Raw genomic sequence first — 72089 nt, 5'->3', positions numbered from 1 at the left:
ACGAAAGACGCAAATCGCTCGAAAATGAAGATTTAAAGACAAAAACGAAGATTTGAAAGACCAAAACGTCCAAAAAGCTCAAAAGTACAAGATACAGTCAAAAAGGTTCAAATTATTGATGAAGAACGTCTAAAAATGACAAGAGTACAAGTTACAAAACGCAAAGTACAAGATATTAAATTATACGAAAGGACGTTCGAAAATCCAGAACCGAGGCATGAACCAACTCTCAACGCTCGACGCAACGGTGTAAAAATTACAAGTCAACTATGCACAAGAATAAAATATAATATTTAAATAATTCATAATAAGAATAATATTAAATAATAAAAAGTTGTTAATTGAGCATAGTTCAGGGGTCGTAAATGAAAATTCAATTTATAATTTCACCTATAAAACGAATGATATGTAACGATGAGAGGGGAGACTTTTTACGTTTCGATCTCTTTTTTTTTCTTCTATCTTTTTTTATTTTTCTATCTATCAATATCAATATCTATATTCTATATCTCTATCATATTATTATTATATATATATTTGATGGACTGTTATATACAAAATATGCATGGGCCACCAAAAAACTTGATGATGTAGCGTGAGGACAAACCGGTCATTAAACGGTAAAACCCCCATTTTATAATAATACTACTACTTATTTATATATATATTTTTACAAATAAACTTAATAATATAGCGTTAACTTCACCAGCTCCCTGTGGAACGAACCGGACTTACTAAAAACTACACTACTCTACGATTAGGTACACTGCCTATAGTGTTGTAGCAAGGTTTAGGTATATCCCATCCGTAAATTAATAAAACTTGTGTCATATTTTGTAGTATTTTGTATTAAAAATAATACTATTTTGTATTAAAAATAATATTACTTATATATATATTTGTAGTTTTATATACACTTTGTAACGCCCCTGCAACCTTTCAAAGGTGCATGATGGCGATTTTTCATGACATGATAGAAGAATGCATGGAAGTATTCATGGATGACTTTTCAGTCTTCGGTGATACATTTAAATCATGTCTAGTTAATCTGGAACGAATGCTAATTAGATGCGAAAAATCAAATCTAGTGCTTAATTGGGAGAAATGCCATTTTATGGTTAAAGAAGGCATCGTTCTTGGACATAAAATTTCAAAAGAAGGAATTGAAGTGGATAGAGCTAAAGTAGATGTAATTGCTAAACTGCCACATCCCACAAATGTTAGAGGAGTTAGGAGTTTTCTAGGGCATGCCGGTTTTTACCGACGTTTCATAAAAGATTTTTCAAAAATTGCCACTCCTATGAATAAACTCCTAGAAAAGGATGCGCCATTCATCTTTTCAGATGAGTGTATCAAATCTTTTAATATTCTTAAAGAAAAACTCACTAATGCACCGATCATGATAACACCAAATTGGAATCTACCATTTGAACTAATGTGCGATGCAAGTGATTTTGCAATGGGAGCCGTTTTAGGACAAAGGATTGAAAAACGATTTCAACCTATATATTATGCTAGTAAGACGTTACAAGGAGCACAAACGAACTATACAACTACTGAAAAAGAACTCCTTGCTATTGTCTTTGCTTTTGACAAATTTCGATCATATCTCGTTCTAGCAAAAACGGTGGTCTATACCGACCATTCTGCTCTTAGATACCTATTTTCAAAACAAGATGCTAAACCAAGATTAATCCGTTGGATCTTACTCTTACAAGAGTTTGATATTGAAATCCGAGATAAAAAAGGAGCAGAAAATCTCGCCGCTGATCATCTTTCTCGTCTTGAAAATCCCGAATTAGAAGTTCTGAATGAATCGGCCATACAAGACAACTTTCCTGATGAATATCTATTGAAGATAGATTATAAAGAAATCCCATGGTTTGCGGACTATGCAAACTACTTAGTTTGTGGATTCCTTGAAAAAGGATTATCGTACCAAAGACGAAAGAAATTCTTCAGTGATATAAAACACTATTTCTGGGAAGATCCACATCTGTTTAAAAGTTGTCCCGATGGAATAATACGCCGATGTGTATTTGGAGATGAAGCTAGTAAAATTTTAAACCATTGTCACACAGGACCAACAGGAGGGCATTATGGGCCTCAACTAACAGCAAGAAAAGTTTATGAAGCTGGATTCTATTGGCCTACAATTTACAAAGACGCACACCTTCTTTGCAAATCCTGTGATGCATGTCAAAGGGCCGGAAGAATAAGTCAACGTGATGAAATGCCACAAAATGTCATCCAAGTATGTGAAGTATTTGACATTTGGGGTATTGACTTTATGGGTCCATTTCCAAAATCTCAAAATAATCTATATATACTCGTAGCCATTGATTATGTATCTAAATGGGCGGAAGCACAAGCTCTCCCAACTAACGATGCACGAGTTGTAGTCAACTTTTTAAAACGTCTTTTTGCAAGGTTTGGAACACCGAAAGCTTTAATAAGTGATCGGGGTACTCATTTCTGTAATAATCAACTTGAGAAAGTTCTTAAAAGATATGGAGTAACTCATAAAATCTCCACCGCATATCATCCACAAACAAGTGGACAAGTTGAAAATACTAACCGAGCTTTAAAACGTATTCTAGAGAAAACCGTAGGATCAAATTCAAAGGAATGGTCCATTAAATTGGAGGATGCACTCTGGGCTTTTAGAACAGCCTACAAAACTCCAATTGGAACCACACCTTTTAGACTTGTTTATGGAAAAGCGTGTCATCTTCCAGTAGAAATTGAACACAAAGCATTTTGGGCTTTGAAGACATGTAATCTTGATTTACATGAAGCTGGACGTCTACGATTAAGTCAACTAAACGAATTAGAAGAATTAAGACATGAAGCATACGAAAATTCGTTAATCTATAAAGAAAGAACGAAGAAATGGCATGATAAAAGAATCAGAAGTTCAAAAGAATTTAAAGAAGGAGACAGAGTTCTTCTTTTCAATTCACGATTCAAGCTATTTCCTGGAAAATTGAAATCAAGATGGTCTGGACCATTCATAGTCAAAAGAGTTTTCCCATACGGAACGATAGAATTAATAAATTCAAATGGGATTGAATTTAAAGTTAATGGTCACAGAGTTAAACATTACATACATGGTCCGATGGAAGTCGACAACGAAGTTAATCACAATTTCGACACCACAGCTAACTAAGTGTGGGGAGAATCAAGTCTTTATAGGATAATATGAATTTCTGTTAGAGTTAGATTGTCTGTTTTCGTGAAGTTCTCGAAAATGGAACACGTATGGTCTTTCCCTAGCAGACCCTAAAGAACTAGTCTTCTCCCCCCATTCTGAATTTTTATTTTTTTTAGGTTTTTACAAAATGAAGACTGCCTGTGAACTAAACCATGGTCTAATGCTACACGCTTTGATCACTAAACGTAATAATGACATACTCCCGAGCGAAATAGTATCAGTAATCAGAGAAAGAATGGACGGAGTTAGAAAAGGATCCAGATGCGAAGATAATAAGTTACAATTTGGTAAAGGAAAATCAAAATCCGCAGCGAAAAGAAGAGCACGACACCTAGAAAAATGTCACAAATGCGGAAAATGGTCACATGGAGGTAAATGTTCAAATAATCAAACCTATTCAAATACCGAATTTGTTACTTTATGCAGAGACGGACCGTTCATATGTTTAGAAGAAAAGACAATGAATGCTAGAGGTTACGCCTATGCAGCCATGGAAGACCAATTAAACCGACTATCTTATGAATATAATAGATCATATAACTAAGAAATCTATTTCACAGGTATGTCTGTACAGTTTTTATTTTTATTTTTATTTTTAACCTTTTGATAATAAACGCTAATTTGTTCGCTAAAAAGTATTAAATTGGTATTAAATAAAATTAGGTTTGGCGACCGAAATTATTGATATCCTTCAAAAAAATTTATTACATCACTGCGAAATTTAACGTTTATTCTTAAGGTATAAATATCTTTAATCAATCAACCCAAAATATTTCAAAAATTCGTCATGAGTTAAATTAGGTCTTGGAACCGAAATTACTTTATCGAAAAGAGGGGCGCATATTTTTGATAGTATTTGACTGATTAAAGTGGGATAAAAAGACAAAAAGATTTTTAAATTTATTTTTACCATGTTTTTAATCTTAATATTTAAATCAATATTGTAAACTTTGTAAAAACAATATTTTTAAAATTGTAAATATTTGAAAAATTAATATAAGTTTGGTATGAATTTATAAATTTTTAAATTAAGTTTGGTGTGAATTTTTAATTTTTAAAATATTAATTTTTAATTTTATGCATTTTAAATTTTGAGTTTGGTGTGAATTTTTAATTTTAATTTTGAATTTTATATTTAAGTTGTGTGAATTTAAAAACAAAAATTTACTTTATCTCATTAAGTTAAAAATATGATTTTTAAAATTCGTCGTAAGTTGAAGACTAGGTCTTTGAACCGAAATTGCTTTACCCGAGGGAGGGACGAGAACTTTTATTATCATTATTTTTAATCTTATTGATTTAAAGTATGCCAAAAACATTAAAAAACCCAAAAATCTTAGCTTTTAAAACAATCGCTACAAAAAGAAACAAATTTTAAAATTTTGTCGAGGGACGGACTAGGACATCGATCCGAAACGACCTCGTCCTAAATAACAAGGGAAACAAAATTTTAAAATTAATTTCTTAATTGTTTTATAAGTTAAAGATTATAAAAAAATAAAAAAAAAAAAATAAAAAAAAAAAAAAAAATAACTCCGCGACTCGCGGAGTTTTAAGTGAAAACCTCCGCGACTCGCGGAGGGACCAAATTACAGAAAAAAATAAAACAGCTGCACACGATCAGTTCACTCCCACCAACACACACACACATACTGCACTTCGAAAAAACCCGAGAAAACCCACGAAAATCATCCCAAAAACTCGATTTTTCACCGTTAATCTTCAAATTTTTCACTACAATCATGTTGAGAAGGATGATATCTAGGAACTACTCAAGAAAACAGGTACAATTACACCCCAAATCACCTTTAAATCCGAATTTTAGTGTGTTCTTGAGCATATTTTCATAATTTGAATTTTGTTAATTTTTAGTGTAATTAGTGTTAAATTGTTAGTATATTATGCATGTATAACCTAGATTGATGCTTGTTAACATGATTTGAAGCCAAAAACTTCAAAATCTTTAGAATCTAGGGTTTGTGTTCTTGAGCAAATTTGGGGCTTTTTGATATAAACAGGTTATGGCCGATTTTTGTCATGAATTGTTGCTAAATTGAGTAGTGTAACATGTCTAGGTAGTTAAATGATCAAAACTTTGAGCCTAAACATGATTTTGAGAATTAAAGTGGACTTTTTCAAGTCCAAAATTCATGAACTTGATTTTTGAAAGATAATGCCATTTGAGACTTGTTTATTTGCTAGTAATGATTATTTTGACATGTTATTTGAGTTGAATGCTTATGAACTTGGCGAAAATTTTCGTATATGCTTATTTGAAAAAGTGTAGATTTGATAAAAATGTGAAAATGAACTTAAGTTTGATATAAATTGATAATGTCATTGTAATTATTTTGATTGATGATTTTGCTGACACTAATGCATATTTGGATGCACAAAATTTGTGTTTGATGTGTTTTGCAGAATGAAAGGGGTGAATCTTCATCCCAAGCCCGTCATGCTCCTGCTGAGAACTTGGAACAACAGGAGGTAGATAACTACTACAAGCAGGATGTACCTCATCCAGTCATGACCTTTTCAGATATGCACTTGGAACAGTTGCACCCGAACCTGCGATTTGACAGACTTTGGATAGATTGTCCAAAATATCAACGGGGTTTGCATACTCTTCACTCTAAGGTTGTTGAGGTACCGAGGGTCATAGAATGGGGACCCTTGGAAGCTGTAGAATTGGCCGGGCCAATTAGGGAATTACTGGTACAGAGGTATGGTAATTCTTCTTTTAATGACTGGATATGTTTATTCACCATACGCAGACCTGTATATAAAGTATGGTGTGAAGAGTTGTTATGTAGTATAGAGTTGAATGATCGGGTAGCTAGTTTAACCGATCGTTCTTTTATTAGATTTTTGTTAGGCGGTTCGATGCGCCACATGTCTTTACTGGACATGGCTCAGGCTTTACGTATATATACGCCTGAGGAATTAGCGTCTGCCGATTGTAGAGGATTGATACTAAACGGTAGGAAAATAGATGAGAATTTTGATACACACGGTGTGTGGAGTCAAATGACAAGCCACCACCGTTTCAAAGGGGGAAACTACTCTTATTTGGATATAGATAGAGCCGAATTAAGAGTAATACATAGGTTTTTAGCTAACTCGATTACACAAAGGGGTAAAAACAAAGAAAAGGTAAATGAACAAGATTTGTTTTACCATATGTGTATTCGAGACCCACACAGCGCTGTAAGTATACCATATTGTGTGGGTTATTATTTATCAGCTATGGTTCGAGGGATGCGTCCACATAGCATAATAGGAGGTGGTATTTTTATTACTTTGATTGGTGAATATCTCGGTGTGGATATAAGTCGGGGGGGATTATTAGTAGAAGAGCCGGAACCCCGCGACACTATAGGTTTAAATGTATACCATGGTGCGAAAGTGTTGAAGCGGCGAAATAACGCCGCAGTACGATACAATGGTAGACATCCACAGGTAGAGAGAAACCAGGAACAAGGTAATGTAGGAGGGGGGAATGAGATGCATAGGTTTATAGCTTCTCAGGAATACGAAAATGCTAGACAGAGAGCATTTGAAGATTGGCAAGTTCATCAGAACCAGATCATAGCGCATTGCCAACATATAGGTAGAAACTATATTCCTACACCGAAGCCCGTCTTCCCTCCTTGGTCGATAGAGATGCAGCCACCATATCCTACGTATGACCCTGCCGAAGCATTCTATAGCACTTATGGTTATGCGTGGAACCCCTATTGGTACCAATATCATCCTTAGTTTACTTATTTTTTTTTATTATTTTGTAATTTGTAATTATTGATATATTTAATATTTTTGTTAATATTATAATCATTTTTATAATTTCTAACTTTTATTCTTAGATTTTAATAATTTTTGAATGTGGGGTAATAAACCAAACTTCAAAAATATGTATATATGTTTGCAGTTTATCTTATGTACACAACAGGGTAAAACAACGCATTTTCAAAGACTGGCATTAAGTTCAGCAAAAGCAAGTAATTTTGACGACAATGATGCAAAATGTATGTGAAATAACAACAAGACGGAATGAACAAATGACGTGCACCATTTATCATTCAGCAAACAAATGCCAATATATTTGGAAACTTTGGTAAAAATTTAATCATTTTCACACAAATCACCCTCAATAATTTAAATTGTTACTGATTTCTTGCAAATGAGGGCATTGCAAGATCTTAAGTGTGGGAAGGGGTTAAATTCTTTCGGATTTTAAAAATTTTTATAAACGCTTGGTTACCATTAAAAATACTAGTAAAGCAGTAGTTGTATTAGAATCTAGTGCTCTCTGATAAAAAAGAACAGCCCTAGTCTTATATACTGACTACCCAATTCTAGTAAAATTTTTCAAAATTTTCAATTAAATGAATTAAAATCATGTTTATACATATTTATGAACGATAAAACTAGGTTTTAACACCGAAATTATTGTTACCTCGGAAAGGACATAAATTGAGAAACAAACTAAAATGTTAAAATTCATTTAAAATGGAATAGAGGACGATAAAAAGAAAAATAAAAAGCCAAGTGTGGGAAAATTTACCAAGTTATTTTAAACATATGCCACATATATTTGTAACAAATAACTGAAAATACTTTTGCTTTAAACTAAACTAAACTGTTTTAACCAATGAAAGAAAAGAAGAGATGGATCTACACGATGAATCAATTCCATCATTAAAAGGAAGTAAAGTCTTCCGAAAAAGACACGCGCTTCTTGATTTAGGTCATGAAGTTGTCGTTCAGACCAGCTGTAGGTTGACGAAAAATCTAGAAAAATCATCACTAAAATCAGCAGGAAATCCACGGACCTCAGCATTAAACAGGGTCGTCAAGTGGTCAGATTTATCCTAACCATGAGAAGGATTTATCTCGTACAATGGGGAGGCACCGTGCAAATTAGCTGGATAAGACTAATGAATCAGATCCCCAGAAAGGATAATCTCCTTAAAGATTAAAAATCAGCTTTTAAGACTGATATTACTCAATCCTAGAGATTGACCTTAAAGATTGAGAATTCAAACTCATGGAATTCAATGATATCTAAACTCGAGCTTAAACGAAAAAATATTTTGATCAAAAATACAAACCGATTTGTTTTCTGAAAACCCTATTTTCAATACGTTCATTACCATTGAACGTAAAATCCTAGAAATTCACCTGGAATTCATTAGGTCACCTGAATTAAATCGGGTGTCAACCGTAAGAACGGTGGTTGCATAGCATGGTCAAAGACAGGACTTTGTGCCAAACCGAAAAATTATAAGGGTGAGCTTTACTATTGCTCCTACCAAGAATAGTAATTGCGTCCGACACGTTATAGACCATAATCAAAAGCATGTCACGGGACATTGCCTTAACAGTTGCTTGTTCAACGCTTTCCTTTACAACCGGACGGTAGTTTGCCGAAAGGTAATATACGGAACAAGTAAACTGGACGTGTTGCTTTCCAAATACAAGGTTAGCAAGTGGGTGACACAAAACCGCAAGTTTTGAGCTAAAATTTTCAAATCTGAAACCCACCAAACCCACAAAAATATTTTGCAAACACCGGTAAAGGGTTATTCCGGAAAATTTATCTAGGGTAAAAACTAGATTTAATTTTCAAAAGATCAAATGTTTTCATAAAGATCCAATTTCCTTAATGGATCTAAATTTTTATAGTCATGTGGGACTGTAAACCATATCGTTACTACCATTGTTTATACCGCCGTATAGAAATCACTGATGTACAAAGTGTGAAGAATAAAAAAGTGATTCTAGTATTTCAAGACGATATTGCTTGAGGACAAGCAACGCTCAAGTGTGGGAATATTTGATAATGCTAAAAACGAACATATATTTCATAGCATTATTCCTCAAGAAAGACAAGCTTTTAGTTGCAATTGTTCTATTTACAAGTGATATTCGTTTAAATAATAAAAGGTGAAGACAAAAGACAGATTCGACGATTTAAAGACGCAAACGACCAAAAAGCTCAAAAGAACAAAAGACAATCAAAAAGGTTCCAATTATTGATAAGAAACGTCTCGAAATCACAAGAGTACAAGATTCAAAACGCAAAGTACAAGATATTAAATTGTACGCGAGGACGTTCGAAAATCCGGAACCGGGACTAGAGTCAACTCTTAACGCTCGACGCAACGGACTAAAAATTACAAGTTAACTATGTATATAAATATAATATAATATATAATTAATTATATTAATTATATATATATTATATATATATATTTAAAACCGTCGGCAGCAGGAAACTCCAAGGGGGAAAACTGAAAATACCTCTCCGCGACTCGCGGAGTTTTAAGGCTATTTGGCCGCGAGTCGCGGAGCCCCAAAAATCATTCCTGGCTATAAATCAACCCGAATTCTGATCAAAATATCATCATTTTTTTTCTTCTCATTCATACGAAGTAATATATATTTATATTTATAATTTATATTTTAATTATAATTCTAATAATAAGGGTATGTTAGCGAATGTTGTAAGGGTGTAAGTCGAAATTCTGTCCGTGTAACGCTACGCTATTTTTAATCATTGTAAGTTATGTTCAACCTTTTTATATTAATGTCTCGTAGCTAAGTTATTATTATGCTTATTTAAAACGAAGTAATCATGATGTTGGGCTAATTACTAAAATTGGGTAATTGGGCTTTGTACCATAATTGGGGTTTGGACAAAAGAACGACACTTGTGGAAACTAGACTATGGGCTATTAATGGGCTTTATATTTGTTTAACTAAATGAAAATTTGTTAATGTTAATATAAAGATTTACAATTGGGCGTCCCTATAAATTACCATATACACTCGATCGGACACGATGGGCGGGATATTTATATGTACGAATAATCGTTCATTTAACCGGACACGGGAATGGATTAATAGCCACTAGAATAATTAAAACAGGGGTGAAATTACATTCAAGGGTAATTGGTGTAATTGTTAACAAAGTAGTAAAACCTTGGTTTACACGCAGTCGATAACCTGGTGTATTCATTAAACAAAGTATTAAAACCTTGTTACAATTCGAATCCCCAATTAGTTGGAATATTTATCTTCGGGTATAATAATAATTTGACAAGGACACTTGCAATTTATATTTATGACTGATGGACTGTTATGGACAAAAACCAGACGGACATATTGAATAATCCAGGACAAAGGACAATTAACCCATGGGCATAAAACTAAAATCAACACGTCAAACATCATGATTACGGAAGTTTAAATAAGCATAATTCTTTTATTTCATATTTAATTTCCTTTATTTTATATTTAATTGCACTTCTAATTATCGCACTTTTATTTATTGTTATTTTATTTAATCGCATTTTTAATTATCGCACTTTTATTATTCGCAATTTAATTATCGTTATTTACTTTACGCTTTAATTTTAGTCTTGTATTTTTTTAGGTTTTAACTGCGACTAAAGTTTTAAAATCGACAAACCGGTCATTAAACGGTAAAAACCCCCCTTTATAATAATAATATTACTTATATATATATTTGAATTTTTATAAAAGTAAACTAATATAGCGTTGAGCTTTGTTTAAAGATTTCCCTGTGGAACGAACCGGACTTACTAAAAACTACACTACTGTACGATTAGGTACACTGCCTATAAGTGTTGTAGCAAGGTTTAAGTATATCCATTCTATAAATAAATAAATATCTTGTGTAAAATTGTATCGTATTTAATAGTATTTTCTGCTAAAAATTAATAGTATTTTATACCCCTTAGCTTTAATTAACTTATGGTTATGCGTGGAACCCCTATTGGTACCAATATCATCCTTAGTTTACTTATTTTTTTTTATTATTTTGTAATTTGTAATTATTGATATATTTAATATTTTTGTTAATATTATAATCATTTTTATAATTTCTAACTTTTATTCTTAGATTTTAATAATTTTTGAATGTGGGGTAATAAACCAAACTTCAAAAATATGTATATATGTTTGCAGTTTATCTTATGTACACAACAGGGTAAAACAACGCATTTTCAAAGACTGGCATTAAGTTCAGCAAAAGCAAGTAATTTTGACGACAATGATGCAAAATGTATGTGAAATAACAACAAGACGGAATGAACAAATGACGTGCACCATTTATCATTCAGCAAACAAATGCCAATATATTTGGAAACTTTGGTAAAAATTTAATCATTTTCACACAAATCACCCTCAATAATTTAAATTGTTACTGATTTCTTGCAAATGAGGGCATTGCAAGATCTTAAGTGTGGGAAGGGGTTAAATTCTTTCGGATTTTAAAAATTTTTATAAACGCTTGGTTACCATTAAAAATACTAGTAAAGCAGTAGTTGTATTAGAATCTAGTGCTCTCTGATAAAAAAGAACAGCCCTAGTCTTATATACTGACTACCCAATTCTAGTAAAATTTTTCAAAATTTTCAATTAAATGAATTAAAATCATGTTTATACATATTTATGAACGATAAAACTAGGTTTTAACACCGAAATTATTGTTACCTCGGAAAGGACATAAATTGAGAAACAAACTAAAATGTTAAAATTCATTTAAAATGGAATAGAGGACGATAAAAAGAAAAATAAAAAGCCAAGTGTGGGAAAATTTACCAAGTTATTTTAAACATATGCCACATATATTTGTAACAAATAACTGAAAATACTTTTGCTTTAAACTAAACTAAACTGTTTTAACCAATGAAAGAAAAGAAGAGATGGATCTACACGATGAATCAATTCCATCATTAAAAGGAAGTAAAGTCTTCCGAAAAAGACACGCGCTTCTTGATTTAGGTCATGAAGTTGTCGTTCAGACCAGCTGTAGGTTGACGAAAAATCTAGAAAAATCATCACTAAAATCAGCAGGAAATCCACGGACCTCAGCATTAAACAGGGTCGTCAAGTGGTCAGATTTATCCTAACCATGAGAAGGATTTATCTCGTACAATGGGGAGGCACCGTGCAAATTAGCTGGATAAGACTAATGAATCAGATCCCCAGAAAGGATAATCTCCTTAAAGATTAAAAATCAGCTTTTAAGACTGATATTACTCAATCCTAGAGATTGACCTTAAAGATTGAGAATTCAAACTCATGGAATTCAATGATATCTAAACTCGAGCTTAAACGAAAAAATATTTTGATCAAAAATACAAACCGATTTGTTTTCTGAAAACCCTATTTTCAATACGTTCATTACCATTGAACGTAAAATCCTAGGAATTCACCTGGAATTCATTAGGTCACCTGAATTAAATCGGGTGTCAACCGTAAGAACGGTGGTTGCATAGCATGGTCAAAGACAGGACTTTGTGCCAAACCGAAAAATTATAAGGGTGAGCTTTACTATTGCTCCTACCAAGAATAGTAATTGCGTCCGACACGTTATAGACCATAATCAAAAGCATGTCACGGGACATTGCCTTAACAGTTGCTTGTTCAACGCTTTCCTTTACAACCGGACGGTAGTTTGCCGAAAGGTAATATACGGAACAAGTAAACTGGACGTGTTGCTTTCCAAATACAAGGTTAGCAAGTGGGTGACACAAAACCGCAAGTTTTGAGCTAAAATTTTCAAATCTGAAACCCACCAAACCCACAAAAATATTTTGCAAACACCGGTAAAGGGTTATTCCGGAAAATTTATCTAGGGTAAAAACTAGATTTAATTTTCAAAAGATCAAATGTTTTCATAAAGATCCAATTTCCTTAATGGATCTAAATTTTTATAGTCATGTGGGACTGTAAACCATATCGTTACTACCATTGTTTATACCGCCGTATAGAAATCACTGATGTACAAAGTGTGAAGAATAAAAAAGTGATTCTAGTATTTCAAGACGATATTGCTTGAGGACAAGCAACGCTCAAGTGTGGGAATATTTGATAATGCTAAAAACGAACATATATTTCATAGCATTATTCCTCAAGAAAGACAAGCTTTTAGTTGCAATTGTTCTATTTACAAGTGATATTCGTTTAAATAATAAAAGGTGAAGACAAAAGACAGATTCGACGATTTAAAGACGCAAACGACCAAAAAGCTCAAAAGAACAAAAGACAATCAAAAAGGTTCCAATTATTGATAAGAAACGTCTCGAAATCACAAGAGTACAAGATTCAAAACGCAAAGTACAAGATATTAAATTGTACGCGAGGACGTTCGAAAATCCGGAACCGGGACTAGAGTCAACTCTTAACGCTCGACGCAACGGACTAAAAATTACAAGTTAACTATGTATATAAATATAATATAATATATAATTAATTATATTAATTATATATATATTATATATATATATTTAAAACCGTCGGCAGCAGGAAACTCCAAGGGGGAAAACTGAAAATACCTCTCCGCGACTCGCGGAGTTTTAAGGCTATTTGGCCGCGAGTCGCGGAGCCCCAAAAATCATTCCTGGCTATAAATCAACCCGAATTCTGATCAAAATATCATCATTTTTTTTCTTCTCATTCATACGAAGTAATATATATTTATATTTATAATTTATATTTTAATTATAATTCTAATAATAAGGGTATGTTAGCGAATGTTGTAAGGGTGTAAGTCGAAATTCTGTCCGTGTAACGCTACGCTATTTTTAATCATTGTAAGTTATGTTCAACCTTTTTATATTAATGTCTCGTAGCTAAGTTATTATTATGCTTATTTAAAACGAAGTAATCATGATGTTGGGCTAATTACTAAAATTGGGTAATTGGGCTTTGTACCATAATTGGGGTTTGGACAAAAGAACGACACTTGTGGAAACTAGACTATGGGCTATTAATGGGCTTTATATTTGTTTAACTAAATGAAAATTTGTTAATGTTAATATAAAGATTTACAATTGGGCGTCCCTATAAATTACCATATACACTCGATCGGACACGATGGGCGGGATATTTATATGTACGAATAATCGTTCATTTAACCGGACACGGGAATGGATTAATAGCCACTAGAATAATTAAAACAGGGGTGAAATTACATTCAAGGGTAATTGGTGTAATTGTTAACAAAGTAGTAAAACCTTGGTTTACACGCAGTCGATAACCTGGTGTATTCATTAAACAAAGTATTAAAACCTTGTTACAATTCGAATCCCCAATTAGTTGGAATATTTATCTTCGGGTATAATAATAATTTGACAAGGACACTTGCAATTTATATTTATGACTGATGGACTGTTATGGACAAAAACCAGACGGACATATTGAATAATCCAGGACAAAGGACAATTAACCCATGGGCATAAAACTAAAATCAACACGTCAAACATCATGATTACGGAAGTTTAAATAAGCATAATTCTTTTATTTCATATTTAATTTCCTTTATTTTATATTTAATTGCACTTCTAATTATCGCACTTTTATTTATTGTTATTTTATTTAATCGCATTTTTAATTATCGCACTTTTATTATTCGCAATTTAATTATCGTTATTTACTTTACGCTTTAATTTTAGTCTTGTATTTTTTTAGGTTTTAACTGCGACTAAAGTTTTAAAATCGACAAACCGGTCATTAAACGGTAAAAACCCCCCTTTATAATAATAATATTACTTATATATATATTTGAATTTTTATAAAAGTAAACTAATATAGCGTTGAGCTTTGTTTAAAGATTTCCCTGTGGAACGAACCGGACTTACTAAAAACTACACTACTGTACGATTAGGTACACTGCCTATAAGTGTTGTAGCAAGGTTTAAGTATATTCATTCTATAAATAAATAAATATCTTGTGTAAAATTGTATCGTATTTAATAGTATTTTCCTAGTAAAATAATAACTATTTTATATACACCTCGTTCGACATCAAGTATTTTTGGCGCCGCTGCCGGGGAGCGCTAAAACGCTATATTTTTAATTATAATAATATTGAAATAAAATATAATAATATAATAATATTGAAATAGAATATAATAATATAATAATATTTAAGAATCAAAAATTTATACGTAAACTTTAAAAAAAGTCGTATTTATTAAATACTTCAGGGGTATATTATGTAACTTATAATTAATAATTGCTATCATGTCGCTTTCATGTAAATAGTAAATTAATTAATTTATTTTCATTTACTATTCATGAATAGTAAATGAATTAAAAAAAAAAAAAAAAAAAAAAGTTTTGAAAAAAAAAATTATAATTATAAAAAAATTATTAATTTGTAAAAAAAAAAAAAATTGTTTTTTTAAAAAAAAAAAAAAAAAAAATCGTTTTTTTTAAAAAAAAAAAAAAAAAAAAAATTCGTTTTTAAAAAAAAAAAAAAAAAAAAAAAAAAAAAAAAAAAAATTTGTGTAAAAAAAAAAAAAAAAAATTCGTTTTTTTTTAAAAGAAAAAAAAATCGTTTTTAAAAAAAAAAATTTGTAAAAAAAAAAAAATCGTTTTTTTTTTAAAAATTTAAAAAAAAAAAAAAAAAAAAAAAAAAAAAAACGTAAAAAAAAAAAAAAAAAAAAAACAAAAACGTAAAAAAAAAAAAAAAAAAAAAAAATTATTAAAAAAAATATATATATTTTTAAAATTTTGTCTATAAAAAAAATTTGTTTTTTTTTTTAGTTTTATTACCTTTAGATTTTTAGACTATAGTCGCAACTTTTAGTATTAAGTTTAGTTTTGCCATAGTTATTTTTACTTCTAGAATTTTTAGGCTTTGCCGTAAAATCCCTTAAGTGCTTATTCCTTAGACTAAGTTTTAGGTGCTTTAGAATTTTACGACGCCGTATTTCGCACTACTTTCTTATTTTTATTTTTCGACGCCTATTTTTCGACCTTTTATTTTTCGACATTTTTCGACGCGCAATCTATTTCTTTCTTATTTCTCGCCATTCTAGTTTTTAGGACTTAGAATTTTTTTCTACTTCTTCTCTAAATTTCTTAAAATTACGAAAATTTATTTTAAGTGGTTAAATTGATAGACATCAAAATTTTCTGGTTCGTAGTAATAGTTGGATTTGTACGTGGACCGGGTTATTGGAGCCAAACAGTCCTCAATTATATTGAGACCAAACGAATCCTGCCCCTCTGCTGCATCTTTTGGCTATTCGAAACGTGGGCAAAATCAGAAAAGTCTATTGGTTGGATAACTTATTATAATTTTTCTTTCCTTTTTAAAACTAATAGGATATTCAGTGAATGCACCGAGCAAGACGTTCACCACCTTTTGTACGTTCACCACCTGTAACTCGATCAAGACATCGTTTAACAAATATAGCTGCCGTTGATTTTTCTTTAGACTCGTCATCAAGTCGACCGAGTACTTCAACTCAAATTTCCGATAATCCATTTTTTTGAACCCGACCTCACAATTGAGAATTCGGAAAATATTCAGGAACGGTTTGTAGATCCCGAACCATTAAACTTTCCTCCGGAACCACCAATCATTCAAACAGAGATTGTTGAGGAAGAAACCATTAAATCAGAAACCTCTAGTGATTCAGATACAACACTTCCAATCATGGAAAATCTAGAACCTCTAAGTATGGAAGACCGAATGAGAGCCACACGCACGGGCCAAGGTCACGCCATTATTAAGCCAGAAGTTAATGCTCCAGATTATGAAATCAAAGGACAAATTCTAAACATGGTAACTAATCAGTGCCAATATAGTGGTGCGCCGAATGAAGATCCAAACGAACACCTTCGTACGTTTAAAAGAATTTGTACACTATTCAAAATCCGAGAAGTGGAAGATGAGCAGATCTATCTCATGTTGTTTCCCTGGACTTTAAAGGGAGAAGCCAAAGATTGGTTAGAATCGTTACCTGAAGGGGCGATTGACACATGGGATGTTTTAGTTGAAAAATTTCTTAAACAATTCTTTCCGGCATCTAAAGCCGTGAGACTTCAAGGAGAAATTGTTACGTTCGCGCAAAAGCCAAATGAAACATTATATGAGGCGTGGACAAGATTCGGAAGGATGTTGAGAGGATGTCCTCAACACGGATTAGATACTTTTCAAATAGTGCAAATCTTCTATAAAGGCGTAGACATCGCTACAAGAAAAGACATCGACATAACAGCTGGTGGTTCCATTATGAAGAAAACCGCAACTGAAGCTTACAAAATTATTGATAACACAGCCTCCCACTCACATGAGTGGCATCAAGAAAAAGATATCTTTCGATCATCTAAAGCGGCTAGAGCCGATTCTAGCCATGACTTTGATTCCGTTTCCGCAAAAATAGATGCTTTCGAAAGACGAATGGAAAAGATGAATAAAGATATTCACGCAATACGAATCAGTTGTGAGCAATGCGGTGGACCACACTTATTGAAAGATTGTCACATTGAACCAACGATGGAACAACGAGAGAATGTTTCTTATATGAACCAAAGGCCTGGAAATAATTATCAACCGCCAAAGTTAAACTTCAATCGAAATCAAAACATTCTTTACAATCCAAACGGACCCAACAACAACTCGTATAACCAACAAGGTCCGAATAACCAACCAACTCAAAACAACACTTTCAATCAACAAAGACCTAGCTTGTATAAACCACCACAACAACCCGAAGAGAAAAAGCCAAATCTAGAAGAAATGATGGCAAAGCTGATTGAATCTCAAACACAATTCATTACATCTCAAACCCAAACGAACGAGAGGTTTGATCAGTCATTAAGAACTCAACAAGCTTCCATTTTGAATCTAGAAAAACACGTAGGTACTCTTGCTAGCATGATGAGTGAGAGGGAACAAGGAAAGCTACCGAGTAATACTGAAGTAAATCCTCGGAATGAGAATGTTAATATGGTGTCAACGAATTCTGAAAAACCAGCATCAGAAGATGGGAAGGTTTTAGATGAGAGTAACAATGAAGAAGTTACACCACCACCACCCGAGTATGTAAAACCAATGGTGGCACCATACAAACCACCCATCCCGTTTCCAAGAAAAGGAGTTGAGTATGAGCAAGTGATAGGTAATAAAGATTGTGATACCTCTGGAAAGAAGAAGAAGAAAAAGAATAAGAAAGTGCAAGAAACAAAAGCCGTAAATATAAACCCGGTGAAGACAGTTACACCAAAACCTCCACCTAGGGTAGGTGATCCGGGTGAATTTATTGTTCCTTGTCTACTTAGTGATTGTGTCATGTATGATGCACTAGCAGATTTAGGTGCGAGTGTAAGTGTTATGCCTCTTTCCTTATATAAGAGATTAGGTGTAGGTAAGTTAAGTCCAACGGATATGAGTGTTCGACTCTTTGATCAAACCATTAAGCACCCAGTTGGAATTGCTGACAACCTACCCATTCAAGTAGGTAATTTAACCTTTCTAGTCGAATTCATTGTCATTGACATAGAAGAGGACCCAAACATTCCTCTAATTTTAGGTCGGCCATTCTTAGCGTCCACCGGGGCGTTATTTGATGTAGGAAATGGAAGAATGACACTTAGTAGTGGTAACAAATCGATCACCTTTATGATTCGAAAGTCTAAATCTCCACCAACCAAAACCATTGAACCAGCAAAAACGATTGGTAACAACCATGTTGTTTTACCAACTCCAACGGTAGTGCTTAATAATAATAAAACGCCTAAGTGTGGGGAAAATGAAGTAAAACCTAATGATGACTTGATAACAAAGAACCCCGTTGTTGATACGAAATTAAATGATCCCGTTATTAACAGTTCAATGAAGAAACTTTATAAACGGGCTATTGATGCTAGAAGTAAGGGGAACTTTAAGTTATGTAACCGGTTAGTATCCAATCTGTCGCCTAAAGAAAAGGCGAAACTAGTTGAATTTTGGGATATTACGGAAGAAGCCGGGCACTGGCTTAAAGAAAAAGTCACAGATAGGCAAGTTGATTATGGACCAAAAGAAATTGACGATGAAGTTAATCACAATTTCGACACCACAGCTACCTAAGTGTGGGGAGATTCAAATGTTCTAAGAAAATGTTATCTAGAGTTAGTTGTTCTGTTCTCGTGTAGTTCCGAGAATGGAATCCGATTGGTCTTTTCCGCTAGCAGACACTAAAGAACTAGTTTTCTCCCCCCATTCTGAATTTTTGTTTTTTTTTTAGGTTTTATATGAAATTAATATGCTTTTAAGTTTTGTGTGATATTTAAAAACAAAATTTACTTTAATTCATTAAGTTGAAAAAATGATTTCTAAAATTCGTCGTGAGTTGAAGACTAGGTCATTAAGCCGAAATTGCTTTACCCGAGGGTGGGACGGCAAATTTTGTTATCATTATTTTTAATTTTATTGATCTAAAGTATGCCAAAAAGATATTAGACTTTATAAATTTTTGAACGTGGGGTAATATACCCAACTTCAAAAATATGTATATATATGTTTGTATTTTATATTATGTACAAAACAGGGTAGAACAACGCACTTTCAAAGACTAACATTAAGTTCAGCAATAGCTACTAATTTTGACGACAAGAAGCAAAATATCAAATGTGATGTAAAATAATATGCTTACAAACTGGGTATTTTTAATCACTTTTCTACACTAATCACCCTCATGAATTTATAATTATAGTCTGATTTCATGCAAATGAGGGCATTGCATGATCTCAAGTGTGGGGAAGGGTTATAAATTCTCTCGGGTTTGCACTTAGTTTATTTGCCAAATTTTGTGAAAATTTGAAAAAATTTCAGCTAAATGAATTTAAAATCATGTTTATACATATTTATGAACGGTGAAAACTAGGTGATAATACCGAAATTATCGTTACCTCGAAAAGGACATAAATTGAGAAACACCCTAAAACGCTTGAATTCATTTAAAATGAAATAAAAGAAAATAAAAAGGCAAAGAAAGAAACTAAGTGTGGGAAGAATGTACCAAGTTATTCAATTTAAAACATATATCACATATTTTTGTACAAGATTATTGCAGGTACTTTTGCTTTGGACGATACTAATCAGTTTTACCCGGTTTACTGTAATACATTTGAAAGAAAGATGGATCTACACGATGAATCAATTCCATCATTAAAAGGAAGTAAAGTCTTCCGAAAAAGACACGCGCTTCTTGATTTAGGTCATGAAGTTGTCGTCCAGACCAGCTGTAGGTTGACGAAAAAACTAGAAAAGTCATCACTAAAATCAGCAGGAAATCCACGGACCTCAGCATCAAACAGGGTCGCCATGTGGTCAGATTTATCCTAACCATGAGAAGGATTTATCTCGTACAATGGGGAGGCACCGTGCAAATTAGCTTGATAAGACTAATGAATCAGATCCCCAAAAAAGGATAATCTCCTTAAAGATTAAAAATCAGCTTTTAAGACTGATAATACTCAATCCTAGAGATTGACCTTAAAGATTGAGAATTCAAACTCATGGAATTCGATGATATCTAAACTCGAGCATGAACGAGAAAATATTTTGATCAAAAATACAAACCGATTTGTTTTCTGAAAAACCATTTTCAATGCGTTCATTACCATTGAACGTAAAATCCTAAGAAATTCACCTGGAATTCATTAGGTCACCTGAACCAAATCGGGTGTCAACCGTAAGAACGGTGGTTGCATAGCATGGTCGGAGACAGGACCTTGTGCCAGACCGAAAAATTATAGGATGATCTTTACTATCGCTCCTACCAAGGATAGTTCTAGCATCCGACACGTTAATAAGACCATAATCATCTGCATGTCACGGGACATTGCCTTAACAGTTTCTTGTTCATCGTTTTCCTTTACAACCGGACGGTAGTTTGCCGAAAGGTAATATACGGGACAAGTAAACTGGACGTGTTGCTTTCCTAATACAAGGTTAGCAAGTGGGTAACACAAAACCATAAGTGTTGAGCTAAAATTTTCAAATCTGAAACCCACACAACCCACAAAAATATTTTGCAAACACCGGTGAAGGGTTATTCCGGAAAACTTATCTAGGGTAAAAGCTAGATTAAATTTTCAAAAAGATCAAATGTTTTCATAAAGATCCATTTTCCTTAAGGATCTACATTTTAATAGTCATGTGGGACTGTAAACCACCTTTCAAATGTGCACTTTGCTTTGGAAACCGAAAGTAAATCGGCTATTTGATTGCAAGTGTCGTTGACCTAAACCCGAGGCAACTGTGGATGACACACCCACCTTTAACCATCATTACTGTCATTGTTTATACCGCTATATCAAAATCACTGATGTACAAAGTGCGATGAATAAAAAAGTGATTCATGTATGTTTTTATTTCAAGTTCTGTATTGCTTGAGGACAAGCAACGCTCAAGTGTGGGGATATTTGATAGTGCTCCAAATGAACATATATTTAGTAGCAATATCGTTCCAATATGTAAAGTTTTTAAATGTAATTTCCTTATTTTTAGTTGTAATAGTTAAATAAATAAGTGCGAAGACGAAAGACGCAAATCGCTCGAAAATGAAGATTTAAAGACAAAAACAAAGATTTGAAAGACCAAAACGTCCAAAAAGCTCAAATGTACAAGATACAATTAAAAAGGTTCAAATTATTGATGAAGAACGTCTAAAAATGACAAGAGTACAAGTTACAAAACGCAAAGTACACGATATAAAATAGTACGCAAGGACGTTCGAAAATCCGGAACTGAGGCATGAACCAACTTTCAGCGCTCGACGCAACGGTGTAAAAATTACGAGTCAACTATGCACAAGAATAAAATATAATATTTAAATAATTCATAATAAGAATAATATTAAATAATAAAAAGTTGTTAATTGAGCATAGTTCAGGGGTCGTAAATGAAAATTCAATTTCTAATTTGCCTATAAAAGCGATCTATGTAACGATGAAAAGAGGAAGAATTTTTTGTTCGATCTTTTTTTTTTCTTCGATCAATTATCAATATCAATTATCAATATCTATATTCTATATCTCTATCATAATGTTAATGTAATAAGATATAACAATAATCTTAATTTTAAGTTTAAATTATGATAATAATAAGATTTATGATAGAGATCATTTGAGTGTGTAAGTCGAAATTCTGTCCGTGTAACGCTACGCTATTTTTAATCATTGTAAGTTATGTTCAACCTTTTTACATTAATGTCTCGTAGCTAAGTTATTATTATGCTTATTTGAGCCGAAGTAATCGTGATGTTGGGCTAAAATATTAAGACGGGGTTATTGAACTTTGTACCATAATTAAGGTTTGGGCAAAAGACCGACACTTGTGGAAATTGGACTATTGACTATTAATAGATGGGGGGTATTGTCTAATTGAGTGACAACTCATTGGAGTCTGTCGAACCTATCTTCAAATTAATTAACCTAATAATTAATAATGATTATGGTTGTCCTATTTAGTGACGTTCATATGGAATCTGTTATAATCATTTAATTAATCAATTGGGTTGGGTAATTAATTATTCATTCTGATCAAGTGGATGAATTAATATTCATAAACTAATTAAAACAGGGGTGGATTACATACAGTGATAACTGGTGTAATTGTTGACAGAAGTGATAACTGCGTCACAGTTTAAATCCTTAATCAGTTGGAATATTTGACTTCGGGTATAAGGGTAATTTGACGAGGATACTTGCACTTTATATTTATGACCGATGGACTATTATGGACAAAAACCAGATAGATGTATCAAATAAACCAGGACAAAGGACAATTAACCCATGGTAATAAATTAAAATCAACACGTCAAACATCATGATTACGGAAGTTTAAATAAGCATAATTCTTTTATTATATTTCTCATCGTATCTTTATTTTCTGTCATTTTATTTATCGCAATTTATTTTACGCACTTTAATTTTTGTCATTTATTTTTACGCTTAAAATCGACAAACCGGTCATTAAACGGTAAAACCCCCATTTTATAATAATACTACTACTTATTTATATATATATTTTTACAAATAAACTTAATAATATAGCGTTAACTTCACCAGCTCCCTGTGGAACGAACCGGACTTACTAAAAACTACACTACTCTACGATTAGGTACACTGCCTATAGTGTTGTAGCAAGGTTTAGGTATATCCCATCCGTAAATTAATAAAACTTGTGTCATATTTTGTAGTATTTTGTATTAAAAATAATACTATTTCGTACCCTCACGCTACATCAGTATTACGAAATACTATTATTTCCAACTGGAACCCCTATTGGTACCCCGGCAGCGGCGCCAAAAACTTGATGATGTAGCGTGAGGGTACGAAATAGTATTATTTTTAATACAAAATACTACAAAATATGACACAAGTTTTATTAATTTACGGATGGGATATACCTTAACCTTGCTACAACACTATAGGCAGTGTACCTAATCGTAGAGTAGTGTAGTTTTTAGTAAGTCCGGTTCGTTCCACAGGGAGCTGGTGAAGTTAACGCTATATTATTAAGTTTATTTGTAAAAATATATATATAAATAAGTAGTAGTATTATTATAAAATGGGGGTTTTACCGTTTAATGACCGGTTTGTCGATTTTAAGCGTAAAAATAAATGACAAAAATTAAAGTGCGTAAAATAAATTGCGATAAATAAAATGACAGAAAATAAAATTGCGTGTAATAAAATGACAGTAAATAAAGATACGATGAGAAATATAATAAAAGAATTATGCTTATTTAAACTTCCGTAATCATGATGTTTGACGTGTTGATTTTGTTTTTTTTTTTAAAATTTAAAAAAAAAAAAAAAAAAAAAAAAAAAAAAAAAAAAATCGTTTTTTTTAAAAAAAAAAAAAAAAAAAAAAAATTTCGTTTTTAAAAAAAAAAAAAAAAAAAAAAAAATTTGTGTAAAAAAAAAAAAAAAAAAATTCGTTTTTTTTAAAAGAAAAAAAAATCGTTTTTAAAAAAAAAAATTTGTAAAAAAAAAAAAATCGTTTTTTTTTTAAAAATTTAAAAAAAAAAAAAAAAAAAAAACAAAAACGTAAAAAAAAAACGTAAAAAAAAAAAAAAAAAAAAAAAAAATTATTAAAAAAAATATATATATTTTTAAAATTTTGTCTATAAAAAAAAAAATTGTTTTTTTTTTTAGTTTTATTACCTTTAGATTTTTAGACTATAGTCGCAACTTTTAGTATTAAGTTTAGTTTTGCCATAGTTATTTTTACTTCTAGAATTTTTAGGCTTTGCCGTAAAATCCCTTAAGTGCTTATTCCTTAGACTAAGTTTTAGGTGCTTTAGAATTTTACGACGCCGTATTTCGCACTACTTTCTTATTTTTATTTTTCGACGCCTATTTTTCGACCTTTTATTTTTCGACATTTTTCGACGCGCAATCTATTTCTTTCTTATTTCTCGCCATTCTAGTTTTTAGGACTTAGAATTTTTTTCTACTTCTTCTCTAAATTTCTTAAAATTACGAAAATTTATTTTAAGTGGTTAAATTGATAGACATCAAAATTTTCTGGTTCGTAGTAATAGTTGGATTTGTACGTGGACCGGGTTATTGGAGCCAAACAGTCCTCAATTATATTGAGACCAAACGAATCCTGCCCCTCTGCTGCATCTTTTGGCTATTCGAAACGTGGGCAAAATCAGAAAAGTCTATTGGTTGGATAACTTATTATAATTTTTCTTTCCTTTTTAAAACTAATAGGATATTCAGTGAATGCACCGAGCAAGACGTTCACCACCTTTTGTACGTTCACCACCTGTAACTCGATCAAGACATCGTTTAACAAATATAGCTGCCGTTGATTTTTCTTTAGACTCGTCATCAAGTCGACCGAGTACTTCAACTCAAATTTCCGATAATCCATTTTTTTGAACCCGACCTCACAATTGAGAATTCGGAAAATATTCAGGAACGGTTTGTAGATCCCGAACCATTAAACTTTCCTCCGGAACCACCAATCATTCAAACAGAGATTGTTGAGGAAGAAACCATTAAATCAGAAACCTCTAGTGATTCAGATACAACACTTCCAATCATGGAAAATCTAGAACCTCTAAGTATGGAAGACCGAATGAGAGCCACACGCACGGGCCAAGGTCACGCCATTATTAAGCCAGAAGTTAATGCTCCAGATTATGAAATCAAAGGACAAATTCTAAACATGGTAACTAATCAGTGCCAATATAGTGGTGCGCCGAATGAAGATCCAAACGAACACCTTCGTACGTTTAAAAGAATTTGTACACTATTCAAAATCCGAGAAGTGGAAGATGAGCAGATCTATCTCATGTTGTTTCCCTGGACTTTAAAGGGAGAAGCCAAAGATTGGTTAGAATCGTTACCTGAAGGGGCGATTGACACATGGGATGTTTTAGTTGAAAAATTTCTTAAACAATTCTTTCCGGCATCTAAAGCCGTGAGACTTCAAGGAGAAATTGTTACGTTCGCGCAAAAGCCAAATGAAACATTATATGAGGCGTGGACAAGATTCGGAAGGATGTTGAGAGGATGTCCTCAACACGGATTAGATACTTTTCAAATAGTGCAAATCTTCTATAAAGGCGTAGACATCGCTACAAGAAAAGACATCGACATAACAGCTGGTGGTTCCATTATGAAGAAAACCGCAACTGAAGCTTACAAAATTATTGATAACACAGCCTCCCACTCACATGAGTGGCATCAAGAAAAAGATATCTTTCGATCATCTAAAGCGGCTAGAGCCGATTCTAGCCATGACTTTGATTCCGTTTCCGCAAAAATAGATGCTTTCGAAAGACGAATGGAAAAGATGAATAAAGATATTCACGCAATACGAATCAGTTGTGAGCAATGCGGTGGACCACACTTATTGAAAGATTGTCACATTGAACCAACGATGGAACAACGAGAGAATGTTTCTTATATGAACCAAAGGCCTGGAAATAATTATCAACCGCCAAAGTTAAACTTCAATCGAAATCAAAACATTCTTTACAATCCAAACGGACCCAACAACAACTCGTATAACCAACAAGGTCCGAATAACCAACCAACTCAAAACAACACTTTCAATCAACAAAGACCTAGCTTGTATAAACCACCACAACAACCCGAAGAGAAAAAGCCAAATCTAGAAGAAATGATGGCAAAGCTGATTGAATCTCAAACACAATTCATTACATCTCAAACCCAAACGAACGAGAGGTTTGATCAGTCATTAAGAACTCAACAAGCTTCCATTTTGAATCTAGAAAAACACGTAGGTACTCTTGCTAGCATGATGAGTGAGAGGGAACAAGGAAAGCTACCGAGTAATACTGAAGTAAATCCTCGGAATGAGAATGTTAATATGGTGTCAACGAATTCTGAAAAACCAGCATCAGAAGATGGGAAGGTTTTAGATGAGAGTAACAATGAAGAAGTTACACCACCACCACCCGAGTATGTAAAACCAATGGTGGCACCATACAAACCACCCATCCCGTTTCCAAGAAAAGGAGTTGAGTATGAGCAAGTGATAGGTAATAAAGATTGTGATACCTCTGGAAAGAAGAAGAAGAAAAAGAATAAGAAAGTGCAAGAAACAAAAGCCGTAAATATAAACCCGGTGAAGACAGTTACACCAAAACCTCCACCTAGGGTAGGTGATCCGGGTGAATTTATTGTTCCTTGTCTACTTAGTGATTGTGTCATGTATGATGCACTAGCAGATTTAGGTGCGAGTGTAAGTGTTATGCCTCTTTCCTTATATAAGAGATTAGGTGTAGGTAAGTTAAGTCCAACGGATATGAGTGTTCGACTCTTTGATCAAACCATTAAGCACCCAGTTGGAATTGCTGACAACCTACCCATTCAAGTAGGTAATTTAACCTTTCTAGTCGAATTCATTGTCATTGACATAGAAGAGGACCCAAACATTCCTCTAATTTTAGGTCGGCCATTCTTAGCGTCCACCGGGGCGTTATTTGATGTAGGAAATGGAAGAATGACACTTAGTAGTGGTAACAAATCGATCACCTTTATGATTCGAAAGTCTAAATCTCCACCAACCAAAACCATTGAACCAGCAAAAACGATTGGTAACAACCATGTTGTTTTACCAACTCCAACGGTAGTGCTTAATAATAATAAAACGCCTAAGTGTGGGGAAAATGAAGTAAAACCTAATGATGACTTGATAACAAAGAACCCCGTTGTTGATACGAAATTAAATAATCCCGTTATTAATAGTTCAATGAAGAAACTTATTAAACGGATTCGCGATGCTAGAACCAAGGGGAACTTTAAGTTATGTAACCGGTTAGTATCCAATCTATCACCTAAAGAAAAGGAGAAACTAGTTGAAATTGTGGATATTACACAGGAATCCGACCAATGGCTTAAAGAAAAAGTCACGGATATGCAAGTTGATTATGGACCAAGAGAAATTAACGATGAAGTTAATCACAATTTCGACACCACATCTACCTAAGTGTGAGGAGATTCAAATATTCTAAAAAGAAAATGCTGTTTGTAGTTAGTTGTTCTGTTCTCGTGTAGTTCCGAGAATGGAATTCGATTGGTCTTTTCCGCTAGCAGACACTAAAGAACTAGTTTTCTCCCCCCATTCTGAATTTTTGTTTTTTTTAGGTTTTATATGAAATTAATATGCTTTTAAGTTTTGTGTGATTTTAAAAACAAAATTTACTTTAATTCATTAAGTTTAAAAAATGATTTCTAAACTCGTCGTGAGTTAAAGACTAGGTCGTTGAGCCGAAATTGCTTTACCCGAGGGCGGGGCGACAAATTTTGTTATCATTTAATTTTATTGATCTAAAGTATGTAAAAAAAAAAAAATATATATATATTATATTAATTTTTGAACGTAGGGATTATATACCAAACTTCAAAAATATGTATATATGTTTGTATTTTATGTTATGTACACAACAGGGTAAAACAGCGCACTTTCAAAGACTGTCATTAAGTTCAACAAAAAGCTACTAATTTTGATGACAAGGCGCAAAATATCAAATGTGATGTAAAATAATATGCTTACAAACTGGGTATTTTTAATCACTTTTCTACACTAATCACCCTCATGAATTTATAATTATAGTCTGATTTCATGCAAATGAGGGCATTGCATGATCTCAAGTGTGGGGAAGGGTTATAAATTCTCTCGGGTTTACACTTAGTTTATTTGCCAAATTTTGTGAAAATTTGAAAAATTTTCAATTAAATGAACTCAAAATCATGTTTATACATATTTATGAACGATGAAAACTAGGTGTTAATACCGAAATTATCGTTACCTCGAAAAGGACATAAATTGAGAAACAACTTAAAACGCTTGAATTCATTTAAAATGGAATAAAGGAGAATAAAAAGGCAAAGAAAGAAACTAAGTGTGGGGAGAATGTACCAAGTTATTCAATTAAAAACTATCTATCACATATTTTTGTACAAACAATTGAAAATACTTTTGTTTTGAACAATAATCAACTGTTTTATCCGATGAAAGAAAAGAAGAGATGGATCTACACGATGAATCAATTCCATCATTTGAAGGAAGTAAAGTCTTCCGAAAAAGACACGCGCTTCTTGATTTAGGTCATGAAGTTGTCGTCCAGACCAGCTGTAGGTTGACGAAAAATCTAGAAAAGTCATCTCTAAAATCAGCAGGAAATCCACGGACCTCAGCATCAAACAGGGTCGCCAAGTGGTCAGATTTATCCTAACCATGAGAAGGATTTATCTCGTACAATGGGGAGGCACCGTGCAAATTAGCTTGATAAGACTAATGAATCAGATCCCCAGAAAGGATAATCTCCTTAAAGATTAAAAATCAGCTTTTAAGACTGATATTACTCAATCCTTGAGATTGACCTTAAAGATTGAGAATTCAAACTCATGGAATTCAATGATATCTAAACTCGAGCTTGAACGAGAAAATATTTTGATCAAAAATACAAACCGATTTGTTTTCTGAAAACCCATTTTCAATGCGTTCATTACCATTGAACGTAAAATCCTAGGAATTCACCTGGAATTCATTAGGTCACCTGAACCAAATCGGGTGTCAACCGTAAGAACGGTGGTTGCATAGCATGGTCGGAGACAGGACCTTGTGCCAGACCGAAAAATCATAGGATGATCTTTACTATCGCTCCTACCAAGGATAGTTCTAGCATCCGACACGTTAAAAGACCATAATCATCTGCATGTCACGGGACATTGCCTTAACAGTTTCTTGTTCATCGCTTTCCTTTACAACCGGACGGTAGTTTGCCGAAAGGTAATATACGGAACACGTAAACTGGATGTGTGCTTTCCGATACCGGGATAGCAGTGGATTACACAAACCTAAATGTTTTTAGCCAAAATATTGATCCACAAATATATTTTGCAACACCAATGGTGGATCAAATCAGAAAACTTATCTAGGGTAAAATCTAGCTTGAATTTTCAAAAGATCAAATGTTTTCATAAAGATCCAATTTCCTTAAAGGATCTAAATTTTTATAGTCATGTGGGACTGTAAACCGCCTTTCAAATGTGCACTTTGCTTTGGAAACCGAAAGTAAATCGGCTATTTGATTGCAAGTGTCGTTGACCTAAACCCGAGGCAACTGTGGATGACACACCCACCTTTAACCATCATTACTGTCATTGTTTATACCGCTATATCAAAATCACTGATGTACAAAATGTGATGAATAAAAAAGTGATTCATGTATGTTTTTATTTCAAGTTCTGTATTGCTTGAGGACAAGCAACGCTCAAGTGTGGGGATATTTGATAGTGCTCCAAATGAACATATATTTAGTAGCAATATCGTTCCAATATGTAAAGTTTTTAAATGTAATTTCCTTATTTTTAGTTGTAATAGTTAAATAAATAAGTGCGAAGACGAAAGACGCAAATCGCTCGAAAATGAAGATTTAAAGACAAAAACGAAGATTTGAAAGACCAAAACATCCAAAAAGCTCAAATGTACAAGATACAATTCAAAAGGTTCAATTTATTGATGAGAAACGTCTAAAAATGACAAGAGTACAAGTTACAAAACGCAAAGTACAAGATATTAAATTATACGAAAGGACGTTCGAAAATCCGAAACCAGGACATGAACCAACTCTCAACGCTCGACGCAACGGTGTAAAAATTACAAGTCAACTATGCACAAGAATAAAATATAATATTTAAATAATTCATAATAAGAATAATATTAAATAATAAAAAGTTGTTAATTGAGCATAGTTCAGGGGTCGTAAATGAAAATTTGAATTCTAATTTACCTATAAAAGGAACGATACGTTCGATGAATTAGAGAGAGAATTTTTCTCCGATCTTTTTTCTTCGATCAATTATCAATATCAATTATCAATATCTATATTCTATATCTCTATCATAATGTTAATGTAATAAGATATAACAATAATCTTAATTTTAAGTTTAAATTATGATAATAATAAGATTTATGATAGAGATCGTTTGAGTGTGTAAGTCGAAATTCTGTCCGTGTAACGCTACGCTATTTTTAATCATTGTAAGTTATGTTCAACCTTTTTAATTTAATGTCTCGTAGCTAAGTTATTATTATGCTTATTTGAGCCGAAGTAATCGTGATGTTGGGCTAAAATATTAAGACGGGGTTATTGAACTTTGTACCATAATTGGGGTTTGGGCAAAAGACCGACACTTGTGGAAATTGGACTATTGACTATTAATAGATGGGGGGTATTGTCTAATTGAGTGACAACTCATTGGAGTCTGTCGAACCTATCTTCAAATTAATTATCCTAATAATTAATAATAATTATGGTTGTCCTATTTAGTGACGTTCATATGGAATCTATTATAATCATTTAATTAATTATTCGGGTTGGGTAATTGATTATTCAAACTGATCAAGTGGGTAAATTAATATTCATATCTAATCAAAACAGGGGTAGATTACATACAGTGATAACTGGTGTAATTGTTGACAGAAGTGATAACTGCGTCACAGTTTAAATCCTTAATTAGTTGGAATATTTGACTTCGGGTATAAGGGTAATTTGACAAGGATACTTGCACTTTATATTTATGACCGATGAACTATTATGGACAAAAAACCAGATAGACGTATCAAATAAACCAGGACAAAGGACAATTAACCCATGGTAATAAATTAAAATCAACACGTCAAACATCATGATTACGGAAGTTTAAATAAGCATAATTCTTTTATTATATTTCTCATCGTATCTTTATTTTCTGTCATTTTATTTATCGCAATTTATTTTACGCACTTTAATTTTTGTCATTTATTTTTACGCTTAAAATCGACAAACCGGTCATTAAACGGTAAAACCCCCATTTTATAATAATACTACTACTTATTTATATATATATTTTTACAAATAAACTTAATAATATAGCGTTAACTTCACCAGCTCCCTGTGGAACGAACCGGACTTACTAAAAACTACACTACTCTACGATTAGGTACACTGCCTATAGTGTTGTAGCAAGGTTTAGGTATATCCCATCCGTAAATTAATAAAACTTGTGTCATATTTTGTAGTATTTTGTATTAAAAATAATACTATTTCGTACCCTCACGTTACATCATCAAGTTTTTGGCGCCGCTGCCGGGGAGTGCTAAAACGCTATATTTTTAATTATAATAATATTGAAATAGAATATAATAATATAATAATATTTAAGAATTATCATTATTATTATTATTATTAATTATTAATTATAAAAAAAAAAAAAAATTATATAATATAACCATCAAGCGTAATTTATGGATATCAATGTTTGTCCTTTTATTTTTTTTCTTCAAACCTCCTGTTGCCTTGTGAGCCTCTGTCGACGTATGAATCTATATCCATCGAATATTTAAGCTCATTTAGATCATTAAATTTTAAAAAAGTAGTATTTATTAAATACTTCAGGGGTATATTATGTAACTTATAATTAATAATTGCTATCATGTCGCTTTCATGTGAATAGTAAATTAATTAATTTATTTTCATTTACTATTCATGAATAGTAAATGAATTAAAAAAAAAAAAAAAAAAAAAAAAAGTTTTAAAAAAAAAAATTATTATAATTATAAAAAAATTATTAATTTGTAAAAAAAAGCGTTTTTAAAAAAAAAAAAAAAAAAAAAAAAAAAAAAATCGTTTTTTAAAAAAAAAAAAAAAAAAAAAAAAATTCGTTTTTTAAAAAAAAAAAAAAAAATCGTTTTTTTAAAGAAAAAAAAAATCGTTTTAAAAAAAAAAATTTGAAAAAAAAAAAAAAAAAAAAGAAAAAAAAAAAACGTAAAAAAAAAAAAAAAAACGTAAAAAAAAAAAAAAAAAAAAAAATTATTAAAAAAAAAATATATATATTTTTAAAATTTTGTCTATAAAAAAAAAAAATGTTTTTTTAGTTTTATTACCTTTAGATTTTTAGACTATAGTCGCAACTTTTAGTATTAAGTTTAGTTTTGCCATAGTTATTTTTACTTCTAGAATTTTTAGGCTTTGCCGTAAAATCCCTTAAGTGCTTATTCCTTAGACTAAGTTTTAGGTGCTTAGAATTTTACGACGCCGTATTCCGCACTACTTTCTTATTTTTATTTTTCGACGCCTATTTTTCGACCTTTTATTTTTCGACATTTTTCGGCGCGCAATCTATTTCTTTCTTATTTCTCGCCATTCTAGTTTTTAGGACTTAGAATTTTTTTTTCTACTTCTTCTCTAAATTTCTTAAAATTACGAAAATTTATTTTAAGTGGTTAAATTGATAGACATCAAAATTTTCTGGTTCGTAGTAATAGTTGGATTTGTACGTGGACCGGGTTATTGGAGCCAAACAGTCCTCAATTATATTGAGACCAAACGAATCCTGCCCCTCTGCTGCATCTTTTGGATATTCGAAACGTGGGCAAAATCAGAAAAGTCTATTGGTTGGATAACTTATTATAATTTTTCTTTCCTTTTTAAAACTAATAGGATATTCAGTGAATGCACCGAGCAAGACGTTCACCACCTTTTGTACGTTCACCACCTGTAACTCGATCAAGACATCGTTTAACGAATATCGCCGCCGTTGATTTTTCTTTAGAATCGTCATCAAGTCGACCAAATCCTCAAACTCAAATTTCGGATAATCCAGTTTTTGAAACAAACCTCACAATTGAGAATCCGGAGAATATTCAGGAACGGTTTGTAGATCCCGAACCATTAAACTTTCCTCCGGAACCACCAATCATTCAAACAGAGATTGTTGAGGAAAGAAACCATTAAATCAGAATCCTCTAGTGATTCGGATACAACAAATCCAATCATGGAAAATCTAGAACCTCTAAGTATGGAAGAACGAATGAGAGCTAAGCGCACTGGCCAAGGTCACGCCATTATTAAACCAGAAGTTAATGCTCCAGATTATGAAATTAAAGGACAAATTCTACACATGGTAACTAACCAATGCCAATTCAGTGGTGCACCGAATGAAGATCCTAACGAACACCTTCGTACGTTTAAAAGAATTTGTACACTATTCAAAATCCGAGAAGTGGAAGATGAGCAGATCTATCTCATGTTGTTTCCCTGGACTTTAAAGGGAGAAGCCAAAGATTGGTTAGAATCGTTACCTGAAGGGGCGATTGACACATGGGATGTTTTAGTTGAAAAATTTCTTAAACGATTCTTTCCGGCATCCAAAGCCGTGAGACTTCAAGGAGAAATTGTTACGTTCGCGCAAAAGCCAAATGAAACATTATATGAGGCGTGGACAAGATTCGGAAGGATGCTGAGAGGATGTCCTCAACACGGATTAGATACTTTTCAAATAGTACAAATCTTCTATAAAGGCGTAGACATCGCCACACGAAAAGACATCGACATAACAGCCGGTGGATCCATTATGAAGAAAACCGCAACTGAAGCTTACAAAATTATTGATAACACAGCCTCCCACTCGCATGAGTGGCACCAAGAAAAAGATATCTTTCGTTCATCTAAAGTGGCTAGAGCCGATTCTAGCCATGACTTTGATTCCGTTTCCGCAAAAATAGATGCTTTCGAAAGACGAATGGAAAAGATGAATAAAGATATTCACGCAATACGAATCAGTTGTGAGCAGTGCGGTGGACCACACTTATTGAAAGATTGTCACATTGAACCAACGATGGAACAACGAGAGAATGTTTCCTATATGAACCAAAGGCCGGGAAATAATTATCAAAATAATTATCAACCGCCAAGGCTAAACTTAAATCGAAATCAAAACATTCTTTACAATCCAAAAGGACCCGAAAATAACTGGTATAACCAACAAGGTCCGAATAACCAACCAACTCAAAACAACACTTTCAATCAACAAAGACCTAGCTTGTATAAACCACCACAACAACCCGAAGAGAAAAAGCCAAATCTAGAAGAAATGATGGCAAAGCTGATTGAATCTCAAACACAATTCATTACATCTCAAACCCAAACGAACGAGAGGTTTGATCAGTCATTAAGAACTCAACAAGCTTCCATTTTGAATCTAGAAAAACACGTAGGTACTCTTGCTAGCATGATGAGTGAGAGGGAACAAGGAAAGCTACCGAGTAATACTGAAGTAAATCCTCGGAATGAGAATGTTAATATGGTGTCAACGAATTCTGAAAAACCAGCATCAGAAGATGGGAAGGTTTTAGATGAGAGTAACAATGAAGAAGTTACACCACCACCACCCGAGTATGTAAAGCCAGTGGTGGCACCATACAAACCACCCATCCCGTTTCCAAGAAAAGGAGTTGAGTATGAGCAAGTGATAGGTAATAAAGATTGTGATACCTCTGGAAAGAAGAAGAAGAAAAAGAATAAGAAAGTGCAAGAAACAAAAGCCGTAAATATAAACCCGGTGAAGACAGTTCCACCAAAACCTCCACCTAGGGTAGGTGATCCGGGTGAATTTATTGTTCCTTGTCTACTTAGTGATTGTGTCATGTATGATGCACTAGCAGATTTAGGTGCGAGTGTAAGTGTTATGCCTCTTTCCTTATATAAGAGATTAGGTGTAGGTGAGTTAAGTCCAACGGATATGAGTGTTCGACTCTTTGATCAAACCATTAAGCACCCAGTTGGAATTGCTGACAACCTACCCGTTCAAGTAGGCAATTTAACCTTTCTAGTCGAATTTATTGTCATTGACATAGAAGAGGACCCAAACATTCCTCTAATTTTAGGTCGACCATTCTTTGCGTCCACCGGGGCGTTATTTGATGTAGGAAATGGAAGAATGACACTTAAGAGTGGTGACAAATCTATCACCTTTATGATTCGAAAGTCTAAATCTCCACCAACCAAAACCGTTGAACCAGAAAAAATGATTGGTAAGAACCATGTTGTTTTACCAACTCCAACGGTAGTGCTTAACAATAATAAAACGCCTAAGTGTGGGGAAAATGAAGTAAAACCTAATGATGACTTGATAATAAAGAACCTCGTTGTTGATACGAAATTAAATGACCCCGTTATTAACAGTTCAATGAAGAAATTTTTTAAACGGGCTATCGATGCTAGAAGTAAGGGGAACTTTAAGTTATGTAACCGGTTAGTATCCAATCTGTCGCCTAAAGAAAAGGCGAAGCTAGTTGAATTATGGGATATTACGGAAGAAGCCGGGCACTGGCTTAAAGAAAAAGTCACAGATAGGCAAGTTGATTATGGACCAAGAGAAATTGACAATGAAGTTAATCACAATTTCAACACCACAACTACCTAAGTGTGGGGAGATTCGAATGTTCTAAAAAGAAAATGCTGTTTGTAGTTAGTTGTTCTGTTCTCGTGTAGTTCCGAGAATGGAATTCGATTGGTCTTTTCCGCTAGCAGACACTAAAGAACTAGTTTTCTCCCTCCATTCTGAATTTTTATTTTTTTTTAGGTTTTATTTGAAATTAATATGCTTTTTAAATTTAAGTTTTGTGTGATTTTAAAAACAAAATTTACTTTATTTCATTAAGTTAAAAAAAATTGATTTCTAAAATTCGTCGTGAGTTGAAGACTAGGTCGTTGAGCCGAAATTGCTTTACCCGAGAGCGGGGCGAAAAATTTTGTTATCATTATTTTTAATTTTATTGATCTAAAGTATGCCAAAAAAATATTATATTTTATGAATTTTTGAACGTGGGGAAATATACCCAACTTCAAAAATATGTATATATATGTTTGTATTTTATATTATAAAACAGGGTAGAACAACGCACTTTCAAAGACTAACATTAAGTTCAGCAATAGCTACTGATTTTGACGACAAGAAGCAAAATATCAAATGTGATGTAAAATAATATGCTTACAAACTGGGTATTTTTAATCACTTTTCTACACTAATCACCCTCATGAATTTATAATTATAGTCTGATTTCATGCAAATGAGGGCATTGCATGATCTCAAGTGTGGGGAAGGGTTATAAATTCTCTCGGGTTTGCACTTAGTTTATTTGTCAAATTTTGTGAAAATTTGAAAAATTTTCAACTAAATGAATTTAAAATCATGTTTATACATATTTATGAACGGTGAAAACTAGGTGATAATACCGAAATTATCGTTACCTCGAAAAGGACATAAATTGAGAAACACCCTAAAACGCTTGAATTCATTTAAAATGAAATAAAAGAAAATAAAAAGGCAAAGAAAGAAACTAAGTGTGGGAAGAATGTACCAAGTTATTCAATTTAAAACATATATCACATATTTTTGTACAAAATTATTGCAGGTACTTTTGTTTTGGATAATACTAATCAGTTTTACCCGATTTACTATAATACTTTTGAAAGAAAGATGGATCTACACGATGAATCAATTCCATCATTTGAAGGAAGTAAAGTCTTCCGAAAAAGACACGCGCTTCTTGATTTAGGTCATGAAGTTGTCGTCCAGACCAGCTGTAGGTTGACGAAAAATCTAGAAAAGTCATCTCTAAAATCAGCAGGAAATCCACGGACCTCAGCATCAAACAGGGTCGCCAAGTGGTCAGATTTATCCTAACCATGAGAAGGATTTATCTCGTACAATGGGGAGGCAACGTGCAAATTAGCTTGATAAGACTAATGAATCAGATCCCCAGAAAAGGATAATCTCCTTAAAGATTAAAAATCAGCTTTTAAGACTGATAATACTCAATCCTAGAGATTGACCTTAAAGATTGAGAATTCAAACTCATGGAATTCGATGATGTCTAAACTCGAGCTTGAACGAGAAAATATTTTGATCAAAAATACAAACCGATTTGTTTTCTGAAAAACCATTTTCAATGCGTTCATTACCATTGAACGTAAAATCCTAAGAAATTCACCTGGAATTCATTAGGTCACCTGAACCAAATCGGGTGTCAACCGTAAGAACGGTGGTTGCATAGCATGGTCGGAGACAGAACCTTGTGCCAGACTGAAAAATTATAGGATGATCTTTACTATCGCTCCTACCAAGGATAGTTCTAGCATCCGACACGTTAATAAGACCATAATCATCTGCATGTCACGGGACATTGCCTTAACAGTTTATTGTTCATCGCTTTCCTTTACAACCGGACGGTAGTTTACCGAAAGGTAATATACGGAACAAGTAAACTGGATGTGTGCTTTCCGATACCGGGATAGCAGTGGATTACACGAACCTAAATGTTTTTAGCCAAAATATTGATCCACAAATATATTTTGCAACACCAATGGTGGATCAAATCAGAAAACTTATCTAGGGTAAAAGCTAGATTGAATTTTCAAAAGATCAAATGTTTTCATAAAGATCCTATTTCCTAAAGGATCTAAATTTTTATAGTCATGTGGGACTGTAAACCGCCTTTCAAATGTGCACTTTGCTTTGGAAACCGAAAGTAAATCGGCTATTTGATTGCAAGTGTCGTTGTCCTAAACCCAAGGCAACTGTGGATGACACACCCACCTTTAACCATATCGTTACTATCATTGTTTATACCGCTCTATCAAAATCACTGATGTACAAAGTGTGAAGAATAAAGAAGTGATTCGTGTGATGTATTATATTATTTCAAGACTGTATTGCTTGAGGACAAGCAACGCTCAAGTGTGGGGATATTGATAAGGCTAAAAAGGAACATATATTTCATAGCAAAATCCCCCAAGAAAGACAAGATTTTAGTTGCAATTGTTCCAATTTCAAGTAATATTCGTTTATTTTAAATAAGTGAGAAGACAAAAGGCGAAAACGACGAATTGAAGACACAAAGGTCCAAAAAGCTCAAAAGTACAAGATACAATCAAAAAGGTTCAAATTATTGATGAGGAACGTCTAAAAATGACAAGAGTACAAGTTACAAAACGCAAAGTACAAAATATAAAATTGTACGCAAGGACGTTCGAAAATCCGGAACCGGTACATGAGTCAACTCTCAACGCGCGACGCAACGGTGTAAAAATTACAAGTCAACTATGCACAAGAATAAAATATAATATTTAAATAATTCATAATAAGAATAATATTAAATAATAAAAAGTTGTTAATTGAGCATAGTTCAGGGGTCATAAATGAAAATTTCAATTCTATAAAAGCATTGCATTCGATGAGATGGAGGCATCCCATTTTCAATCAAAAAAATCTATCTCTCTCCATATGTAACGTATAATATATATATATATATTTATAATATTAATTTTAATTTTAATTTTAATAATAATTTTAATTATGATTTAGTTAAGTTATGTTACAATTAATTTACGGGTTTTAAGTCGAAATTCTGTCCGTGTAACGCTACGCTATTTTTAATCATTGTAAGTTATGTTCAACCTTTTTATATTAATGTCTCGTAGCTAAGTTATTATTATGCTTATTTAAAATGAAGTAATCATGATGTTGGGCTAATTACTAAAATTGGGTAATTGGGCTTTATACCATAATTAAGGTTTGGGCAAAAGACCGACACTTGTGGAAATTGGACTATTGACTATTAATAGATGGGGGGTATTGTCTAATTGAGTGACAACTCATTGGAGTCTGTCGAACCTATCTTCAAATTAATTAACCTAATAATTAATAATGATTATGGTTGTCCTATTTAGTGATGTTCATATGGAATCTGTTATAATCATTAATTAATCAATTGGGTTGGGTAATTGATTATTCATTCTGATCAAGTGGATGAATTAATATTCATAAACTAATTAAAACAGGGGTGGATTACATACAGTGATAACTGGTGTAATTGTTGACAGAAGTGATAACTGCGTCACAGTTTAAATCCTTAATCAGTTGGAATATTTGACTTCGGGTATAAGGGTAATTTGACGAGGATACTCGCACTTTATATTTATGACCGATGGACTATTATGGACAAAAACCAGATAGATGTATCAAATAAACCAGGACAAAGGACAATTAACCCATGGTAATAAATTAAAATCAACAAGTCAAACATCATGATTACGGAAGTTTAAATAAGCATAATTCTTTTATTATATTTCTCATCGTATCTTTATTTACTGTCATTTTATTACTCGCAATTTTATTTACTGTCATTTTATTTATTGTCATTATTTTACGCACTTTAATTATCGTCATTTATCTTTACGCTTAAAATATAGAATCGACAAACCGGTCATTAAACGGTAAAACCCCCATTTTATAATAATACTACTACTTATTTATATATATATTTTTACAAATAAACTTAATAATATAGCGTTAACTTCACCAGCTCCCTGTGGAACGAACCGGACTTACTAAAAACTACACTACTCTACGATTAGGTACACTGCCTATAGTGTTGTAGCAAGGTTTAGGTATATCCCATCCGTAAATTAATAAAACTTGTGTCATATTTTGTAGTATTTTGTATTAAAAATAATACTATTTCGTACCCTCACGTTACATCATCAGTGAGTTATAGTCCCACTTTTAAAATCTATTATTTTTGGGATGAGAATACATGCAGTTTTATAAATGTTTTACAAAATAGACACAAGTGATCAAAATTACATTCTATGTTGAATTATCGAACCGAATATGCCCCTTTTTAGCTTGATAGCCAAGAATTGGTGTTTATGATAATTGCCACCAATTGACGCGAATCCTAAAGATAGATCTATTTGGCCCAACAAGCCTCATCCGAGTTACGGATGCTTTAGTACTTCGATTTATCATGTCCGATGTGAGTCCCGGAATGATGGAGATATTCTATATGCATCCTGTTAAGGTCGGTTACCAGGTGTTCATCATATGAATGATTTTTATGCAGATTGCATGTTATTGAGAAATGGAAATGAAAATCTTCTGGTCTATTATTACGATTTGATAAATATATATAGGCTAAACCTATAACTCACCAACATTTTTGTTGACGTTTAAAGCATGTTTATTCTCAGGTGATTATTAAGAGCTTCCGCTATTGCATGCTAATTTATGGACAAGAGTTGGAGTCAGCATGCTTGTATTATATTGTTTAAAAACTGCATTCGAAGACATTTATTGTTGTGTAATATTATTGTAAACCATTATGTAATGGTCGTGTGAAAACGCTATATTTCATATTATCATTTTGATAATCAACGTAATATTTTAAAGGTATGGTTTGTTTTAAAATCGAATGCAGTCTTTGAAAAACGTCTCATATAGAGGTCAAAACCTCGCAACGAAATCAATTAATATGGAATGTTTATAATCAATATGAACGGGACATTTCACTGCAGGTGGGATTGGTCCAGCGATCCCAAGGGTAGAACAAACGATGAACTGCAACAGCTTCTTCATTTGTTGTAGTCGTTTGCATATTCCAACAGTGGGTCCGATACTTGGTCATGGTCTCTTCACAGCAGCGATTTCTTCACGACTCACAGGTTATCGGTTCTAATAAGTGACAGTCTTAGCTCTAACATCACATCGCAAGCTAAAACTCTAAGAAATAATTACTTGCCTCAAAAAATTGGTTTCTTTGTTTGGAGAACTAGAATGGGAAGGATACCGGTCCGCGTGGAACTAGACAAGCGTGACATTGACCTCGATACGGTGAGATGCCCAAATTGTGATGGAGATATCGAAACGGTTGGACACATAATACTAAACTGCCCGTTAGCAAAAGATCTTTGGTCTCGAGTCGTTCGATGGTGGAATGGAGGCGCGATCCAATACTCAGGTTTAGACGACATGTTCATCGGTAAATCATCGGGATCAAACTCCAATGTCTCCAAGTTATGGCAAGCAATAGAATGGGTTTGTGGGTACGTGCTGTGGAAAAATAGGAATTTGAAGGTCTTCGAGAAAAAGGTATGTAGTGTTCCAATGGCGTTTAATGAGATCCAATCAAAAAGCTTTCTTTGGATCTCGTCACGTGCGAAGAACTTGCAACTTGATTGGAACTCATGGCTTCTTCAGCCAAATGTTTTTGACAATCATGGCTAAGCATGCGTGTATTTTGTTTTTTCCATTTCAGTAGCTTTCGTGTGCTTGTTTTTTTGTTTCCAGTGTAATGGCATTTGCTCAATGCAGCCCTGGATATATCTTGATTGTAATCCTTGTAATCCTTGTTATGTTTTAATATAATGTTTGATCTTTGCCTTTCAAAAAAATAAAAAAAAAAAAAAAAAAAATATATATATATATATATATATATATATATATATATATATATATATATATATATATATATATATATATATATATATATATGTTCCAATGGCGTTTAATGAGATCCAATCAAAAAGCTTTCTTTGGATCTCGTCACGTGCGAAGAACTTGCAACTTGATTGGAACTCATGGCTTCTTCAGCCAAATGTTTTTGACAATCATGGCTAAGCATGCGTGTATTTTGTTTTTTCCATTTCAGTAGCTTTCGTGTACTTGTTTTTTTGTTTCCAGTGTAATGGCATTTGCTCAATGCAGCCCTGGATATATCTTGATTGTAATCCTTGTAATCCTTGTTATGTTTTAATATAATGTTTGATCTTTGCCTTTCAAAAAAATAAAAAATAAAAAAATAAATAAATATATATATATATATATATATATATATATATATATATATATATATATATATATATATATATATATATATATATATATATATATATATATATATAATTATATATATATAATGTTTTAACTAGGATAGGATATTAAAAAAATACTATAAATGTTAATCTTCTCATCTAACTTAACTTTTGAATTTTTTTGTAAAAATAATAAAATTATGGATGATTCAACTAGATATATATAGCGAATCTGAATATATATTTAGATGATTAGTGATTAGTTATTGATCAAATAATATTATCTATAGATTCGTTCATTATCACTCGAAATATACATTAAATATGTATATAGAGCAGAAAAAACGCAACAAAAATTCATAAATGAGCAGTTAGAAAAGTATGAAGCAACAACAAAGCAGGAAGTAGTAGCAGTCAACACCAAGGTATGGTTAGATGTTTGGTTATAAGTTTAGATTAATTATAAGTTATTATTAATCTTAAATATTCGATAGTGTTATTAATCTGAATTAATGCGTTGTTTACATGTGATGAACAACATTGTATCCTTAAAGTATGGCTACACAATCCAACACTCCAACAACAATGTAACAAAAATGTAGCATTGCTTTATTGCCACTGGCGAATTTAGAGCTTCAAAAATGAGCTAGATAGTGGGGTCCTCAAGTGAATTAGGTCCAATTTGGTCAAATTTTATATGATTTTTACACCAAATTTACGTAATTAATAAGGTCACAAGACACCCCTAATATGGGCTAGATTCGCCCATGTGTATGCTCTCACAAAACCCGCCACACCGCACGGGTATCAAACCATAGTTTGTATCAAACCAAGTACTTAACATATAGAAAACTACTAAATGGTATGGTCCACATGAGTAGCGTTATGATTGCGATTTAGGTAGTATTCAATCTTTGGAAATGTAACCTACGTAAAAAGAGTTATTTCGAAGTGAAAAACAATCCCGATCAGATCTATGAATCTTTAACATCTCTTGGAATGATACGATCCTTCTCCATTGTTGATAAAATTGGTAATAAATTCAAACAAACCGCTAATAGTGATTAGAAATTGCGACAGTGAAAGTACACATAGATTTAACATGGAAAACTGTAATAGGTAAAAATGAATTGCTAGAAAATAAACGTTTTCACTAATTAGAATAATAGTAATGACTGATGACTGATTATAATGATGTGTAAGAATCTTTATATCTCTTTTAATTATTATACTAAAATTACTTTCTACTATTCTTTCGACACATAAGATAGTACACAGGAACACGTGTATTTGGGATGAATAAATGAGCTAGCAAATGCTCGCTTCTTACTACTAGGTTATGGCTTCATGGTAAATATGTAGTCAAACTATGCACCAATTGCCATTTAGCTGTAAACTAATGGATATTAAGGTACAATGCTTTCTGATACCGTATTTGATGCCATTATACGAATTCCTCATAATATGCAAGTGACACAAGTTCGTGCTAGTGCTAGTGCTAGTGCTAGTGCTAGTGGTAAAAAAGAGTGAATGTGGAGGCGTTTGTTATTCGTTTATATACTAAAAGACCACCCCACCCCCCACTCCACAAAAAAAATATTGTCGTGTGAAGTATCTTTTAATTATACGCGACTTATTTTTACTAGTAGGTGAAGTTAGTCATGTTTTCAGTGAAACAATATTACCACTAAATATATATGGGTATGTGCTTAAACGTCAACCGTGAAGCTGTTATTCCGTCACGGTTATGCGTCAGGAAGCATGTCAGTACGTAGAATTACAGTCAAAGAAAATAAAGAAGTGGGTCATACATGAGCCATAACAAAAAATATCAATAATGTAATGTATTATGTCTGTGGGCCATATAGGCTATAGTTATAAATACGTATAATAAGTGTGTAGGTCATGTGGGCCATAGGAATCAATCAAGTAGTCAATCGTGTACGGTGTGTTTTTAAAGTAGTTTAGTGCTCAGGTCAAAGCAGTCATGTCTTGAAGACTAACAATAGTGCGTGGATCTTAAGACATCTGTAAATAGTATCAAGGCTCATCTATATAAGGAGACCTCAGTTGTAATGTTTTAATCAGGTTGTATTTGATAATAAACCTAACTGGTTTTTTTTTTGTTGAATCTTTTTAGATTCTGAAGAGTAGAGTTTTAGTCGTTGAGTCTGAATGGATTCTGAATAGAGACCATATCTCCCATTATCAGCGTAAGCGCTCATATAGTAGACATCTTAGAAGATAGCACAGCAAGCTATCATAATTCATCATCATATTTAATTCATATTATATTCATAAATCAATATTCATACGTTTAAATCATATAAAATTTGGTAAGCATCGTTATCAAGTTCATATCATGAATTCTTCAGTTAAAAGTTTGGTAACTGTCCATTTCTTATTCATATCATGAATTTATTTTCATATAATATTTGAGTTATTAATATCTGGATCCTCACGATCTATAAAATAAAATTAAATATCGTTAATAATTCTGCAAATACGAAGACCCTTGCCTGAGTGACCACCGAATTGCCCAATGAAGCACACCACCCGGGTTCAATTCCTGGCTTTGCCAAATTATTCAAAAAGGAAGTGTGACTAGAGGATGCGCATAATGCGCAATTCACCCGGTACCAGGTCTCGCACTCGGGGGCTTGATTACCCGAGGTTTTACCTTCTATGGGGAGCCAATGTGCTCGTTCATATAAGAGTTTCCTCGCTTAAAAAAAAAAAAAAAAACGAAGACCCTTGTGCAATCGTGCATCAAACGATATTGGGTAGATCTGCATATATTTTGCGACTTCAATTTCGTTTAAAAAGATTTGAAGTCAAGTGACTGCAACGGTGAATTGTTTCGAGGGGTTTATATGTCAATAATGATTAAAACGGGGTGAGTTTTAAAACTTTCTTTTTCTGAAAGATAAAAGTAAAAGAATTTCATCAACTAGATAAACTGTATACAAAGTATATATCATCATCCCCTACTGCACTAAAAACCTTATCCTAAACAAAAATCGAAAACCTTAGAAATCAATCAATCAATTGATTAACTCTAACAAATGGCGATGACGTACGCAACCTCATCGTCTGTGATATTTACACCATCACACTATAACAACAACAACATTAGGTCTCCACTTCATTTAGGGTTTTCAACGATTTCAAAACATAGCAAGGGTGCTCGAGTTAATAGAAGCGTTCAAGTTCGTTGTCAAGAACAGCAGGTTCAATTACGAAATCTCGCACCTGTTGAGCAACGTTGGATGTTTACTGATTCCGATTTCACTGGACCTGTACGTATGGTTTAGTTTTAAATTTTAATACATTTTGTGTTTGAATGAAATAATAAGTAGATTTAAGGTTCTTTTGATCATATAGTTGATTGATAGTTGATTATTTGTTGTTAATTGTGCAATTGTAGTAGTATCATACAACAATTTGCCTCTAGAAATAAGAAATCTTGTATCTAATCAATGACATATATCATTCAGTTTGGGATAAAATGCATAGCCTTCCGATTGGTACTATTTACTAATGGGTTTTACGCTAATTGGGCTGACTTCCATGTGAAATTCAGACTATTATGCCTGATTAGGACGTTTATGCGATATTACTATACCTGGCAAACCAAACCCAAAGTGCTCAATTTGGGTCTAATGGGTCTTGCATATGGGTCAAACGGGTCGAGTTGTAAAGTTTCCAGTTTTTGAGATTCGCATCCCTAGAAATTGGTCCAATAAGTTTTTTTTTTTTAAAAACATATTAGGTCTTAGACAAAAAATAAGAAATGGGTCGATCGGGTTCAAATCCACCAAGTCCAACAAATAGGGTTTGGTCCAACGGGTCTTGTATATGGGTCCAACGGGTTGAACTGTAAAATTTTGAATTTGCAAAATTTGCGTAAAAATCTTGGTATACCGGGTAATCATGTTTGGTTGTAATCTGCAAGCCTATCAAGTATCAATTGTTTGGTTGTAATCATGTTTGGTTGTAATCTGCAAGCCTATCATGTATCAATTGTTATTGATCGAGTTTCTCGTGAAGGAAATTTCAGTCAATTTGCATTATACTTGTTACCTAAACATGATCGAAATTGATGAGATGGGATCAAAATTTGAGATTTGGAATTTTGTTTTTATACTATATGATTCACGTGTTAATTATGTGTTTTCTCTTGAGGACTTGCAACATTGGGCATATTGTAAAGAGCTGTGGTATGAATAAATCTGAAATTCATGTTTTCCATTCCGTTATACATAATTGTATTGACCATAATTATATTTGGACAATTACAAAATAATTTACTTCACATGTCATAATTAGTCTTGTTTTTTACTTATTTATTTTGTTGCCAGGATGTATGGAACAAGACATGGTATCCTAAAGCTGAAGATCATGTTAACACAGAAAAAACATGGTATGTTGTCGATGCGACTGATAAGATTCTTGGAAGGCTTGCATCTACTATAGCCATTCACATACGTGGGAAGAATCTGGCCACCTATACTCCTAGTGTAGACATGGGTGCCTTCGTTATTGTGGTACGCATACCCTGCTAATTGAAAATTTCAGCTACCGAATTTTTTTTTTTTTTTTTTTTTTAAAAAATTATTAGCATAAAGTTGTTTTGATGTCAATCAATATAGGTAAATGCCGAGAAAGTTGCTGTTTCGGGCAAAAAGAGGACACAAAAAGTGTATAGGAGGCATTCAGGAAGACCAGGTGGGATGACAGTTGAAACTTTTGATCAGCTTCAACAACGGATTCCTGAAAGGATTATTGAACATGCGGTTCGTGGTATGCTTCCTAAGGGAAGGGTAAGTTTAGGTTTTTAAGATAACGTTTCTTGATCAATTTGGCCGATGGTTGCATCTCTAGGTGGTAAATTTGGCTGGTTGGTTAACGGGTCAAAATGGGTTTGGGTTAAAATATATTATCTCATTGCTTTGGTTGCAACTTATCACATGTATTTAACACTTTGAAAATAACTTGTTTTTGCAGCTTGGGAGAGATCTGTTTACCCACCTTAAGGTGTATGTGGGGCCTGAACATCCGCACCAAGCTCAAAAGCCCATCGATTTGCCTATAAGGGACAAGAGGATTCAGAAACAGAGCTAGGTTTTTCTTGTTTGTTCTTGTATTATCATTGTACTTCAAAAGTGTACACGAATAGTCACAGCATATTCCTCTTTTTGTAATTCCATGATGTAGGAGGGATGAAGAATGTAATGCTGCTGTTTTGCTAATTTAATATTTAAAGTCACCTCATATTGTGCAAAATCTAATTCCTAAGCAAGATGGTGTACAAATTTTGTTTTCTTAGGATCGAAATGATCACCCATGTTGTGAAAGTGATGCGATCTTGAAAACGTTTGTATGCCCCATGTGTCTGTATGTATCTTCACTAAATTGATAGTAGTCCCATCTGCAGCAAAATCGAACGTATATAGGAAACATTATAAGTAAAACCAGTTATAGTAAAATGCGAAAAAGAAGTTGCATCTAACGGTTGGTGTTAAACTGTAAATGACACATAGGTTTGACTGTCGTCACTGTGCGTCTACCAGTGATTTCTGTTGAAGATGAGAATGTCAGCTCCTTCCCATTTACAGTACTTCCTAAATCCAGTCGCAAGCTGAAATTTCCCTTTCACGAGTATAGCAAGCTCGCGGCCGCGAGGTTTGATGCAGGTCTCTTTTTTTTTTTTCCGACTCTACTTCACATCCAACAGTTAATTTTTTATGTGTAGTTTTTGCTTAGTTAGTTGTTGCAGTTATTAGCTATTGCTGATGCAGTTGGTTGAAAAAATGTGATTTTTATTGAACAATCGATGTTTGATTGCGTAATAGTGGTTAATTGATTAACTGGTTGAGGAACCTAGTATGATTATGCAAAGTCGTTTATGAATGATGCATAATAGATGCATAGTTGATACAGGATTTGGCCTTCGAAGAGAGTGAGACGGTACAATACTACAATGATAGCGAAATATAGTAGATTTACATGTCAAGTAGATCTTTTTCGCTATAATTAGATTCCGGGCCTAATTGTCGAAATAATGAAAGAGACTGTCATTGTTAGTTTTATAGGCCTAATCATTATAGCAAAACCAAATGGTTGTCTAGTTGTTTCTTTTATATGTCAAAGGAAGGTAAAGCTTTCAATTTTGATTATGCATAATCTCAAAATTAGTAATTTAATCAGAATCATAGTACGTTATACGGAGTATGATTGAATTTTTCATATATGTGCCAGTTTCTTATGCCGCCATCGCCGTCTTTTTTCATTAATGGTATGAAACATAGAATATCAGCTTTGAACTCTGTCACTAACAAATTTGTCATTTGAAATAAAGGGTGGTGGAGAGGATCTTGATATCAAACTTTATGATGTCATTACTTAGATTTATTCCCTAAGGTGTGGGGGTCACATTCGTTTCAAATTGCAACCTTTATGCCATGTAGACCTAAATGGTGGATTACTTTTGGTCTTTATGGGAAGACAAAGAGAATCAATGAATCATAGTATTCCCTCATATCTAAAGTTATGGCTTTTTGGCTAATTATTTTATGTAAGACTTTTCAAGGAATTTAACATGACCGTTGGCTTTAAATTTATTCTTATAGATCTCACTATTAAAGTAAGTTAGGTGGTAATGATTTTAGTATTTTTACCCATAGTCATCTTCTTACAATCATTTTTCCTCAGGGATAAATGGTTTAAATAAGTTATTGTCGTCTTCTAGTAACGCTAATCTATGTTACCCTGGTCCCTGGGCCCTGGTCTTCTCTATAGTTCTAGTGAAGTCGATCTATAAGGCATCATTAGTCGTATATGTCTAATGTAGTAACTTAGAGATGGTATTATGTAAATGTTTGGCATGGTTGTAAAATTCCCCAACTAGTCAGATGTAACATCCCGCATTTTTCCGTTAAATTATTTTAACGCCCGTCTTTTTTTTTTAGATAATATTTTCCGTTATCTAAATTCGTACCTTTCGTTGACTAATGTTCATAATAATTCCGTTATTTAATTATAACATCACTCGTTTACTCGAGCGTTTTTTTTTTAAATATTCGTTTGGTTAATTCCCGCACCCGCTTTGAAACTTGAGGGACTAATCTTGGCACTTGGCCAAATTTTGATAACTAGTCACCACCACCACCACTCATTTCATTCATTCATCACCTCCTCTCTTTTTTTTCTTACTTCCATTTTTGTGCTCTCACACCCATAAACACAAATTCATCATCCATTTCACATCTAGGAAGCTCACAACAAATCCGACAACATATTCGTGATCCTCTCTTCATCCTCTTCAATTTGGTACAAATTTCACTACTTGGGGTAAGGTTTCTAAAAACACTAGATTTTCTCTAAATTCGTTTTATATACTTGAAATAGTGCTACTTAGTGTCTATGACTCGTGTATAACATGAATATATGATTCGTTTGCTCGATTTGTTGTTTTGAGTAACTAGTTTGAACATTTGAAATGGGTTTACTTAATCTTGCATTTTGGAAGATTAAATGTTGTTTAAATACTAAAGTTCATGCTTTAATTGTGTTACTAGTATCACTAGCTTCGTTTTGATGCGTAGGTTGATTAAGAAAACTTCAAAAACATGAATATTGATTTTTGTAGATTTTGGTTAGGGTTTGATAGACTTAAAACGAACTTTTGATGTTTCGAATGCCATGAAATGTTATTAGTAAGTGTTTAGTTGTAATTTATGTTTCATTACCTTCAAAACGGCATATCATATGTGTGAATTGAATTCCCGAAACTTAAAATGCATTTGATGAACTTAAAACTTTGAAAATAAACCTTTATTGATCACTTGACGAAATTTCGGTTATTGTAATTGATGTTTTTGGTTGGTGAAATGTATTTAGTTGTGATCTTTGTCAAATTACCTTTCTAACGATATAAGATACGAGTTCTAAGTGTTTACGATTTGTGTTTTGTGTTTGTTTGAATTTTGGGTTTGGGACTTAGACAATTGAGACTGACCAGGTACCAGCACCCGTTATTCGCCGCGGCGCGGCCAGCCTTTGTCGCGGCGCGACAATAGGCATGGTTTGATTCTGTCTTACTTGTCAATTATACGAAAAATGTTTGTTATACTATGGACCTCCGATTCACATGTAACTTGTTCTAACATGCTTATATATGAATAATTAGCACAGAAAAATAGTTCGGGACCCGACCCGAACGTGTTGACTTTTTGTTGACTTTGACTTGACCGAGTTTGACTTTTAGTCAAACTTAACCAAACACTTATGCAATCGTTCAAATCTTATTTTATACTTGATTCTTGCATGAAACTTGACAACGTGATTCACATGCTATATTTAATCGAGTCGTAACGAGCCATAGGACTAATTGAACACATTTCGCCCGACCTTGTGTCGTAACCGGTTAATTGATACAACTTACTTGTTTAGGTCAAGGCTAAGCAACATTCATGCACACGTTTACTTTGTGAAGTACTTTTATACTCGTGCACTCGAGGTGAGATCATAGTCCCATCTTTCAACAACTTTTATGCTTTAAACTATGGGATGAGAAACATATACGTATCATACTTTTACACTTGAACACAAGTACGAAAATGAACATTCCACGTACGGGTTTGAACAAAAAGCCTCAATTCAATTATCATTAGTTACACTTGCAGGGTGTAAACGTGAACTTATATTATGTGATCACATGGGCTTGACGAGCCTCATTCGGACGGTTCGCTACCGTTAGCGGATGAAATATATTTTCAGGTCTAGTGTATGTTCTAACTCTACAAACAACAACTTTGGAATGCAAATGATTTTGATAATCATCTTATACTAAATCTTGTGGTTCAAATACAACGTTTACTAAAACACCTATGATTTCACCAACGTTTTTCGTTGACAGTTTTCTATATGTTTCTCAGGTTCATACTTGGCTATTTGATACATGCTTCCGCGTACACTCATACTTGCTTGGAGTCAAGCATACATGCATACACTCTAATTTCTTGCTTGGGGTCAAGCATACATACATACATACATACATACATACGCTAGTGATAGCACCTTTGGATTCTGATGTGTCAAAACGTAACCTTTAAAATGTAGACAATATGCTTAATAATTAACACATAATACAGGCAACTAAAACCCGATCATGTAGTAACTAGCAAGTAAATTGACCAGTTCGATCCACAGGGAGAAGTTTGTTTAAATGATTTTACCACGATTAATTATTCTAAAAAGGGGGTTTGTATTTGAAGTTGTGTTTTTGTTTAACGAAACAGTAAATAAAAATAATAATTAACAAGAATGAGAATGCGGTGTTTACTTCTTTGCTTGATAAATGACAGGGATTGTTTTTTTATAATTAAAACCGTTATGCGATAGTTACAATAGAGTAGTTTATATCAATTTCACAATATCTATAAACTTAAGAACTATGTTTAATCAACAAGATTCTTTCTTGGTTAAATTCACATAAAACCTAGTTTACTAAGATCACTCTAAGTAAACTACATGATTGTAAAACCTAAATATCATCCAATTACCATCCTATATTCACATATAGGTGTCTAGATCACTAGGTGTTGAAGTACAAATTATAGCCTTTGATAAATTCACATAAATCAAGTCATAACTCGTATAATTGAACTAGAATATAAAGATAGTTACAACAATGGATTTCTTGAAAGAACATGGTGATTTAGATTGATTAACTAACTAGATTCAACCCGGTTAAACTCACGTGAAACCTTAATTACAACAATCACTTGAGGTAATTTCATAACTATGTTGCTTTGGAACTTATTCAATTACCGAATTAAACACATAACAAAATCACTTAAGTGTATGTATCTAATCGTCTAGATTACTAGATGTATTGAAGTATAGATTGTTTTCCTAGTTAACTCACATTAATAGGTTGCAATCTATATAATTGAAGTAATGATCTAAACATGCATAACAATGGTTTTTACGGTTGAACTAGATAATTAAATCAATCAAACATATGTATAACTAGCATAACATCAAAGTATAGAACAATTCCAAGCTATAAATCTTACATTGAAGCAAACACACAAGGCTTTTAGCCTAACATAATCATAGTAGAACTAATGAAACGGTAAATACAAGTTGAATTCATGTTAAAAAGATATAGAACAATAGTACCAATTGCGATAAACGATCCTAGCTTAATATTGATGTTGAAAGAGTGGAGATTAACTTGCAGCCTTCCTTGGACCTTGAAAATCGTCTTAAAACTGGGGGAGAACGTAGTAGTGAAGGTATCTCAAGTAAGTAACCAAAGGCTCCATTAAATAGCCTCAAAAGTTAGGTATTTTGGCCAGAAAGTGACCAGATGCGCCGCATCTCTTTGGGATGCGCCGCATCTCTTTTCGTTCAGTAGATTCCAGCTCGATTCTGCACTTAGGACTGTCGGCAGGGGGTCAGATGCGCCGCATCTGGGACAGATGCGCCGCATCTGGCTTGGATGCGCCGCATCCATCTCAGATGCGCCGCATCTGGGGCTGTTTTGGTCCAGAAGTCTGCATGCTCCGCATCTGAAACTGTCGAGAATTATTTGGTGCATAGATGCGCCGCATCTAAGAGAGATGCGCCGCATCTAAGAGAGATGCGCCGCATTTAGACCCGTTTCAGTGGTTTCGGGCTGTTTTACGCGTTCAATCTTCGTTTTAACTCTGTTTTTGCTGTTGGTCTTCATTTATTCATTCACAATGGATTTTTACAAATATACATGAATTACAATACATACGTATAACAATTACATACAAATGGAACAACTTTGGATCGAAATAACGGCAATAAACATGTATAATTTTGGCGTTATCAAAATCCCCACACTTAAACCTTGCTTGTCCTCAAGCAAGACTTATAAGAAATCGAAATTTACTACAGTAAACACACTTATTTAATTGAGAACATAAAAATGGGAATCACTCACTTGATATAGTACACAAGATACACAAATTATTTAGTAACACAATAACTCACACTATATGGAAATCACACTTGGGTCACAATATATACACACTCACACTTTTATTTATTTCACAATGTAATACACACACTTTGAGTACACACACGATTATTTATTTCACAATGTAATACACACACTTTGAGTACACACACGATTATTTATTTCACAATGTAATACACACACTTTGAGTACACACACGAAATGAAATCACGCCAAAGTCGAAAGGTGGGTTTTAAAGTCCACATTTCTTAAAAATTTGGATCCTTAGGGAAATTGGGACCTTTGTGAAAAACCTTTTATATTTTGAAAATTAGACATGTTAGTTTTTACACTAACAAGTTTTCCGGTTTTAACCTCAAAGTCCGGTTGAGGGTAACTGAAAACCGAAGCCTCAGTCGGCGCTTAGCAAGCTACTCGCCCCCATGATTGAAGTATCATGGAACTTGAAACCGGATGTCCTAAAAATGGTTTTACACAATATAGTTCATAAAATAGCATAAGTTTTAGAAGAAACTATATCATGTCCAAATATCATCGGTGAACCATGAGTTTGCACACCTCAATTTGTTATGGCATATGTATGTTGACCGCGGTCAACATAGATGCGGTTGATCTTTACGGAGATCATCCATCTGGGGATTAGATTCATTAGTCTTAAAAGCTAATTGTCACTGTGCCCCCCCCCATTGTACGAGACAGATCCATCTCATGGTTAGGATAAGTCTGACCACCAAAAACCCTGTTTGATGCTGAGGTGAGGTGGATTTCCAGCCGATGATAGAGATGACTTTTCAAGATTTTTCGTCAACCTACAGCTGTTCTGGACTACGACTTCTAACATAAGTTAGCAAGTGTGTCATATTGGAAGACTTGACTTCCATCACAATCATTACATGGATGAGCATTGGATTAGATTGTTAGAACAACAAATTACTTGATGATTTTCATTTCATCCAGAATGTGGTATAGCATGATGATTATATCTTTTATATGACTACTAGTTTTATGATTTTTAACAAAATAAACTCAATCATTTGGTTGTTTCTTAATTTGTTTTGTGATAATAATTTCGGTGTATACACCTAGTTTTAAAATCTACAAATTTTAAACAAAATTTGAATTTATGAAGATAAAAGTTTAAAAATTTTCACCATTTTAAGCCTTTTTAACCAAAATCAAAAACCCGAAAGAATTTATAACTTCCTCCCCACACTTGAGTTCATGTATCGCCCTCGTTACATGAAATCAGAAAAATTTAAATTCAAGAGGGTTAAAGAGTGTAAGAGAGTTTATTACTTTCAAGGTTTAAAACCGAAGTTCACGGGATGATGGCGCTGAACTGAATGCCATCATAAGAACATCATCCGCTTCTTGCAACCACAAAACAATCACCAATCAAGTATGTGCTGAACTTACTGCCAGTCTTTGTAAAAATGCAGCATATAGCACAATGCTCACCTGTAGCAATTCAAACAAAGGTACCATACGATTCACACAAATAAATGGGGGTGTACTCCATGTACTAAAAACCCCACTTACAATTATCTAAATTATTCAAATTACAATTATCCAAAATATTATCTAGTTATTACACACCAAACTTGAAAAGAAATTGTTTTTGAAACAAACCAACATCAACCAAACCTGTCACACATCAGGAAAAATTACGTCATCTTCAGAAAAATCCCCAAAATGAGTTACTTGGGCCAGCTCCACCTTCGCTTTGATTTCCCGCGTCGTCGTCCTGAAATATTGAGGGGTTGTACACCTGATAAGTTCCTTGAGCAGGGACGACCGCAGCGTCTTCTGTAAGCGGGTTAGGAGGAGGAGGATAAGGCGCAGGATATGGATCACCCATTCGAACCCAAGGATCGTATGCAGGCCAAGGAGAGGGGGTATAGTTAGTGGGATCTGCAGCGTATGACACTGTCTGTTCATGTATCCAATTAAGCTGATTTTGATGCCCCGCTTAAGTGTACCATGTTCGATCATTCCCTACATCAATGTAATGTTGCATCTCCCTGTTACCTGCATCGTAGTGATCAATTACCTTTTGGGTGTTTCGATCACTATGGAGTCGCATATCCGAAAACTGGTGCGCCATGTAAGCCTCCCAATCATTTCCCGGACCCGAACTACTTCCAACATTCGGCTGTGGATCTGGTTGCTTTTGGGGTTGTTCTGGTTGCCTGTTCACGGGATCCTCATACCTAGTTAGAAGGCCGTTCGACCCCCTCATCAAAATGTTTGCCCTTGTATAACTCACTCTATCAAAGGCAATCATATGTTTCTCCTCTAACCCACTTGTATTGATTCAAAAATGTTCGGCAATCCTGGTTACAAAATGGCCGCCCATGATTGGTGTAATCTTTTTCCTTTCTTCGAGGAGGAAAGTGAGAATCATTCGTGGGATATGAACATGGGAGTGATCCATTATCGCGTGAATGTACCATATATCCAAGTTGGTGACTTTTTCACTACTGTCTTTTCGACAGTTTATGGTACTTGAAATGAATCGTTGGACGCATCGGTGCTCGTAGGTACGTAGCTTGCTACAAGTCTGCTTGCTTGCACTATATGTGGTATTGCTCATGTCCACCCATGCTGCTGAATGATTAAAAGAAGAAACATAGTATATACATTGATTAAAGTAATTTTGCATCAGTTGATGTGGCAACCCTTTATAAATATCCAACGCCTTCACAAATTGCAGCAGCGTTAATGTCCTGTCTTGCCCTCCAAGCCTAAATCTCATAAATGTACCCGATGTTGGTGACGTGTAATCAACCCTAAGTGAACCAACGAATTCTTTGACTAAAAGTGGATACACTCTTTCTTGCATTCTGAACAGGTTTTCCCAAGCATATATTCGATGGCCGTGATACGTTACTCGGAAAAGGTTGCGAAAATTTTGATATTCGCCGGCTTCTTCTAATGGTGTCCAATCGATATATTTCCCCGGATATACGTCTTTGTGTAGAAGTGCCTTCATCCGTTCATGTTATTCCGGATGCCTCAAAACTGCATTGATCCATGGATCCGGAGTGGTTAATCCACGGACATTTAACTGCCGGTTGTCAATATCCATTTCTTCCTCTTCAGCAGCATGTTCTTCTTCACTTGTATCCTCATCTACAATTGCCGGGGCTTTTTGCTTCTTTGATTTTGGGTTTGATGATGATGCTCTAGTCTACAAAAACACAACAAAACCAAACAAACAAAATAACAAACCAAGTTGATTAGCGTTAAAGAATTTCAAAACATCTTTCATATTGTACTTAGCGAAAACCATGTGGATATGTTAAGTTCCAATTAAATCTCAATGTTTATGTTAACCAATATCTTAACATGGTATGAACTATTTTCACTCTTAACAAACATGTACTAGTATGCCAATTGATTCAAATCACTTTACAAGTATAATCATACATAGCATGCTTCATTTCACCAAACACTTGCAATGTCATAACATATGGAACCATAGGCATTCATCAAAAAGCATGTTAAACAATATGCAATCAATGGTTTTCATACATTTAGAACATTAAATTCATCTCAAGTCAACAACTTCATCAAAATGCTTAAGCATATAATCCTTAACTTATATAATAATTACTTTCAAATCGAAATAACATCAAGTTAAGGTTCACATGTGTTTAGCATAAGTAATGATTTGCATAACTTCAACTTAGAACTCTTACTTGTTAACAAAAGTCAAAATCCCTAATTCAAGAACCCTAAAATTCAATAATTTGTGTAATCGTGTAATTCAACAATGGTTCATGCGATTTTGTTAATGTATACTAGTAATCAAACTTCAAAATATCTCAATTGAATAAATTAATGGCCAAAATTCTGAAACCCCTAAATTCATGAAGAACCCTAATTTTCAAAGTAAAGATTGAAGCAAATAATCATGAAATTAGGGCATGAATAAGGATTAGTAGCAATAATTTAAGCATATAATGACCAAAACATGAACATTCAAACATCCTCACACTAAGAACAAGCTAAATCCGATTTTTAGATTGAAGAACACAAGAATCATGAAGTGTTTAGGATTAATCTTACCTTTCTCATGTTGATATTCGGATTTGATGCTCAAAGATGGGATTAATTGATTCAATTAGTGAGTAGAGATTGAAATTTTGAGAGAGAATGAGATGGGATTCGGAGTAGTTGGTGAAAAAATGAGAAAAAATGATAAACTCCCGTGTCCCGTATTTGTGCCAAAAAATTGGGCAGAATCCAACATACAGACACAGATGCGGCGCATCTGTAGCAGATGCGGCGCATGACCCTTTCTCGACGCATTCGAAACTCACGGGATTTTTCTTGTATGCAGATGCGGCGCATCCATCATAGATGCGGCGCATCTGCCCCTGTTGCACCAGATTTTGACGTTTTTTCGCGTTTTAAACATTTCGGAAGGTCCCTAAACAACTTGGTTCGTAAAATAACTTAGAAATCACTCAAAAACACTCAAATTTATTAAAATACGTACACGAGTGGGACTATATACATGTTTTGAAGTTTAACGAGTCGTTCACGTGACTCCGTCCCAAGCTAATTAGCGTTGGGGAATAGGGTGATGTCATCTCGAACCGTGGTGTTCACTCCATCAAAATAGAGTTTCAAGCGATGACCATTCACCTTAAAGGTATTTACGTTTCCAAACAACTCAACATATCCCGATGGGAATGCTTGTTTCACCAAATAAGGTCCCGTCCATCGGGACTTCAACTTTCCGGGAGAAAATTTAAACCGTGAGTTAAAAACCAAAACCTTATCACCGGTTTTAAACTCTCACTTCTTTCAATCGGGCATCATGCCACCTTTTCGTTTTCTCCTTATACGAGCTCGAATTCTCGTACGCTTCTAACCTTAACTCTTCCAATTCATGCATTTGCATGAATCGGTTTTCACCAGCCTTTTCCATGTCTAAATTACAAAGTTTTAATGCCCAGTACGCTCTATGTTCCACTTCAACCGGAAGATGGCATGCTTTACCATATACAAGTCTAAATGGTGTGGTACCGATTGGTGTTTTAAAAGCAGTCCTAAAGGCCCACAGTGCATCATCTAACTTGCGTTGCCAAATCTTAGGGTTGTTATCAACCGTCTTCTCAAGTATGCGTTTTAAAGCACGATTTGTGTTCTCCACTTGACCATTCGTTTGCGGGTGGAACGGAGTAGAGAAACGATGAGTTACGCCATACTTCTTCAACACCTTTTCAAGAAGGTTGTTGGAAAAATGAGTTCCTCGATCGGATATGAGCGCCTTTGGGATTCCAAAGCGCGAGAAGAGATTTTTCAAGAAGTTCACCACCACCCTAGCATCATTCGTAGGTAAAGCTTTTGCTTCAGCCCACTTGGATACATAGTCAACGGCTACTAGGATGTATTTGCACTTATGGGAACTTGGAAATGGTCCCATGAAATCGATTCCCCAAATATCAAAGATTTCACAAACTTGGATGCCGGTTTGAGGCATCTCATCCTTTTCGTGATGTTACCCGTTCGTTGGCATGCATTGCAAGTCCGAACAAAATTATGGGCATCTTTGAAGATCGTGGGCCAATAAAAGCCCGAGTCAAGGATTTTTCATGCGGTGTGGTTTGGTCCGAAATAACCGCCGGTGGGCCCTTGATGGCAATGCTCGAGAATTTGTTGAGCCTCTTTTTCGTACACACAACGGCGAATCATTTGATCCGCACCAACACGAAATAGGACGGGATATTCCCAGAAATAGGACTTCAAATCCGCAAACAATTTCTTCTTTTGTTGATAAGAAGTCCTTTTTGAAGAATGCTTGAAGCAAGATAGTTTGCAAAATGGGCAAACCATGGGATTTCAGATTCCTTGTCAACCCTCATTAGAGATTCATCAGGAAATGTGTCCTTGATGATTGTATCATCAAGTTGTTCTAATTCGGGGTTTTCAAGTCAGGATAAATGATCGGCGGCTAGATTCTCGGCTCCTTTCTTATCGCGTATCTCAATGTCAAACTCTTGAAGTAAAAGAACCCAACGTATGAGACGATGTTTTGCATCTAGTTTCGAGAATAAGTACCTAAGAGCCGAATGATCCGTGTAAACAATGGTCTTGGACAACACCAAATATGACCGAAATTTATCAAACGCATAAACAACCGCTAGGAGCTCCTTTTTCGTGGTAGTGTAATTAATTTGAGCTCCCGTTAGCGTTTTGCTTGCATAATAAATTGGACGAAAATGATTATCGGGTCGTTGTCCTAAGACAGCACCTAAGGCATAGTCGCTCGCATCACACATTAACTCAAAAGGCATACTCCAATCCGGAGACACGATAATGGGAGCTTGTGTGAGTTTTGACTTTAGAATGGAGAATGCATTCTCACAATTGGAATCGAAGTCAAATGGAGCATCCTTTTCAAGAAGTTTGGTCATTGGACGGGCAATTTTAGAGAAATCTTTGATAAATCGCCTATAAAATCCCGCGTGACCAAGAAAGCTTCTAATTGTCTTGACATTCGTCGGTATAGGTAGCTTAGAGATAACTTCAATTTTAGCTTTATCTACCTCTATTCCCGCACGAGATATCTTGTGACCAAGTACAATGCCCTCCTTCACCATGAAGTGGCATTTTTCCCAATTCAGGACCAAATTTGCTTTCTCACATCGGATAAGCATACGTTCAAGGTTAAAAAGACACGATTCAAAGGAGTCTCCAAACACGAAAAAGTCGTCCATGAAGACTTCCATACAATCCTCTACCATATCATCAAAAATTGCCATCATGCACCTTTGAAAGGTTCCGGGTGCATTGCATAAATCAAATGGCATGCGGCGATAGGCAAAGGTCCTAAAAGGACAAGTGAATGTGGTCTTTTCTTGGTCGTTGGGATCAATTGGAATTTGGAAGTAACCATAGAAACCATATAGAAAGCAATAATATTCTTTCCCTGCTAATCGTTCAATCATTTGATCAATAAAAGGCAACGGGAAATGATCTTTTCTAGTGGCATCATTGAGACGCCTGTAATCAATACAGACTCTCCAGCCGGTAACCGTTCTAGTTGGAACGAGTTCGTATTTTTCATTTACAATAACGGTTGTACCCCCCTTTTTGGGTACTACTTGTACTGGACTAACCCAAGGACTATCGGAGATGGGGTAGATTAACCCAGCATTAAGAAGCTTAACTACCTCCTTTTTAACAACCTCTTTCATGTTGGGATTTAGCCTGCGTTGTCTTTGTACTACTGGTTTGAAGTCATTCTCAAGGAGAATTTTATGTGTACAATAAGACGGGTTTATCCCTGGAATGTCGGTCGTTTTCCAGGCTATAGCCTTTTTATGGGTTTTCAAAACAGAGATTAACCTTTCCTTCTCGTTACTGAAAAGATGTGAAGCAATAATTACAGGTAATTGAGATGTACCTTCGAGGTAAGCATACTCCAAGTGTTTGGGTAACTCCTTAAGCTCTAGTACGGGTGGTTCTTCTAAGGAATTCTTTATTCGGAATCTATCTTTATTTCCGATATCTTCAAATGATTCTTCTTCCTTAGGAATTTCTTCTTTCATGGTCTCATCATCCTTGACCACTTTCATCAACTCATCAAAATCCTCATCAATATTGAAATATTCACTTTCACTCACCGGGACAAACCCCGAGGTATCAATTTCAAGTAGCTCCTGTAATTCATTCTCAACACAAAAGTTTATAACATCAATTTGATAACAAGAGTCACCGGTGGAAGTGGGTCTTTTCATGGCTTTGTCAATATTACAAACTATTCTCTCGTCTCCCACACCTAGACTTAATTGTTCTTTTTGGACATTAATGATAGCATCTGCAGTGTTAAGGAAAGGACGTCCTAAAATGATAGGAACTTTTGTGTCCTCTTGCATTTCTAGAATAACAAAGTCGACGGGAAAGACAAGTGAGCCAACTTTTACAAGAATATCCTCGGCTATACCTATGGGAGTATCAAATGATTGGTTTGCTAATCGAATACCCATCCGGGTTGGTTTCAAATCTCCTAAGTCAAGTTTCAAATATAACGAGTAAGGCATTAGGTTAACACTTGCACCTAGGTCGGCTAGCGCATCATACACTACCGAATCACCCATCATACATGGTATGATAAAACTACCCGGATCCCCAATTTTGGAGGTATATTTTGCTTTTTCAAGATGGTCGAACACTCCTCATGGAGGAATGTGGCAGATACTTCTTGGTATTTTCCTTTCGAGGATATGAGATCTTTCAAAAACTTCCCGTAATGGGGCATACCCTTAAGAACCTCCGCGAGTGGCATGTTAATGCTGATTTGCTTGATCTTCTGATATTGGCTCGCGAGTCTGTCTTTCTTCAACGCTTTTGGGTATGGAATAGGTGCCTTGTACACCTTCACTGGTGGTTCTTCACTTTTCTTCGATATGACCTCTGGTGGATCACCTTTCTCTTGCTCTTTTTCAACATGCTCATCTACATCAACAGGCACCTGCAAAACAGAAGGAGACAAGGAAACTTCCGGGGACTTAAGGGTCTCCGGGTTAGTAGTTAAACCGCTTCTAGTGGTTATAACATTTACATGCTCATTCCTTGTTTGATTGTTACTAGGATTCACTTGAGTATTTGAGGGAAGAGCACCAGGTGGTCTCTCTGCTAGTAACTGTGAGATCCTTCCAACATCCCTTTCTAAGTTTTGAATCATAGCTAGTTGATTGCGAATTTGCTGAGTTTGAATTTCTGCATTTTGTTCGTGTTTAACCATAAAATCTCTCAACAGATCTTCTAAACCGGATTTCTTCTCAGGTTGTGGTTGTATAAGTGCTTGTGGCTGTGCTTGTGGTTGATTGTGTTGGAAATTATTTTGGTAATTTCGTGGGGGTTGATTACGATTGTTTAGATGATTGTAACCCGGTGGTGCATTTCTTTGATTTTGATTCTGGAAATTCCGGTTATTTTGGTAACCTGCATTTCCTCCGTGGTAGTTGTTGTTTGAACTTGAAGGTCCTCCTATTTGATAACTGTTGACAGGAGGATATTTCCGGCTATTTGCTTCAACCGCCTGAAAGTCGTCAAAATTCATCTCACCTTTTCGCATGTAACCTAGGAAATTTGCTTGCTCTTCCATCGTCGTTTGGTCGCAATCTCGCGTGAGATGGGGACCTTGGCACAACTAGCACCCTACCCTGATAGCGTGCATTTCTTTGGTTACCTTCTCGATTTGCCTTGCTTGATTTGCCAATTGAACTTTTAATGCAGCGATTTCATCGTTGCTTTCGACATTAGCAACTGTTGACGATCTAGAGAATTCCATCTCCTGATGCCAATTATGAGAATGGGCTGCTATATCGGCAATTATCGTGTGAGCGTCTTCGGGCATTTTTTTCATGATTGATCCTCCTGCTGCAACATCTATATCCTTCTGGGTAGCCACATTGACTCCTTTATAGAAAATTTGGACTTTTTGGAATGTATTCAACCCGTGTTGAGGACATACCCTAAGCATTTTATTAAATCGGGTCCAAGCTTCATAAAGAGTCTCGTTAGACTTTTGCTTGAAGTGATTTATGTCACTTTGCAATTTTGCTGCTTTCAAAGCAGGGAAGAATTCTGACAAAAATGTGTCCATAATATCATTCCAGTTTTCAATATAACCTTCCGGTAATGAGTCTAGCCAATCTCTTGCATCATCCTTTAGGGACCATGGAAAGATTTTTAGACATGCAACTTCATCGGAGACATCTTTGATTTTGAAAAGCTTGCAAATGCTTACAAACTTACGAAGATGCTCGTTAGCATCTTCATTTGGGGCCCCATCGAATTGGCATGTATTAGTCACCATGTGGAGAAATTGCCCCTTTATTTCAAAACCATCAGTCATCGTAGGTTGAACAATTGCGTGGCATTGTTCTGTCCTTGTTGCCTTCATCAAAGCATCCATCGTTTGATTTGTAGCAGTCATCTCTTCCTCTTCTTTAATGACTGGCTCGATGATTGGTTGAACAATTGGTTCAGAGTTAGAATCTAACGAAAGTGATTCTAAACCTTGAGCAAGAGATTCTACTTCTTGAGCTCTTAAGCGTTCGTGAAGTTCTCTTTCAGGTTCAGGATATGAAGGTACTAAATTAGAGTTGGAAGAACGTAGATTCATGCACTAATACCTATCCTGCAATCACAACACCACAAACAAACCAATTGCAAAAACACAAGCTTACAATAAAAAGTAACTTTTCTAGGAATTGAATTCCTACAAAAGGATCGAATAATTCAAAGTTTATTAAAATCTTTTAACAAAACCGCTCCCCGGCAGCGGCGCCAAAAAGTTGATGTGTCAAGACGTAACCTTTAAAATGTAGACAATATGCTTAATAATTAACACATAATACAGGCAACTAAAACCCAATCATGTAGTAACTAGCAAGTAAATTGACCAGTTCGATCCACAGGGAGAAGTTTGTTTAAATGATTTTACCACGATTAATTATTCTAAAAAGGGGGTTTGTATTTGAAGTTGTGTTTTTGTTTAACGAAACAGTAAATAAAAATAATAATTAACAAGAATGAGAATGCGGTGTTTACTTCTTTGCTTGATAAATGACAGGGATTGTTCTTTTATAATTAAAACCGTTATGCGATAGTTACAATAGAGTAGTTTATATCAATTTCACAATATCTAGAAACTTAAGAACTATGTTTAATCAACAAGATTCTTTCTTGGTTAAATTCACATAAAACCTAGTTTACTAAGATCACTCTAAGTAAACTACATGATTGTAAAACCTAAATATCATCCAATTACCATCCTATATTCATATATAGGTGTCTAGATCACTAGATGTTGAAGTACAAATTATAGCCTTTGATAAATTCACATAAATTAAGTCATAACTCGTATAATTGAACTAGAATATAAAGATAGTTACAACAATGGATTTCTTGAAAGAACATGGTGATTTAGATTGATTAACTAACTAGATTCAACCCGGTTAAACTCACGTGAAACCTTAATTACAACAATCACTTGAGGTAATTTCATAACTATGTTGCTTTGGAACTTATTCAATTACCGAATTAAACACATAACAAAATCACTTAAGTGTATGTATCTAATCGTCTAGATTACTAGATGTATTGAAGTATAGATTGTTTTCCTAGTTAACTCACATTAATAGGTTGCAATCTATATAATTGAAGTAATGATCTAAACATGCATAACAATGGTTCTTACGGTTGAACTAGATAATTAAATCAATCAAACATATGTATAACTAGCATAACATCAAAGTATAGAACAATCCCAAGCCATAAATCTTACATTGAAGCAAACACACAAGGCTTTTAGCCTAACATAATCATAGTAGAACTAATGAAACAGTAAATACAAGTTGAATTCATGTTAAAAAGATATAGAACAATAGTACCAATTGCGATAAACGATCTTAGCTTAATATTGATGTTGAAAGAGTGGAGATTAACTTGCAGCCTTCCTTGGACCTTGAAAATCGTCTTAAAACTGGGGGAGAACGTAGTAGTGAAGATGTCTCAAGTAAGTAACCAAAGGCTCCATTAAATAGCCTCAAAAGTTAGGTATTTTGGCCAGAAAGTGACCAGATGCGCCGCATCTCTTTTCGTTCAGTAGATTCCAGCTCGATTCTGCACTCAGGACTGTCTGCAGGGGGTCAGATGCGCCGCATCTGGGACAGATGCGCCGCATCTGGCTTGGATGCACCGCATCCATCTCAAATGCGCCGCATCCATCTCAGATGCGCCGCATCTGGGGCTGTTTTGGTCCAGAAGTCTGCATGCTCCGCATCTGAAACTGTCGGGAATTATTTGGTGCATAGATGCGCCGCATCTAAGAGAGATGTGCCGCATTTAGACCTGTTTCAGTGGTTTCGGGCTGTTTTGCGCGTTCAATCTTCGTTTTAACTCTGTTTTTGCTGTTGGTCTTCATTTATTCATTCACAATGGATTTTTACAAATATACATGAATTACAATACATACGTATAACAATTACATACAAATGGAACAACTTTGGATCGAAATAACGGCAATAAACATGTATAATTTTGCCGTTATCAGATTCAAACTTTTGTCTACATACTTACGCTATTTATAGAAACCGTGATTTTCAACTAATTATGTCGCAAGTTATTTCATTTATACTTTATACTCTTGTAAACTTAAACTTGTCGTCAAACGGTTTTGTCAACTAAACTTTGCAAGCATGATACGTTTCAAATGAACGCGACATAATTTTGGTCAAACGAGTCTCATATAGGGACTACGACCACGTAACGGGACCTAAGTTGTATCATCCCGCCTTTTTCCGTTTACTTTTCGTTTGTTCATTTTAAAGTCCGTTATATGTTTAAAACATCTCCCGTTGATACGCGTTTTAAATTATCTCGTTTAGGTAATTCACGCACCCGAACAAAAGTTGAGGGACTAAAATTGACAAGGGATCAAACCCTTGACTAGGTCAAAGGGTCAAACCCCTTTCATCCATTCATTTTCATCCATATCTTTTACTACTTCCTTTTTTCTCTCAAAGAACACCAACAAGAATCATCATCCAAATCCGAGCTAGCGGGTGTTTTGCAAAACAAATTACATTTTTGGAATTCTTGCAACTTCCTCTTCGATTCCATACCAATTTCATTACATTTGGGTAACTTTCTGAAATCACTAGATTTTGTGTTCTTGATGTTTTTAACTTATAAAGTTGTTAGTTAGTGTGTATGGCTCAAGTCTAACATGAATATATGATTTATATGCTCGATCTCGTTGTTTTAGTGTAACTAGCATGAACATGAATAGTGTGTGTTTGATTTTGAGTTTTGAATGATTTAATGTTGTTGTTATGATAAAGTGCAAGTATTAAATGTGTTCCTAGTATCACTAGCTTCAATTTGATGTGTAAGAAAACTTCATGAACTTGATTAGTGATTTTGGTGAAATAGGGTTAGGGTTTGATGAACGTGAAATGGACTTTTGATGCTTGGAATGACATGAAATGTTATTAGTAAGTATTAGGTTATATTGTATGCTTGATTACCTTCGAGATGGCATATCATTCATGTAAATTGGTTGCCGAATCTTTGATTTGCATTTATGAACTTGAATGCATTAAATGATTGAGCATTCAATGTGATTTTGGTTGTTGTAAAGGTAAATGTGATTGATGAAATGTGTTTAGATGTTTTCCTCGTCAAAATACCTTTCCGATGATATAAGATACATGTTTTGGTTGTTTGCGGATCATAAAATATGTTAGTTTAATTTTTGGTTCGTGCACTTAGAAGTTTTCTGCATCAGACTTGAATACTAATCTGGACGCCGTCCAGATCCTTGGACGCCGTCCCAGATTTCAAAGCTGGACGCCGTCCAGATATTTGGACGCCGTCCCAGCCTTCAAAGCTGGACGCCGTCCAGACAATCTGGACGCCGTCCAGATACACTGGCAGGCTTCTGTCTTCATTGGTCATTTTACGGAAAATATTTGCTATGCTATGGACCTCCAATTCACATGTAACTTGGTCTAACATGCTCATATATGATTAAAAACCTCAGAAAAATAGTTCGAGACCCGACCCGAACGTGTTGACTTTTTCGTTGACTTTGACCCGACCTAAGTTGACTTTTAATCAAACTTAACCAAATGTTTGTGCAATCGTTCTAACATGCTTTTATACTTGTACCTTACATGAAACATGACAATTTGATTCACATGCTATTATGATCGAGTCTTAACGAGCCATAGGACTAATTGAACACTTTGACCTATCGTGTTTACCGATATTGATATAAACCTATTTGTTTAGGTCAAGACTAGCATTGTTCTTTGCACACATTACTTGTTGAAGTACTTATTACTCGTGCACACAAGGTGAGATCATAGTCCCACTTTTACTCTTTTGCACTTACATTTGGGATGAGAAAACATAAACGTTTCTTTTTACTAAGTGAACACAAGTACAGAAAAACAAACATTCTACATACGAGTTTGAACAAAAATCCTCAATTCGATTATCATTAGTTACACTTGCCGGGTGTAAGCGAGAACTTATGCTATATCGCCATATGGGTTTGACAAACCCTCATTCAAACGGTTCGCTACCGTTTACGAATGAAATATATTTTCGAGAAACAGTGTATGTTCTAACACTATTGTGATGGGGTTCTATGGAAGGAATGTTAAGCATTGATAATTGGGTGCTCGTGAAACAAACTTTTAGAATGTATTACTATTACATCATTGTTGCAAATCTTGTGGTTCACTTGTACTTACTTGTAGTGACCCGGGAATTTTCGACCAAATTTAAACTTGGTCTTTATATGAATCCGACACGATAAGTAAAGTCTGTAATGTTGAGTCTCGAAAACCTTGAACTGTGTTCATGTATATATTTAAACCTTTGACCATGCCCAACGATTCACGAACCATTTTATCGTAAATAGAAATGTATATATATATAAAAGTAGGTGTATATATTAATTTGAGTTAATGAAAATACGAAATAACTATTTGAATTAGGAATGTAAGTATTATACAAAGTAATTAAGCTATAAATGTGTATGACTTATATAAATAATTAATATTATATGTATATTGTAATATGTATATATATAAATAGTCAAATAAGGTTGTTATATATAATAAATAATACATAATTAAAGAAATGTAAGGTTAGTATATTAAATCTAATTACAAGTTAAATTATAATTGTTATATTAATATTGCTATTATTACTTATTAGAATCATTATCAATATTAGTAGTATTAATATAATATATAATATACAGATGTAGAAATTGAAACCTACAACTTGTTATTACTAACATTACTAAATATTAACATATATAAAATTATTATTATTATTATAGATTATTATTAATATTATTATAAAAGTAATACAATTTATTGATATCATCATTAATTAACATTGTTACTAACAATTAATACTATAAATGTTATTATTATTATTATTAGTAATAATAACACTAATAGTAAGGATCATAATAATGATAACACTAATAACACTAGTAATTATAATCATAATTATAACATTAATAACTAATCATAATAATCATAATATTTATAATTTCTAATAATAATTACACTAACAATAATATTATTTCTATTATTATTATTAGTATTATATTAATTAATAATATTATTATTATTATTTCTATTGTTATAATTATCGGTATTTTTTTAGTATTTCTAATAATATTGATAATATTATTATCATTAATATATTTAAATTTACCAATTATTAATATTAACATTATTTTTAAATAAAAATTATATGCAGAATCGAAATTCTGTTTGGCATCATTTCCTTACTGTTTTAATTTTTGTTTCTTGCCTCTCAATTATTTTTACGATCTGGACTCCATCACAGATGAAGTTAAAATCCATTTGCCATCTACATCAACTTTTATTTATTTAATGTTTATTTTTTTTCCTCCTGTCTGATTGATGTCGAGCCATTTTGGCTTATAATAAGCAATTGAATTGTATTGTAAAAGGAAATCATTCAAGTCTTCTCTTATCCTTATCAATTACAATCCCTTTTGTTTTTTTTATCTAACCAATTCAAAAAAGAAATATATTTTTTTTATACAGCTCGCTACCTCTGTTTTATTTTTATTTTTTTTAAACTTCGATTTCGAATGAAATTCCAAAATTGTGTAAATGCAGTTTCGTTAGAAATCTTCAAAGCAATCTTTCTGAAAAATCTTGTATTCCAATTCTTATTATCGAGCTTCAATTCTTGAGTCAAAGTTTCTAGAATAATAAAGTCAAACTGTCTGTTCTTGCGAAATTCGAATTGGTCTTTATGTTTTAAATTAAATTGACGATTTAGAAACTTTATAGGAGTAATTTAGGACATATCTCATGAAGAAGTCACGGCCTAAAAATGTATGGATTTTAAAATCACCATTAGAGTTCACATGGGATCCTCGCGTATTTTTTTTCTGTTATTTAATTTATTTCTTCCCTTTTCTGTCCAGCAATAATACCAATACTCTGGACGTTTCTGTTTCAACTTCAAACCCAAATCAAATTTGTAAAATTTCTGTTATGATTAGTGCACTGGTCGTGGTTCAGTTTATATGAGGAGAAGATGAATTACAAATAAAATAGGTTATATATAAACGGATACGGTATTAAATCAGAAAACCGGCAATAGCCGAATGGTCATGGGTGTTTGTCGGGGAGCAGGAGGTCGCAGGTTCGAGTCCCGGGAATGGCATAATTTTTTTTTAAAGGCCTTTGAGGTAGTTTTCCAACTTTTTCATTATTATTATTATTATTATTATTATTATTATTATTATTATTATTATTATTATTATTATTATTATTATTATTATTATTATTATTATTATTATTAGTATTATAATTATTAGTAGTATAAATTAATACTTACTATTATTATTAGGATTTAAGAAAGTGAATTATTATTAATGTTAGGATTACTAATATTGTTGTCATTACAAAGTATTAACATTTAGTATTATTATTATTATTGTTATTATTATTATTATTATTATTATTATTATTATTATTATTATTATTATTATGACTAAGATTATTATTATTATATTACCATTAATAATGTTATTATTATCATTGTTATCCGTATCAATATCAATAAAAGTATTTTTACCAAGACTTTAGATTTATCTGTATTATTAAAAATAAGTATTATTATCATTATGATTGTGATAATTTATATTATTATTATGAAAATGATACAAAGTATTATCATTTTCATTAGTACTTGTATCATTTTATAATTTTTAGTATTATTTATCAGTAACATAAGTATTATTAGTAGTATTATCATTATTATTATTAATATTACAAACTATTATTAATAGACCTATCCATTAAACTTTAATATTAATAATACTGTATGATTATTGAAATTTGTATTTAAACTATTAAAAATTACCATCATTATTAAAAGTATTGTTTTCACCAAAACTATCATTATTATCGTTATCAGTATTATCTATATCAATATTATAATTACGATTATGAAAAATAATAGTTTTAATGACGTTATTAAAGTTACAAGTATAAAAATAAAGATTTTATATATAAATGTATATTTAATACACGTAACCTAACTATATTAATAAATCTGTATATAAAATGAAAATATAAATATAATGAAACTTGTTAATCAACTATATATATAAATTACATCACTAATAATAATATATTTGTTCGATAATAATTATATTAATAAATATACAAATGATATAGGTTCGTGAATCCGAGGCCAACTCTATACTTGTTCAATGTCATTCTATGTATTTTTACTACAAAATACATTAGGTGAGTTTCATTATTCCCCTTTTAAATGCTTTTGCAATATATATTTTTGGGACTGAGAATGCATGCGCTTTTATAAATGTTTTTACGAAATAGACACAAGTAATCGAAACTACATTATATGGTTGAATGATCGAAATCGAATATGCCCCTTTTTATTAAGTCTGGTAATCTAAGAATTAGGGAACAGACACCCTAATTGATGCGAACTCTAAAGATAGATCTATCGGGCCCAACAAGCCCCATCCAAAGTACCGGATGCTTTAGTACTTCAAAATTTATATGATGTCCGAAGGAGGATCCCGGAATGATGGGGATATTCTTATATGTATATTGTGAATGTCGGTTACCAGGTGTTCAATCCATATGAATGATATTTTTGTCTCTATGCATGGGACGTATGTTTATAAGAAATGGAAATATGAAATCTTGTGGTCTATTAAAATTATGAAATGATTATTTATGTTAAACTAATGAACTCACCAACCTTTTGGTTGACACTTGAAAGCATGTTTATTCTCAGGTACGAAAGAAATCTTCCGCTGTGCATTTGCTCATATTAGAGATATTACTTGGAGTCGTTCATGACATATTTCAAAAGACGTTGCATTCGAGTCGTTGAGTTCATTAAGATTATTATTAAGTCAATTATATTTGGATATATTATGAAATGATATGCATGCCTGCCAACTGTCGTTGTAACAAAAGTTTGTCTTTTAAAAACGAATGCAATGTTTGTAAAATGTATCATATAGAGGTCAATTACCTTGCGATGTAATCAACTATTGTGAATCGTTTGTAATTGATATGGACTTCGTCCGGATGGATTAGGACGGGTCTTCACAGTTGGTATCAGAGCGGTGGTCTTAGCGAACCAGGTCTTGCATTAGTGTGTCTAACTGATAGTTGTTTAGATGCCTTAGTGAGTCTGGACTTCGACCGTGTCTGCATGTCGAAAGTTTTGCTTATCATTTAGTGTCGAAAATTATTTGCTTATCATCCTTAAAGTCTAGACACGTCTTACTGCCTCTACTGCATAGACAGTGTATAGATAAATTCATATCTTAGCGTATCTGTTATTGTTACCTTTGCCTGACAACTTCCGTAGATTCCTCCGTAATTTATGAGATTTTAGTATTATATATGCATATGTAAATTATGTATTGCAGGGTACTAATCTACATCCTATAATTTATTTCTTATCGAAAAGTCCTTCATCTAATCGTACAAGATGAATCCCTCAACCGATTCGAATTCCTTGGATTCCGACAGCTATTCCGATATGGAGTTTCAACTAAGCTTCGAAAGCAGAGTCACCAGAATGAATCAACCAATTCATTTGATGGGTTCGTAGTCTACTTAATCATTGGAGACAAGAAGAAGGTGATACTTTTCGTCAACCGAATTCACCTCTTGGCAAAGAACCTGAAACACTTATCGGCGAACCTATTCGAAGCACCATTTTCAGCCTCATTTCCAGAGTATCTCGTCACGATTATATACTATCTCAGAATCTAAACCTCATTCATCCGCTCGTCTGAACCGACAATCATCCTGGTATAATAGAAGAATTCAACCAGCTTCGCGCCCGAGTTGTAGCCTTGTAAAATATGGTGCAAAACATACCAGCTTCAGCAACATCACCGGCACCAATAGTACCATCAATAACAACACCCGTACCATCAACAACACACGCCTCAACATTTCATTCTGTACCTCGATTA

The 72089-nt window shown here is 33.6% G+C and overlaps 2 protein-coding genes across 2 annotated transcripts; both read left to right on the top strand.

Moving 5' to 3' along the window:
* Positions 1-40963: 40963 nt before the first annotated feature.
* On the top strand, positions 40964-41413 carry LOC139901475 (uncharacterized). Its single transcript, XM_071884184.1, has one exon. The coding sequence runs from the start codon at positions 40964-40966 to the stop codon at positions 41411-41413; it is 450 nt and encodes a 149-aa protein (XP_071740285.1).
* A 3652-nt stretch (positions 41414-45065) lies between these two features.
* LOC139897874 (large ribosomal subunit protein uL13c) lies at positions 45066-47202 on the top strand. The gene is made up of 4 exons (XM_071880585.1): positions 45066-45299; positions 46362-46547; positions 46653-46823; positions 47008-47202. Exons 1-4 carry the CDS (start codon positions 45066-45068, stop codon positions 47122-47124), a joined length of 708 nt encoding a protein of 235 aa, XP_071736686.1. The 3' UTR covers positions 47125-47202.
* The last annotated feature ends 24887 nt before the right edge of the window (positions 47203-72089 follow it).

The sequence above is a fragment of the Rutidosis leptorrhynchoides genome, chromosome 3, assembly GCF_046630445.1.
Source record: "Rutidosis leptorrhynchoides isolate AG116_Rl617_1_P2 chromosome 3, CSIRO_AGI_Rlap_v1, whole genome shotgun sequence".
Taxonomy (NCBI): domain Eukaryota; kingdom Viridiplantae; phylum Streptophyta; class Magnoliopsida; order Asterales; family Asteraceae; genus Rutidosis; species Rutidosis leptorrhynchoides.
The sequence above is the reverse complement of the archived record's forward strand: the minus strand, read 5'-3'. Positions and strand labels throughout refer to the sequence as shown.

Bases quoted from the DNA above. Each gene is read 5' to 3' on its own strand.
- LOC139897874 (XM_071880585.1), top strand. From the start codon at position 45,066: ATGGCGATGACGTACGCAACCTCATCGTCTGTGATATTTACACCATCA. The intron at 45,300-46,361 runs GTACGTATGGTT...TTTTGTTGCCAG, and splicing joins ATTCCGATTTCACTGGACCT to GATGTATGGAACAAGACATG. The intron at 46,824-47,007 runs GTAAGTTTAGGT...TTGTTTTTGCAG, and splicing joins GTATGCTTCCTAAGGGAAGG to CTTGGGAGAGATCTGTTTAC.
- LOC139901475 (XM_071884184.1), top strand. From the start codon at position 40,964: ATGGGAAGGATACCGGTCCGCGTGGAACTAGACAAGCGTGACATTGAC.